Source organism: Aythya ferina (assembly GCF_964211825.1).
Source record: "Aythya ferina genome assembly, chromosome: 1".
Lineage (NCBI taxonomy): Eukaryota > Metazoa > Chordata > Aves > Anseriformes > Anatidae > Aythya > Aythya ferina.
In genome coordinates this window covers 73,975,866-74,047,954 of record NC_140296.1, presented here as the reverse complement: position 1 = coordinate 74,047,954, position 72,089 = coordinate 73,975,866, and the positions used below count along the sequence as shown (strand labels likewise).

General features: G+C 40.8%; 1 long non-coding RNA gene across 1 annotated transcript; it reads right to left on the bottom strand.

Moving 5' to 3' along the window:
- Nucleotides 1-37,640: 37,640 nt before the first annotated feature.
- Nucleotides 37,641-63,406, bottom strand: LOC311429742. The gene is made up of 2 exons (XR_014688374.1): nucleotides 63,288-63,406; nucleotides 37,641-39,987 (listed from the first exon to the last, which is right to left on the bottom strand). It is a non-coding gene; the product is annotated as an uncharacterized lncRNA (long non-coding RNA).
- Nucleotides 63,407-72,089: the final 8,683 nt, after the last annotated feature.

The following is a 72,089-nucleotide window of genomic DNA, read 5'->3' as shown; positions in this document are numbered from 1 at the left end:
TTTCCAGTAGAAATCTAAGCAATGAGCTTTGATGCAGATCTATTCTTTAGATGCTTGAAGCAAAGGGAGAGAAATACACGTTTCTCTGTTCCTTATTTAGAAAGGATGAGTGTCTTTTTTCTTTCTTTCCACCTTTTCACCTATTCAGGAAGACAGGTTGCCTCAGTCCTTTATTCTAAATTAACGTGTGATAGCTGCAAAATGGAAGTTCTTAACATTTCCATAATAAAATTAATCACGGTTTATTAGCACTATTCTTACTTTTTTTTTTTTTTTATTATTTTTAATTCATAGGACTCATGAGTAAGTATACCTTTTGTCAAGATGTTTCATAATGTCATATACTCAGAAAGAACAGATAATTAGTAAAATCTTGGTCCTTCTGAAGTCAAGAAAACTGTCATTTCAACGTAAAGATGTGAGAATGACAGACATATTAGTAGTTCTCTTAAGTATAAGGAAGAGTGTAATGTATAATATGATTAGCCATATTATGTGAATGTGTGAATTTAAAGAAAGAGGCAGAAAGTCTGAAACTAACAGCTCAAAGTCTCAAACTAACAACAAATATGGAAAACAAACAAAACCTTTAAGTTTCACTGAACCACCAGCTGATTTCTAGCACATTAGAAATCTCAGAGATAAAATTATTTTGATGTTATATTACATTATTTTATTTTATTTTATTTTATTTTATTTTATTTTATTTATTTATTTTTTTTATTATTTTATTTTTATAATACATAAAAGCATGCTCAACTTGAAGAGAATGCATCAGAGACTCATCATTCTTTTTACATTTATGGTATGCTTTCTGGAAGCCTTGACTTTGTTTTCACTGTTATTTAAGTATTTCACTGCAGGGAAACTGTTCTTAATAACATCATCAAGAGGCATTGCACAAACAATTTCCCTTTAAATATTTGCAATCCAGAATATGTAATGATAGGATGGTTGTTAAACACATTGCCCAGCACTGTTCAACAAGAGACATAAATGACATTATAAATCTAAATGGCAATTATATCTCAAGAGGCTGACATTTATAGACAGAATAAAAAGATTTGTGTTGACAGAAGTAACCTGAATAAAAATAATTTTGGAGCACATAGATTACCATTCTACTTTGATATCATGCTAGAACATTTTTGATAAAGAAGTCCATTAGATGTTATTGTTACAATAGGCAGAAAAATAGTAGAGATTTAATCTTGTTCTCTATTTCTATTAGTATCTCATACTTTAATTGCTATTGTGACTTAAAAAAAAAAACACCACCATATGGTATGTCTTTATACCATATATCAGGCCCTTCTTCTGAGGCAGAGAATGTACTCACCTTACTGCCTGTGATCTTCAGCAGAGTCAGATTAAGTAATTCAGAGGTATAGAGGTATGTTGCTTCGTTGTTCAGCTCCAGGGGAATATGGGCCTGAGATCTTGTTGCTTTTATTATTTGGTATGTTTTGTTTGTTTGTTTGTTTTTCCCCCATCTCTTTTATTTTATATTTTCCCTTCCCTCCCCATTGAGGGAGGGAAGATTTAGGCACAAAAATGGAAAAAGTCTTGTAAGTGCAAAGTGAACAGGTATGTTAAACAAGAAATGCCTGTCTTCACAGTCAATCTTTAGACTGTAAGTACAAATTAAAGTGCGGTTTAAAGCTATTACATTTTATTTTTATTTTTTTTTATTAAAATTCTCATTCAGGGTAAAAACAAGTGAACTTAATACTTGACTGTGGAGTGTCTTCTTAGCATTTTACTTTTGGTGTTTTGTACTACAGCCCAAGCTATAGTGCATCTTTTCTGTAGCTAAATAGGGTAAGTCTATAAAGATAGAAAGTTTAGTTAGTTTCACCAGTTTTCTGTAGCAGCACTCTCAGCTAACATCACTCTCCATCAAATATGTACATGTATTTGCCCTGAAACATGTATTTGAAAGGTTAGCCTTCCTGCAAACACAACCTTACACTTACAGAGGCACTCCATAGAGAGAGCAAAATGCTTTGGGGATTTACAGAAAAGCTCTAACTCATATGGATCAAGGATGTATGAACTCATGTGTCTTGAGAAAAGCTCAAAGCCTGACTTTGACTAAGTGAATAGAATTTTTTTGTTGTAAAATAATAGTAACTTCTTTAGCTTTCTGATAGCTGGAAACTGATAGCTGAGTAAAAATGGAAGACAAGAAATAACATCACAAAAGAGTTATAAAGCAAGAGTTAAACTCAAATAGAAAAAAAAAAAAAAAAAAAAAAAAAAAAAAGAAGAGATTAGTATAAAGGATGGAGGCAGAGTAAAATGGTAATGGAACAAATTGGTCTAGAAAATTACATTTTATTGGATTATTTATATATTTTTTTTCATTTAATTGAAGAGAGAATGGTGAAGAGAGAATAAAGCAAAACAGAGTTTCTAAATGGTGAAGGAGATAAAAAAATGTTTTATTTTCTGTCACTGTGCCAGAATATACATAACACTAATCCATAATAGGAAGGTAAAAGGGATTTCCACATGGTCTATGGAGTCACAGCCAATGCCTTTTAGACTTTTTCTGGTAATTCAGACAATGCCATGACTAGTGAATGACATACTGATCATACACATTAGTTACTTTTGTAAACTGTCCATAGGATTTATTTATCAAAGAGTAACATACTTTAACAACAATATCATGATGGGCTTGATCCGGAGTCTACCAAAATTAATATGATTCAAACAGGAGTTTGCTCACAACATTTTTTTAAAGTTTTTACTGAAAAAGGCGTGGCTGACAGACTTTGAGCTTGACAAGGTTGTTATCTCTAAAAATAATCTGGATATGACTTTTCCTAAATAACTTCATGAAATACTTTATGCCTTGTTTGCTTTTTGGTTTGGTTTGGTTTGTGTGGTTTTTGTTTGTTTGTTTGTTTAATTTGTTGTTGTTTTCACTTGGAAATGCACACTTCTAAAATATTAAAATAACGTTAAAAGGATAACACTAAAAACATTAAAAGGATGTTAATGTCATCTGAAAAAAAATGTCCTTGAAATGTGTGCTTTTCAGTCATCCTAAGCTTATGTTGCAATTCCTCTCTGTTTTAATTACTTGTACAAATAAAAGTAATCACACCCCTCCAAAAAAAAAACAACTATATTTTAAAATATGCTTTAATGTGCCTTTAATATTACTAATAAACCAGAGGATTAGATTCTTTAGCCTTCACAATAAATAAATAAATAAATAAATAAATAAATAAATAAATAAAATGTATTTATAAAATACACATCATGTACATTCTGTTAGGGTACATGAGAAGTTCACCTCCAGACACAGAAAAAACACAGAGGAACAATAGACAGATGATGCCCACATTGCACCCTGCCCCATCCCAACCCACTGCCCCATGAAGGCAGCCCAAAACGCCCCAGGGTGATAAGGAGACTGGGATCCTGAGGCAGCTATTGGGCATATTGAATATAAGAGCCCAGCTGCTCAAGCATGTATCACACAGAATCACAGAATTTTCTAGGTTGGAAGAGACCTCAAGGTCATCGAGTCCAACCTCCAACCTAACGCTAACAGCCCTCCACTAAACCATATCCCTAAGCTCTACATCTAAACGTCTTTTGAAGACTTCCAGGGATGGTGACTCCACCACTTCCCTGGGCAGCCTGTTCCAATGTCTAACAACCCTTTCAGTGAAGAAGTTCTTCCTAACATCTAACCTAAAACTCCCCTGGCTCAACTTAAGCCCATTCCCCCTCGTCCTGTCACCAGGCACGTGGGAGAACAGGCCAACCCCCACCTCGCTACAGCCTCCCTTGAGGTACCTAAAAAGAGCGATAAGGTCACCCCTGAGCCTCCTCTTCTCCAGGCTGAACAAGCCCAGCTCCCTCAGCCGCTCCTCGTAGGACTTGTTCTCCAGGCCCCTCACCAGCTTCGTTGCCCTTCTCTGCACCTGCTCAAGCACCTCGATGTCCTTCTTGTAGCGAGGGGCCCAAAACTGAACACAGTACTCGAGGTGCGGCCTCACCAGAGCTGAGTACAGGGGGACGATCACCTCCCTAGCCCTGCTGGTCACACTGTTCCTGATACAAGCCAGGATGCCGTTGGCCTTCTTGGCCACCTGAGCACACTGCTGGCTCATATTCAGCCGACTATCCACCATCACTCCCAGGTCCTTCTCTGCCTGGCAGCTTTCCAACCATTCCTCTCCCAGCCTGTAGCTCTGCTTGGGGTTATTGCGCCCCAGGTGCAGGACCCGGCACTTGGCCTTGTTAAACTTCATGCAGTTGACCTCAGCCCATCGGTGCAGCCTATCCAGATCCTCCTGCAGAGCTTTCCTACCCTCAAGCAGATCGACACACGCACCTAACTTGGTGTCATCTGCGAACTTACTGAGGGTGCACTCGATGCCCTCGTCCAGATCATTGATGAAGATATTAAAGAGGACCGGCCCCAGCACCGAGCCCTGGGGGACGCCACTAGTGACTGGCCTCCAACTGGACTTGGCTCCATTCACCACGACTCTTTGGGCCTGGCTATCCAGCCAGTTTCTAACCCAACGAAGCGTGCGCCAGTCCAAGCCAAGAGCAGCCAGTTTCTTCAGGAGAATGCTGTGGGAAACGGTGTCAAAAGCCTTGCTGAAGTCAAGGTAGACCACATCCACAGCCTTTCCCTCATCCACCCAGCGCGTCACTTTGTCATAGAAGGAGATCAGGTTCGTCAGGCATGACCTGCCTTTCATAAAGCCATGCTGACTGGGCCTGATCGCCTGCTTCCCCTGCAAGTGCTGCATGATGACTCTCAGGAGGATCTGCTCCATGAGCTTTCCTGGCACTGAGGTCAAACTAACAGGCCTGTAGTTTCCCGGGTCTGCCCTCCGGCCTTTCTTGTAGATGGGCATCACGTTTGCTAGCCGCCAGTCGATTGGGACCTCCCCCGATAGCCAGGACTGTTGATAAATGATGGACAGTGGCTTGGCCAGCTCCTCTGCCAGTTCCCTCAGTACCCTTGGGTGGATCCCATCCGGCCCCATCGACTTGTGCACATCTAAGTGCCGTAGCAGGTCACCAACCAGTTCTTCGTGGATAATGAGGGCCACATCCTGCTCCCCATCCCCTTCCACCAGCTCAGGGTACTGAGTATCCAGAGAACATCCGGTATTGCCGCTAAAGACTGAGGCAAAGAAGGCATTGAGCACCTCCGCCTTTTTCTCATCTCTTGTAACTAAGTTTCCCCCCGCATCCAGTAAAGGATGGAGATTCTCCTTAGTCCTCCTTTTTGTGTTGATGTATTTATAGAAACGTTTTTTGTTATCTTTAACGGCAGTAGCCAGATTGAGCTCCAGATGAGCTTTGGCCTTCCTAATTTTGTCCCTGCACAGCCTCGCTACTTCTTTAAAGTCCTCCTTAGTGGCCTGCCCACTTTTCCAAAGCTTATAAACCCTCTTTTTCCTCCTAAGATCAAGCCACAATTCTCTGTTGAGCCAGGCCGGTCTTCTTCCCCGCCAGCTCGTCTTTGGGCACGTGGGGACAGAATGTATGTGTGTGTATATATATATATATATATTTATATATATATATATTTATATATTTATAAGTGTATGCACAACCCATGTTGTGTGTATATACATAATATATGTGCACATATATAAATATGCATTTTTATGAATATACTATTTACATATATATATACCTGTACATATACATGTATGTATACACAGATCAGTGTCTGAGCCCAAATGTATATATGTATGTGTATACATACATATATTCCCACTAACAGCTTCATCCTGACAAGCCCAAGAGGGGAATATGATGTAGCCATCAGAGTTTACAGTATTTGAATGTTGAGTGCATCTGCCAGTGTTCTGTATGGCTGGCTGTCTATATATATATATATGTATACGTATATTGAGTATCACATCATTTACAATTCACAGGAACTTTAATGAGATAGCATTACACATTTTGGTAATTTGAAAGCATACATATCAGTAATTAAGTTTGTTTTCTTCTGTAATTAAATCTCATTTCACATACTGTTTTTTCTCTAAATAGACATAATTTCATATTTTTAAATTTTAGGTTTAACATCTTCATATGTGTATTTAATATCTATTTTAAATACTTCTGCATATATTAATTTAAGCACTTTTAATTTAATATCAATATTCTTAGTATCCTTTCCTCTGTGAAAGGAAGTTGTGCATTTTTAGTGAATTTCTGAAGGTCTTTACATGATATGACCTTGAGCTTTATATATACTTTTCAATTTGTTGCAGAAATTTTTATATAATAATAAACATTTTGTTTTTTTCACTAATCGATGATAAGCCTATATGACAACAGAAAATAAAGGAAAGCAATTTTGGGGAGAAAACATATTTGAGACATGATTCATTTGCCAAAATTTTGGTACCTACTGTAATTTGAAATAAAGCATTCACATGGAACTGGAAAATAAGGTAATGTTTGAGCAGCCCTTGACCTCTGGAGAATCAGATGAAACTCCTCAGGTCATCATCATAGGATAGCATACAATCTCCATGACAAACCAAGAAATCTACAAGCTCAGGATGCATATAGTTAGACATTCCCCTCTATTCAGCACTGGTGAGGCCACACCAGGAGTACTGAGTCCAGTTCTGGGCTGCCCAGTAGGGCCACAAAAATGATGGAGAGTGTGGAGCATCTCTTCTGAGAGGAAAAGCTGAGGGATCCAGAACTGTTCAGTCTATAAAAGAGATGTCTCAGGGGGTCTCATCAATGTGTATTAATACCTAAAGGTACAGCGAAAAGAGAATAGAGCCAGGTCCTTTTCAGTGATGCCCAGTAACAGGACAAGAAGCAATGGGCACAAACTGAAACATAAGAGGGTTTTTTACTGTGATGGTAGCTGAGCACTGACACAGGTTGCCCAGAGGGGTGGTGCAGTCTCTCTCCTTTGGGAGAGCCTCCTTTGAGAGGCTGTCAAACATGGTCATGGGTAAATGTTCTAAGTGGCATTGCTTGAGCAGGGTGTGTGGATCAGATAAGCTCCAAAGGTCCCTTCCATCCTCAGCCATTATGTGATTCTGTGATTCCACAAACTATCACCAAACTTCTCAAAGGAAATCCTGTATTTCAGTGTTTCTGACTTTTGGCAAATAATTTTTAAAACAATTTAAAGAATAAATATATGAATAAAAGTATTATTTGATTAGGAAATATGCTATATAGAAATTAATTTTTCCAATTTCATTTGCTGTTCTTAAGGACACTGAAAACAAAATTTCATAGCTCATGTTTAAAAGACATTCTGATGGGTTCTGATGGTAAAAACATTTTCATTTTGCATGTCAGATATTGAGCCTAGAGAATTTCAGTGACTGAAGCAGTCTTTTTTTGATGTAAATTTCTGTGGTATTCCTAGAAGAAAAATAATAAATAAAGTAAAGCAAAATAAAGCAAAATAAAGTAAAGCAAAATAAAGTAAAATAATAATTTTAATCTTGCTCTAATTGATTTACCCTAATGAGATTATTTATAAATATGAATTTTTGTTCTTATTTGAAGGACAAACAAACATATTTTTTTTAAAGCTACAATAACAAAGCAAAACTTCAACATCCAGAGAATGTTCCTGAAAGACTCAGAAGTCCTATGCTTATGTGTATAGCTATAGGATTTCATTCTAATTAATCTTTAGAGCTTTAAGATAAAATAATTTTGAAATAAAAATTACATCTTCTGTATTAAGTAATTACCTGAAAAAAATGTATGTATTCAGCTGAAGTGTTATTTACAATTAAATAAGTTAGATAAATTGCTAACACCAGGCCAATTATTTGTTTGACTACTGAATACAGTATCAGTGAATCAGTTTATTAATGACAAGATTTTCTGCACCAGTAGATGATTCCTTTAGATGACTGAAGGAGAAACAATAAAAAAAAAATAAATAAGAATTTATAATGAACAAGAATCCAGATAGGATTTAGAGGTTGTTTTTTGTTTTGTTTTGTTGTTGTTGTTTTGTTTGGTTTTTAGTTTTATATATATATATTATAATTACATAGACAATTTGTGCAGAATGTAGTCCTATTTTCATCAGATTTTTTTTATTATTATTTCTGAATGCCTTCAGAAATATATATATATATATTTATTTTTTTCTAGCAAAAAGTATGTGAAGTCAATAAATATTTCATATACTTACTAAGGAACAATTGCCACTAAGTAATCACACACTTTTGATATCAAGGATACAAATTACAGCCTGTCATTAATGACAATTGACTGAAAGTTGACAGAACTTTTAAAAATAAATAAATATATAAAGCTTGAACAAAGTGCTTTGACTTAGCAACATTCTTTTAAATTATTTTTTACTGTAAAAGATGCTGGTTTGATATCTTGAAAGAGTATATGACTGGTTTTATTCAGAGAACAAACAGATATTCTAATGCACTAAATTCCCCATGCCACTCTGTATATGGTGCAAAGAGAGACATAATACTTACATGAGCTTTATCTTCTGGGTATCTCAGAAATCGTTGGGGAAAACAAGATGGTTATTCTAGAACAACAAAAACAACAACAAAAAGAGCTTATTGCTAATTTTCACAATACTATCAGTATTCTGGTGGCAGTAATATTAAAACTATCAACACAAATATTATTTAAAACATCTGAAAGACATTATGTATTTATTATTTTTTTAACTGGAGCATCCTGATTCCAGCAAAATTCATAAGCTGACATTACCCACCTTAAAAAAAAAAAAAAAAAAAAAAAAAAAAGCTGTTCTTAAATAAGTACATTAGGATGTGATTCTTTACAATAGAAATGTCAAGGATTTTTTTCCCCAAATTGCAATTAAAATTTAAAATGGCACACTTGGATGTCATTTAAATAATTATACAAATACGTTGAAAAGGCAAGATGCTTGAAAACTCATTTATCTTTTCCAAACATTATGATTTCATGTAATCAGAGATAATAGCACTCCACAGAAACACATTTTTATATCCTTTGACCTGCACAGCCTTGCTGGAAACCAAAGTTTGTGGAAATGTTGTGCAAGCTGAATGGGATAAAAGTTTAAGAGAAGAACTAAGCTGTGATTTATTTTCCAGATTTCTTTATGCTGAGCTACCACCACAGGAAGATCCACACAGATCAGATTCAGACAATACCTTGTTTCAAACTGTAGAATTGTTACTGGAACTAGGCTTTTGGATTTATGTTTTCAGTCTCAATAGTCAGCCTATGCATGTCCATATCCTGTATCAAAACATCATAAAACTGTACATGAGCCCACCTCAGAAGCATTTTTGTTTCAAATGAAGTGGAACTTTATACAGACAAAGTGGAATGAAGCATAATAAGTATGTTCTCTTGCAGCCCAGAAAGCCAATCGTATCCTGGCCTGCGTCACAAGAATCCTGGTTGAGGAAGTTGATTATCTACTCTGCTCTTGTGAAGCCCCACCTGGAGTATTGCATTCAGCTGTGGGGCCCCCAGCACAAGAAAGATGTGGAAATATTAGGATGCATCCAAAGATGATCAAGGGGTTGTAGCACCTCTCCTTTGCCAAGAAGTGTTGTTGATAGGACAAGGAGTAATAGCTTCAGAACTAAGAGAGTATTGATTTAGATTAGAAAAACAAAAAAGGAGGAAATTCTTTACTCTGAGGGTGGTGAGGACAGGTTGCCCAGAGAATTTGTGGATGTCCCATCCCTTGAAGTCTGGAAGTGTTCAGGGCCAGGTTGGATGGGGCTTTGAGCAACCTGATTTAGTGGAAGGTGTCCCTGCCCATGGCATAGGTGTTGGAACTAGATGATCTTTAAGGTCCCTTCCAACTCAGCTGTGATTCTATGATAAGTACCCACAGTTCAAGAGGTACTCAGTGTTTATCATACATTATCCTTGACCCCTTCTCTCAGCCACTCCTTACAGTCTACAGGAGCAAGTTTTGGTGTCCCATACTTTCACTGATGTCTCCTTTGCCAACTTGCCCATGAGAGAGAGAAACTCAGGCTTTTATCTCGTAGCATTGACAATACCACCACAGGTCACCTCCATACATGCCACAACAGCATTTTGACGTGCATTTTGTGCTGATATTTAGTCTAATTCTTGCTTATTCCTAACTTTTTCTGGAGCTTAGCTACTGAACTTCAAACTAATATACAATAACACAATAAATTGTAACTGTGCAAAATAATTCCACTCTCAGTAAACCAAACAAAGACATGTAATACAAAGCTTTCATTTTTAGTTTACAAGACCTGCAGTCAGAGATTTTATTGTAAATATTGTTTTTCCTAATGCTTACAGAAAATGCACTTTTCATACAGTCTCTACTAGAAAGAGAACTTTGGAGGTACAAATTCAAGGTATGGGACTACCATTTAAACACGCAACCTCTATTTTTTAATTTTTATGCAAATTAAACATATTTCTCATCTTGAGAGGGTTTTATCAGAAATAAATATGCTTAAATTCAGAATATGTAACAAACAAAGATGCAAAACAAACAAATAAAAACAAAACAAACACTATCAAACATTAATTTACAAACATGCGCATTGGCTTTCTTCTTCAAAGATGTTGGTGAATTTATCAGTAGTGACCTAAATAGATCTAGAAGTGATTTAGGAGTGGAATGTAGAATATAAACAATAATATGAGTAGGTTGAGACATCAAATGAAGAAAACTTAGGGTACAAGCAAATCTTGCTAATCCATCTTGATAAGACATGGCATGAATGACATTACTGTGAATAGTTTTAATTGAGTTGCACTTTTATAATTTATGCTTTCAACTTTAAAATTAGATAATTCAGACTAGCATTTGTACCTCCATGTGTATATAAAACATGAATATCAAATATAAGAAGTTTGATAACTCAGAACTGATAGAACTATTCAATTTTGCTGAAGAATTTATGATTTGTAGTTGCAATCATCATTTTCATGACTGTGTGCCCACGTCAGTGCTCCATCCAGATTTTGAACTTCTAACTTAATGAATGTGACCTTGTATCACAATGCAATGAATGCCTTCATCAATGTCCACACTACTGCATAAATTAGTTTACAATCAATAATACATTACCTATAACTGATTTTTTTTTTTTTCTGCTACATTGAAGAAAACTATTTTGTTATTGGAAAAGGAGTTGTAACATACTAGTTTCCTTTCATATCTGACTACCTGATAATTGCAAAAGGTGAACTGAGAACTTCCTGGATGGCAGAGCACAGAGGGTTGTGCTCTGCATGCAGCAGCATGGTCTAATTGGAGGCTGGAAGCTAGTGGTGTCCCCAGGGGTCAGTAATGGGTCGAGTCATGTTAAATTTATTCATGAACGACCTGGGTGAAGGGACAGAATGCACCCTCAGCAAGCTTGTTGATGATACAAAACTGGCAGGAGTGGCTGATACAACAGAAGGCTGTGCTGCCATTCAGAGAGACCTTTACAGGTTGGAGAGATGGGTAGAGAGGAACTTCATGAAGTTCAACAAAGACAAGTGCAGGGTCTTTCGCCTAGGGGGGAATAACCTCATGAACCAATATAAGTTGGAGGCTGACCTGCTGGAAATTAGCTCTGAAGAGAAGGATATGGGAGTCCAGGTGGACAAGAAGTTAACCATGAGTACGCAATGTGCCTTTGTGGCCAAAAAGGACAATAGTATCCGCTAAACTTGGAATTGAGCTCATATTATATAACCTGGAAACATATTTGCATTATATTTTTTTCTGCATGTTCCACTTCTAGCTGAAACCTATGGGATAGCCTGAGCAGAGTAGCTGGACTACCTGATCTCTTCTGAACACAACCTTTCTGTGACTCTGTAATATTCTGATAGGCCGATGCAGTAGTGGAGAATTTTGAAGACAGAGAGTTGTGGGAAAACCAAGAATGGGTTGAAACATTAAATTGGTATGTCCCAAATGCAATTCTAGTACTCTAACTCCTGAAAAACCTCTCTGCTTGAAGAAATGATTTATCTGTCAGCGTTCCTTATCTGTACTAATGAAAAGTCAACCCATAATGAAGGATCTTGAAAAAAATATATTTAAATTTTTTTAAACGGGTAGAAAGGAAAACCTGTGGAACTACAGATAGGTGAGCCTCACCTCTGTGTCTGGGAAGATCAAGGAACGAATCTTCCTGAAGGCAAAGTTAGAGCATACGCAGGACAAGAAGGTGATCCGGGACAGCCAGCATGGCTTCACCAAGGGTAAATCTTGCCTAACTAATCTAGTGGCCTTCTATGATAGAGTAATGCATCAGTCAACAGAGGAAGACTGACTGTTGTCTTCTACTTGGACTTCTGTAAGGCATTTGACACAGTCCCACACAATATCCTAATTTCTAAACTGGAAGATATGAATTTGACGGGTAGACCATTCTGTGGATAAGGAATTGGCTCAATGGCCACACCCAGAGAGTGGTGGTCAATGACTCTGTGTCCAAGTGGAGACTGATGATGAGCTGTGCCCCTCAGGGGTCTGTCTTGGAACCGGTGCTTTTCAATATCTTCATCAATGACATAGATGATAGGATTGAGTGCACCCTCAACAAGTTTGCAGATGACACCAAGCTGAGTGGTGCGGTTGATACCAAAGAAGGAAGAGATGCCATTCAAAGTGACAGGCTGGAGAAGTGGGACCCTGTGAACCACATGAGGTTCAACAAGTCCAAATGTAAGGCGCTGCACTTGAGCCGGGGCAATCCCACGCATGAGTAAAGATCAGGAGAAGAACTCATTGAGAGCAGCCCTGCAGAGAAGGGCTTGAGAATTCTGGTGGCCAAAGTCTCGACATGACCCAGCAGTGCATACTTCCAGCCCAGAAGGCCAACTGCATCCTGAGCTGCATCAAAAGAGGTTGTGGTGGTTTTACTCAGGTGGGCAGCCAAGCTCCACCACAACCACTTTCTCACTCCCCCTCTCTTCAAAGAAGAAGGGGGAGAAAATACAACACAGAGAACTCGAGGTTTGAGATGAGAAAGTTTTAATTAAAGAGAAAGGGAATGGGGAGAAAAAGAAACAAAAGAAACAATAAGTCCACATGGAAGCACAGAGAGAAGGAAAAAAAAACATTCTCTACTTCCCATCAATGAGTGATATTCGGCCATGTCCTGGGAAGCAGAGCCTCAAAATGCGTAGAGGTTGTTTGGGAGGAACAGTCCCCCCCCCCCCCCATCGCCCCCACGAGAGGTCCCCCTTTTTATTGCTGAGTGTGACGTCAGGTGTTAAGGAATATCCCTTTGATTGGTTTAGGTCAGCTGCCCTGGTGATGTCCCCTCCTAATCACTTGCCCACCCCCAGCCTGCTGGCTCTTGGGGGCTTGGAAGGAGTCCTGATGCTGTGCCAGCACTATGCAGCAATGGACACAACACTGGAGTGATACCAGTGCTGTTCCAGCTACGAGTGCAGAGCACAGCACTGTGTGGGCTCCTGCAGGGAAAGATGACTCCATCCCAGACAGACCCAACACAGAAGTGTGGCCAGCATGTCAAGAGAGGCAATTGTCCCCCTCTACTCTGCTTTCATGAGGCCCCAGATGGAGTACTGTGTCCAGGTTTGGGCCCCCCAGTACAAGAAAAATGTGGACTTGTTTGAGTGAGTCCAGAGGAGGGCTACAAATATGATCAGAGGGTTGAAGCACCTCTCCCACGAGGTAAGACAGACTGCTGGGGATGTTCAACCTAAAGAAGAGAAGGCTCTGTGGAGACCTCATTGTGACCTTTCAATACTTAAAAGGGGCTTATATAAAAGATGGAGAAGAGCTCTTTGCTCAGGCAGGTCATGACTGGACAAGGGCAAATGGTCTTCTAAAAGAGGATAGTTTTAAACTAGATGTTAAAAGGAAACTTCACTATAAGGGTAGCAAGACACTGAATGGGTTGCCCAGAGAAGCTGTGGATGTCCCATCCCTGGAGGTGTTCAAGGTCAGGCTGGATGGGACCTTGGCCAACCTGATCTAGTGGGTGGCATCCCTGCCTATGTCAGGGGGTTGGAGTGAGATAATCTTTAAGGTCCCTTCCAATCCAAGCTATTCTATGGTTCTGATTGATTCTATGATTCTATGACCTCACAATTTTTGACTCATTCTTGCAAAGAATATGACAGTGAATTAATTTATACTTAGAATACTTAATTTATAATTAAAACAGCACATGTGAAAGTTAACACATTAATATCAATTGTTATTATTGCAATTAAGAAGACCTCAACATAAGCGATACATAATTTTTAATAACTGTTTTTAAAAATAGATTGTCTATATGTTATATTTTCAGTAATTTGGAAAAAAAAGAGATAGCTGCATCTTTAATGATTACTATTTACAACAAATAATTCAGACAGCACTCCTTATCACCATGGCTATTTTAAAATACTTCCTTATATAGAGAGATAACAGAAGGCAAGCTATAGTAGTTAAATGAAAATATACATGATATGATTAGGTCCAAGAATTTTTTAAATGTTCCTATACATGAAAAATCACAAACAAATTGTGATGAATTCTTTTCCTTTTTCATGCATTCTTTTCCATATTTTTTTCTATGATAGTCATATTATATAGTATCTGTTCTTCCTTTGGAGTTTGCATATGGAGTGATCATATAATCATAGAATGGCTTGGGTTGAAAGGAATCTTAAGCATAATCTAGTTCCAACCTCCCTGCCATAGGCAGAGATGCTACCCACTAAATCAGGGTCTCCTGGGCCTCGTCTAAGCTTGTGTTGAATACCTCCAGGGATGGGGTATCCATACTTTCTCTTGACAACCTGTTCCAGTGACTCACCACCCTCAGAGTGAAGAGTTTCCTCCTAACCTTTGATCTAAATCTCCCCTCTTTTTAGTTTAAGGCCATTCCTCCTTGTCCTGTCACCATCTACCCTATCAAAAAGTGGCTCTCCATCTTTTTTATACACCCCCTTTAAGCATTCGAAAGCTGCAATAAGGTCACCCCTGAGCCATCTCTTCTTCAGGCTGAAAAGCCCCAGCTCTTAGCCTTTCTTCATAGGACAAATGCTCCAGCTCTCTGATCAACTTCACAGCCCTCATTTGTAACTGTTCTAACTTAACATCTTTCTTATGCCCAAAACCTGGATGCAGTACTCCAAATAGGACCTCAAAAGGGCATAGTAGAGTGGGGAGGGGGCAATTTCTTCCCTTGACTTTCTGGCCACTCTTCTAAGATGCAGCCCAGGAAGTAGTTGGCTTTCTGGGCTGCAACCACATGCTGCTGGCTCATGTTTAGCTTTTCATCCACCACAACTCCCTAGTCTTTCTCTACCGGGCTGCTCTCAATGAGTTCTCCCAGTCTTTACTCATGTCAGGTCATGATCATGTTGCAGTTCCATTTTCTACATAAGATCACTTTGAACAACAAATAAAAATCCATCAAGTATCATGCATTGTTATGTCAACCTTCACTATATTTTTTTGTCTTTCTCAGTGATAGACTTATCAAAAACAAACAAACAAAAAAACACATGTTCAGTGTGTCTGCTCTCATATAGCTTGTTCCATACAAAGTTCTGTAAGTGAATTTGGTTTACAGATCTGTTACTGCTACATGACAGTCTGAAATCACATTAAATCTGCTTTATATTTTTGGTTATGTATTAACGTGGTAGGACATTCAAGCATTGGAATGGGGTACCAAATTAGGTGGAATAGGTTCCCAAATTAGGTCGTGTTGTCCCTGTCCATGGGGAGATGTGTAGATAAGGCACTAAGGGACATGATTTAGTGACTGAACTTGGTGGTTGGTCTTGATGATTTTGAAGGTGTTTTCCAATTCAGATGATTCTATACACCATTCTATGACACCAAATACAAAAATTCATACTTAAAAAAGTAAGACCTTAAATCAAAATCAATGCAGTAATTGATTTAGATTACTATGGTGTTAAAATATATATTTTTTTAAAGCAGTGTATAAAACTTTCACATTCTAAGATTAAGGCATTTTTGCATGATAAAGGACTTGTGTACATGCACACATGTATGTGTCCATATATATACATATATATATATTTGTACAAACATATGAGCACATCGGCATACAAGTATGTATAACTGGTAGAGAAGCTAATGCTTCTACAAAATTGCTGATAGAATTAAGTTATGCCTATAAATTTTTGAGTTCTGTCACTTCTGTAGAACCCAATCAGTGTTCAGGAAACTATATTTTACACTGCAGGTTATTCCAGTGTGCCACTATACCTGTTTGAGACTTCACATACCACATATTTATTTTATAATTCAGAAGTATACATATTGCAAGCATAGACAGCTTAGCAGAGTACCCATATATCCATCCTCACCAGGATGCAAATATCACCAATCCAGATAATTTGGACGTTACCACAGTATTTCTCAAAAATAAAATTAAATTAAAATTCATCAGATAAAGCCATCTGATATGAATTTTATGTCATTGTTGATATTCATAAGGAAACATTATTTTCTATTGCAAATATGTGAAAAGCATCAAAGTGGTTGTATGCTGTAACTGTAATAAGTAAATTCACAGGTTTATGTCATTTCACCCTCTGTTGCAATTCCACTGACTTTGTGATTTCTGATTTTATATATAATTTCTGGTTGTATAATATGTAATCAATCCTAAGATAATGTTTATAATATAGAGTGAGAAAGTGACTCCAGATAATTCTTATCTTGGTTAAGTGGACAGAGTCCAAAAATATTTGTCTGTCTTAAGTCTGGTGAGGCCACACCTCGAGTACTGTGTTCAGTTTTAGGCCCCTCGCTACAAGAAGGAGATCCAGGTGCTCAGTAAAGTCCAGAGAAGGGCAATGAAGCTGATGAGGGATCTGGAGAACAAGTCTTACGAGGAGTGGCTGAGGGAGCTGGGTTTGTTCAGCCTGGAAAAGAGAAGGAGGGGCCTAAAGGAGTCTGTAGCGAGGTGGGGGTTGGTCTAGTCTCCCACGTGCCTGGTGACAGGACAAGGGGGAACAGGCTAAAGTTGCTCCAGGGGAGTTTTAGGTTAGATGTTAGGAAGAACTTCTTTATGGAAAGGGTTGTTAGGCATTGCAATGGGCTGCCCAGGGAAGTGGTTGAGTCACCATCCCTGGAGGTCTTTAAAAGACATTTAGATGTAGAGCTTAGTGATATGGTTTAGTGGAGGCCTGGTTAGTGTTAGGTCAGAGGTTGGACTAGGTGATCTTGGAGGTCTCTTCCAACCTAGATGATTCTGTGATTCTGTGAAAGTTAGGTTGTACAGCAGCCATATAGCCAAGACTTTTTAACTTTTGGCTTAAGATTCAAAATTTAACGAATAAACAAAAGAAATAAACATAAAAATAACTGCAAAGATGTCAGCTGAATTCTGTGAACTGCAGTCAAGGTATACTTGTTCAAAATAGAGATGATTTGTGAGAATTAATGATAATCAGAATATAAAACATTTTAATTTGAAGGAATAGTAATATTGTTTTCATGTTTACACAATAATAATCTTGTTTGAATGCTGTGTATTAAATTGGAGGCGTGAATTTGAGAAAAACAAGGTTCCTACAGCAGCACATCCCACATTTCCCTTCTTATTTCTATTGAGCTGGCTTTCTGTCACTTCATAAAATTTTCTACATCTTAATCTTGTTTCTCATTAGATTCTTCATTATGTTACATTTGTTTTGAGAGAGTTCACTGTATGGAGGAAAAAAAAATAGGAGGGAAGGGAAGAGAAGAGAAGAGCACATTTAGGAATCAGCTTTGAACTTATGAACAGTATGGTATAAAAAATGGAAGTCTGGCTCAGTGTTTTCACCATCTGGATCTACTATATTCATTCTCACCAGGAATCAGAATGTTTGTACGTTCTTCTCAGTTGGTAAAATGGTATGCCCCGCCTACCTTATCTAAAACTTCTATAATTTGATGTATTCTGGCACCAGAACTAGCAACTATTCTGAGTGTGGGAGATCAGTGAGTTAGGAAATAGAATAAGCAGTGTCCTCCCCACCCTCACACTATAAAATAAAATAAAAATAAAAGCAGTGAGTATAACTGTTACTGTAAGTTTGGACCTGGAGCTTAAGGTCTTTTGCTGCCCCTCTTCATAAGTGGGTCACTGTAAATCTAAGATAAACAATATATGCAATGAGAGTATAGAAGATATTTTAATTTCTTTACAAATCTCTTCCTAAAACTGTAAGGCTTTTTATTGGTTTTACTTCCCTAAAACTACAGTCTATAAGAATTAATTAGCCAAACAAAGTACCACAATTGCATACTTGACAGATAACAAACGTGAACTGGTTCTAGTTATTAAAGATTTAGAGGTGAAAAATGCAATTTGTTTTCCATCTCATGGCACTGACCTCTTGAATAATAAATAGATAAATAAAAATTATAATTGCTTGGTTAAATATGAAAGGGAATTAATAGACTCATGATGAGTAGTCTATTTTTTCTTCTTGTAGTAATTGTCTTGGCTACCAAACTTTTGGTAAAGCAGAATTTTAGAATGTTCTTTGCTTTCTGTGGAGCCTTACTAAACATAATACACAATAGAGGCTGAAACTGTAAAAATAAGATTTATTTTTTTTTTCTGCTTTCTCTCTCTCTCATGATGACTGCAGAAAGATAAAAATTGAGAATTCTACAGAGGCAAGAAAAACCTGCTTTGATGTGGAAAATAACCCAGCGAGAATACAGAATACAGAAATGGGCACTGGGATGGAAAGAGACTGCTATAGAACATCAAAAGAAACAGGTCCCAAAGCGAACTGGCTGAACAGTAATTGGATGTTTCCTTCTGAAGGGCCTGATTAATGTTAGCAGTATAAATTTACCTTGAAGCTTCTCTTTTGTGAGCTTTACATACACACAGATGTATATATGCATAAAGTTATTTCAGAGATTTTTAATATAATTTGTGCCATATTACAGAGCTGTTACACTGTATTTATTTATTTATTTATTTTTGTAACAAAAATTCTGCACTGGATAGATATCATACTTCAAGATCACATACAGTATTGCTTCAGAAACTACTGACTACTATGGTAAAAACACTAGGTTTACCTAGATATTGAATTCATAAGAATTCATAATTCTCCCTTATATATAAGGAGTATTAAAACACAGAGATTAGAGTTGCTACAGCACATTTATCCTAACTCATTTACAAAAATTAAAGAAAGCTAAAATTATGATACATTACACTTCTTTAATAATAAAAATGAGTAGGGCTCTGCTAAGTTCAATGATTTTGCAGAAGTTCAGAATGGAAAAGCTTGGATGTTGAACAGGCTCCTTGTAGGATATAATATCCTACATTGAATCACTGTTCTTAGCAAAGGGAAATTTCCCTATATTTTTCCAATTATATCTGCTCTATGTATTTTGAACACAGTTCAAAATAATTTCCCTGAATAGCAGAACTATTTCCAGGCCATTAAGTGTCTTTAAATAGCTACATGTGCCTTGCACTTTATGTGGAATATAAAGGGATCTATTTTAACAAGTCACAGTATACTACAGTCTTTATTGACATAACTATTCCGTGTCAGGATGTTTTTCATAACTCTTTGAAAGACAATGCCTTGGGTCAGACTTTGTTTTTTCTTATATTCATTACTTTATTTGCATATTAAACATTTTCCAAAACACAATCCAAATTTATCCAAAACACTACTACATGCCATTTCGTGTTGTTTGCATGCAATGTTGCAGTTATGAATGGCAGTTTTTCTCACATCACTCACAAGTAACTGTGTAGTGAGTGTTCTTTTAGACTTTTGAGTTGTCTCTTGTGAGATTTTTATCAGAGGTACATAATGATTATGTTCTCCTTGCTTTAGAAATAATGATCAAGGAGGCAAGTTTTGCCTGTGTAGAATCAGTGGGAGATCTATCCATTCCTTGACTTGACTGAAACAGGATTCTGCAGAGTATCATATTGAATACAAAGTATTCAAATCTGCTGTGGGCTCATCTGAGCAGAACAAAGTCCTGCCTTTGTAGCATGAACAGACATTTTCACACAGCAATCAATCTGAAAATTATTTGGTTTGCCAAATAAATAATGGCTATTTCTATCATTCATTAATCTGTTGGTTTATTTTTTTTTTTTATTTATTTTTTGTTGTTGTTCATGTATTTGTTTGATATTTCAACATCTTTGTCAGAAAAAAGGGGAATCAAGCTTTTTGTATGACTTTGAGCACACAATGTCTGTTCCTTCCTATAATTACAGTTTATTATAAACCATTTTCAATATGTTATATTTTAACATGCTTTTGCACATGATAATTAATTTTATTATTATTATTATTATTTTTTTTCCCTTTTTAACCTTCAAATATCATTGTTAGTCAGGGAAACTACACAGCTAGAGAATAAAAGAATTCTTCTAGTCTCAAGATGGAGCTTGGTTTCATTTCAATGAATTTCAGCATGCATCATCTGGAACAGCATTTCTCTTTTAGCTGAATACAGACAGGGACAAGTCAACTAGTCTTCTAATTTAAGTATATTGGTTATTGCCATACAACATGCCATCCTCAGATAATTTATTCTATAATCTACTTTCTCTACTTTTTAAAAAATATGCTTATGTATAACCTGAACCATGCTTACTGTAGTTTAAACTCATTGCACCTGATACTATTAGATGTTAGCATGTAGAACAGAATTTTTACCTTTATTTTCTAGTAGATATTTATGTTAAATGCTTCCTCATACATACACTTACTCTTCTCTTTTCTAAGCAATGCCAGTTTATAAATTCTTTCATTAAAAAAAAAAAAAAAAAAAAAAAAAAAAGCACACTTTCAAGTTTTGTCTAATCTCTGTTATGTTTATCCACATATTTCTGGTAGCACTCCATATTGAATACAGGAATCTAAATAAAAACTTTACTATTGAAAGGAAAGGAGCTGGTTTAATATTCAAGGTAGAGTGTGGTAGTAAAAAGACTCACTAAAGAATATTTTATATACATTTTCTTCTGTCACAAACCTTTAGGTATTTGAGCAGAACAGATTTCCAATTCAATATTTTTCTAAGTCATTCAATACCAGCATTTTCTTTCATTACCTACTACGTTTCACTCATTACCCAACGCAAGAAATGAGTCTTATTAAAGTATAAGGAGTGTTCTCAAAGGCGGTAATGTTTTGTTTGTTTGTTTGTTGCTGTTGTTTGTTTTTTGCTTGGTTTGGTTTGTAAAAATATAAGCAAAACATGATTAATAATAAACCATGTTAATATATGTTCTCATGGCTTTGAATTTGCTTGAGACAACTTTAACCTTAATAAGTAATCAGTATTTGATTTTCAGCACTTATGCTCTTCTTAAAACAAAAAGTGATTAACTTGGAATTATTTTGTGTGTTGAGGCTGAAATGAATTGACTGCATGAATCAATAATAGTTTTTTTCAACAAATGTAAGTTTAAAAGATCAACGTAAGCCTCATCTGTCTTGCTTAGAGCTGAGCACTGCTTACTGTTATATCTTGAATAAGAGATTCTAAACTCTTCATCCCCACGCAGCATAATTTAGTCTTGGCAAAATTTTCCACAGAAGGAAAGAAGGAAGGGAGGGAAAGAGGAAAAGAAAAAGGTAAGGAAGGAAGGAAAAGCATTCAGTAGAATTTATTCATTATTATTTGTTAAGCTTCACTTCTTTGTTATGTGACTGCCCAAAGGACAACTTGTATAATGTCTTTAGGTGCCTTCTGCTGTGCCAGGTTATTTAAAGGCAAGCAGAATGTTGGTTAATTTGAAAAGGTCTTGAAAAAAATCTGAAAGATGATTGCCTTACCAGGAAGTAAAGATATATCCAAGACATTCAGTTAAGAGGAAATTTATTGACTCAGATTTAATTTTTGTTTTATCTTTTTACTACAGAATCTTAAAGACAGATGAAATGTTTCTCTGGCTTTAATAATTATATAAAATAAGAATAACATTGATCTGCAAACTTGAAACTCTGAACAGGTTCTTAGCTGTCCTCTCACTGATGGGTAAATTCCAGTCTACGGCTGATAAAAAGTGTCATCTGATAGATAATGTTTTGTCGTTGCTCGTTGCTGTTGTTGCTACTGAGTTGTCAAATACATATAGTTACCATTTTACAATTATACTATTTGGCAATGGAATCTAACTGGGCATGGGCATTAAAGGAAAAAGAAAAAGGAGAAAAAGTAATTTATTTTGCTTACGGAACAGTGCAGATGTAATTTTTTTTTTTTTAAGTTGAATAAAGTATTTATTTTTTCTGTCTGCTGATACCAGTTGGCCTGCATCACTTTTTTGAGATTTTTTCTATTAAAAGTTAATTAGGCCACAGAAGGTAGGGCTGGATCTATGAAGATATTTAGGTGCCATTGAAATTTATTAAAGTCATAGGATTAAATGTTTTGTGGGATTTTTGCTCTCTCTCTCTCTCTCTCCTTCTCCCTCTCTCAAAATTTTTCTTTGTTTGTTTCTTCTTCTTTTAAGGTATTCAAATTGGATGGCTTACTGCTAAGACTTTAGAAAGGATAATTCTGAGCAAAGAGTCGTTAGAAGACAATCCATTACTGCAACAATAGTATTTTTTGCACAGTGATGATGCTGCCAATACGTATCTGTTTGAGGCAAGGAAATGTTCCATAGCTTTTGACCTTTCTTGCTTCCTTTTGGAAACTGGTCATTTTCTCTACAGAAGATATTCACAAACTCTCACTCTGTCTTATTTATTTTCTTCTCATTTAAATTGCGTTGCTTTCCTGAGTCTTAGAAGTTTTTTTTCTGTTACCTCACATACGCTGGTATTGTTCCTTCCATTTTTTTCAGAAAGAATATATATCTTGAAGATTGGAAATTCATTGTATGAAAGAGATTTTTGATGAGATGGCTTAATTTTCATATTTTCTATCTTTTCCATTAAACGTCTGAGTGTTATCATTATCTGCAAATCCTCTTGGATATACTATCTGCTATACTGTGTAGCATGACCAAAGTGCCTCAACAGCCACAGCTACACAGTGCTTATGCTTTCATTCCTACCTGTATACATCACAACATGAGTTCAATTACTCAGTAAAGAAATTAATCCAACAAATCTTCTATCTTAATCTTTAATTCCAAATTATTTTATGCATTGCTACGTACCATGAGATGTACTGAAGTCTATGTCAATTATATATGCAGCTATGCTATTGTCAGATCTCATTGTCATTTTCTCTGTGAAAATTATATTATTGATGCATGACTATTAATCATATCTGACAGGCTGGCAATCCTTGCCCATATTACACTTGGAGAGCCTTTGTCTTTGGCCTAGTCAAATATTTTCAAACTAGTATGAACAATAAATTTCAGAACTCTCTTTCTAACCATCACCATATTTTATTAACCAGATAGTAGTGCAGATGTCTAAAGCTACCAAATCTGAGAAGTAATCCTTCAGGCTTCAAAATATGTTTTTCAGTAATGGAGTAGCAAATATCTGTGTCAAGGTATCTGAAGGGTTTGAGTAGAAATTATTTGCAGACTTAGTTTAGTTTAGTTTGTTTGATTTTTAATTTTCTTTCTCCCTTTCTTCCTACCTTTTTTTTCTTTCCTTTCTTTTCTTTTGTTTTATCTGCTTCCCATTTTGGAATAATCAAAAATGGTACTGTGACTCCTAGTGATTTCTAAGTTTTCATCTGTGATGACTGATTTGTTTTATCATTTGTTCCTTCCTCTGGGAGAATTGTAGCTGTTTTCTTCATATTTGCTAGTAAGGATCATGAGAGAGAATTATTTTAAGACACCATAGTTTCTCACAGTGCTAGATTTACCATATATAAGAAATCTTGAACAAGTTAATTATTTCCTATAAAGACTTAAATGAGAATTACGTGATAAGTAGTCCATGCATTGTGTAAGCATGTATCCCTGTAATACAATATCGTTACTGCTAATGATAGGCCATATACTTTGTATGGAATTTGCAAAGCCGGAAGACTGTCTTGTCAGGTTTGCTCTGTATGAGCTTTTCTTGAACTGTCTGTAAATTTGTTTTACTTGGTTTAGTTGTTTAGCTATTTTGTTTTCAAAAACAAAACATGTGATAAAATTATAGTTTTAAATAGGTAAAATTAATGAGCAGGTTTTCTATGTAGAAAGAGGTATTTACACACAATTTTGTAGTATTCAGAAATACTGTCCTGGTGCCATAGCAGAGGCCTCAAGAAGTGCAGACATGGAGTAGAAATGCAGCTGAAGATGAGCAAAACTGGTTTTGGGGGGTAAAAAAGAAAATGAACAAATAGAAACACACACAAAACTTGTGGTGTCGTATGGAGCTGCATACCAACAAATAAAAAGCATATGTGTAAAACTCCATTAGCAAATATGGAAAAGTGACACCAAGTTGATCCTAAAGTGTGGAAGAAATGACAAATATCAAAATTATATTACTTCTGGTAAAGGACTTCAGAGGCAGATTTTTCCTCTCCAGCAGCTGCAGCTAGTGCCTTTAAGACCTGGAAGAGCAATGGAAAGGAAAGTATGACCACAAGTCAAGGTAGTAGTAACTAGAAGTAAGTTACAATGTCGGCTGTATGATTACTGAGATCTTTTCTGCATGGAAATATTATGTGTAAATACCATAATAATATCTAGACTAATAACAATTTTTAATTAGACATTTAACATTTCAATAATAATAATAACCATGAATTCTTGGCTTTATATAAAAGATGTGTTTACTGTTTGCACATAAAGTTTTTGAGCATAATAGGGCAGAGATAAACCTTAAGAATAAACTGGTTTATCTAGTAAAAAACATATTTCACTAAAAACAAATGATATTTGAAGTAGTGAAGGTATATGGAAGTGTATACCTGTATATGCCTGTACACAGGCATATACATATACATATACATATACATATACATATACATATACATATACATATACAGGTATATGCCTGTATCTGTCTTGTGTGGTTACTAGCATCATTACTTTCCAAGCTGCTGTCTCCCACTTATGTTCAAGAGAAATCAATGCTGCTGGCAAAGATCTAATTTAACATATCCCAAGGTGTCAGTGCCTTTGAAACATAGTTTTTCTACATATTTTAAAGATCCCAGTTAACATTGCTATTAATTGATAATGATTGTTAATATTAAAGAAAATGTACTTCCTTTAATGCTTCTTATCTGTCCTAAAAATTATCTTTTTTTGTAAAGGCACTCTGAAACAAGCTAAACAATATATATATATATATATATATATATATATATATATATATATATATATTTTTTTTTTTTTTTTTCTCTATTAAAATTTCCATGTAAATGACACTACCTTTACAGAAGTAGATTCACTGACCTTGGCTGGACTCAAATGTTTTTTTTTTTTTTTCATAAACAAAAGGATCTTACCAGGAGACTTAGGTCCACTCTGCATAGCAGCAATTATATACATGTATAGTAAATGACCTGAAAGATGGACTTATTGTGAGAATCCAGATATCTGTTCAGGCTATGGCTGTAAGCATACAGAAATTTATATTTAGTGTTCATAAGCCATGACTAGAAGCAATTTGAATTACATTTGTTAATAGCAGAAAGCCAGGAGTTTATGTTCTTCTAAAGCCATTAGCCCTAAAAGCCTCTGATAGATCCACTAGCCAGAATAAATCAACCCAGAATCAAGCCAGAATGAATCAACCCAGAATAAAGTATGTAATTTTTCCAGGGAAGACAGCGAGTCTGCAGAAAGCCTCTCCTGAGGTATGTTATCTAAGATAGCTGCCGCATTGGCATAAACAGCAAACAGAGAGGTTTGTGGAGTATTCTTCCTTTTTGGCTATCTGTAAGGATTTCTAAAAAGATAACACTGATCAGACATTGAACATGTGTTTGCATGCCACCATTTAACAGAAAAAGTCAAATAATTACAAACAGACTTAATATTTCAGAAAATACAACACTAAGGGAAATTCTAGTAAAAGTCCCTACACAAGGTCAATAAATATTGACAGGAAATCCTTACATTTTATGGCTTTGTTTTTCATTGAGAAATGGGATTATGTTGTAATGCTATGTAAGGAATTATATTACAGTATCTTAAAAGTCCTTATAATCTCTATTTAGAAAGAAAATATCCTATGAACACAGTGATGGTTTTCCCAGAAGATTTGTATGTGTATTTGTGTTTGGAGGGGTAAAATTCTTTTGCAACATTCTGAGAAGGAAATAGGAATGATTTCTGTCAGACATACCTGCAGAACCAGAATTCAGACCAAGTAGTCCGTATTAAATTGTACCTATAAAACAATGGACGGAAAATTAAAACTGGAATTTCCAATATCCGGGGGGGAGGGAAATCCTTTAACTATGCACGACCTTTAAGTATGTTATGGAGAGCAACTTTTTTTTTTTTTTTTCTCCTACACTATAAATAACTTTTATTGGCCATTTGCCGAGGCGATCGGCTCCGGGGAAGACGCGTTCTGCAGCGGAGCAGGGGATCGGGCCAGGCAGGGCTAATTTTTCTGGCATCAAGCCTACTTGAGGGAGCCGCCAGGACCTGCCAGGACCCGGCAGCCCTCGTGAGGGAGGCTGACGAGGCAAAGGCAGAGCCAGCAGCGCCCCCTCCCCAGCCGTTCAAAAGCTGCCCCTAGGGAGCACGAGCGACCAGGAGTGCAGTGAACAGGACGGGCAAACAGGGCGTGGCACGTCAGAAGGGAGTGGCGCGGCAGTTAGCGCAGCAGTTTGCGCAGGCAGGGCATGCAGGCAGGGCAGAGTGCTCCCCCCGCCCACACGAACACCTCCTGAATGACAGCCGTTAGTTAGGTGATAATGGTCTCCACCAGGCACCGTGCGCTCTCCAGGAAGTCGGTACACACCCAGACCGACTACCCGTTAAAAAATGCAGCAGTTCAGGTCACTGGATGCAAGGAGTGTCTGAGCCTGTTGCTGCCATCGGTGGGAGGCAGAGAAACTGCGTGCATGAGGTGCGAGCAGGTGGATGACCTGGTCCGCATGGTGGCGGAGCTCAAGGAGGAGGTGGAGAGGTTGAGGGATATCAGGGAGTGTGAGCGGGAGATAGACTTGTGGAGTAACTCCCTACAGGGCCTCAAGGAGAGGTACCGGGGTGAGACTCCTCAAATGGGGGTGGACCCCCTGCCCTGTAGCCGTCGGGCAGAGGGAGGGAATCTGGGAGTTGAGGAATGGAAACAGGTCCCTGCTCGACATCGCCGGCGATGCCCTCCCCTTCCGGCCCCACCTTCCCAGGTGCCCTTACCCAACAGGTTTGAGGCCCTGGGGCTCGAGAGACCTGTAGCTGAGGAAGAGGTAGCAAGTGTTCCCAGGAGGATGCCTAGGGCGAGGAGGTCGACTCAAGAAAGACAGAAGGGTTATTGTTGTGGGAGACTCTATTCTTAGGGGAACAGAGGGCCCTATTTGTCGGCCTGACCCTACCTGTAGGGAAGTCTGCTGCCTCCCTGGGGCCAGGGTCAGGGATGTTGCCAGGATGCTTCCTGTCCTGGTTTCAGTTAGAACAGAATTAATTTTCTTCCTAGTAGCTGGTGGAATGCTGTGTTTTGGCTTAGGATGAGAAGAGTGCTGATAACACCCCGATGTTTTAATTGTTGCAGAGCAGTGCTTATACCAAGCCAAGGACATCTCAGCCTTTCGCTCTGTCCTGCCAACAGGCAGGCTGGGGGTGCAGTAAGAGCTGGGAGGGGACAGGCCCAGGACAGGTGACCCAAACTAGCCAACTGGGTATTCCATACCATCTGACGTCATGCTAAACAATATATAGGGGTGGCTAGCCAGGGGGAGGGGGCTGGACTGCTCGGTTAGGCTGGGCATCAGTCAGCGGGTGGTGAGCAATTGCATTGTGCATCACTTGTTTGTACATATTATTATTACTTTCCTATTATCACCATTGTATTATTATTATTATTATTATTGTTATTATTATTTTATTATTATTATTTTCCTGTCTTATTAAACTGTCTTTATCTCAACTCACGGGCTTCACTTTCCATTTCCCTCCCCCGTCCCAGAGAGGGAGGGGGAGGGGGAGTGAACGGCTGCATGGTGTTTAGCTGCCAGCCGGGTTAAACCACGACAGTCTTGTTGGCGCCCAACGTTGGGCTCGAAAGGTTGAGATAACGGCAGATCTGACCAGAGTGTGTTAAACTAAAATTGGTGTAAGTATTAGACCTGCTTAATAGTCACTTGTCATAATGCTGATTGCTTTAATCTCAACTCTGCTGTGCCTGTTTTCCAAATTGAGTATTATAGTACATTATTTTCCGTATTTGCTCTCTGTCATGTTGTTTATCCTCTCCGGGCCCTGGTTTCAGATCATTATGGTACTGAGTGTTGTAGCAATGGCTTATGAGACGATGAGATATCTGGTCATGACTCTAACTTGGTATTTTTACTCAGTAACATCGTCGACTCTGTATTTTGGAAACTGTATCTTGGAAACTATTAGCAATTATACCTATTGTTTTTTTCCATTAGGGAGTCAATCTGTGGAGGGGAAAGGGGAAGATATTTTTTCTTACTTGATTACTCTCCCTTTCTCCTTCACCACCCCTATATCCTCCTGGATCACTCTGCCTTCCTCCTTCACCACCCTCTTATCCTCCGAGTTTGTTACAATAGCTCTCCAAGATATTGAATATTCTTGGGATACTCAGACCAGCATAGTCTTGTTGTTCTGCCTCCTGAATGCACTTCAGATTCTGCTTAAAGTTAAACAACTACTTAGGAAGCTCATCCGGAGATCTGCCCGGAGGCAGTAAAGTTGTGGGTGGCAGGGAGTATGGGAGGATATGGGCAGGCATCTAGAGCAGTTGGCACCCCCAGTGTTTTGGAAATTCACCCCTGAACAACTGCAAAATCCTCAAAAACTGGCAGAATGCTTGAGAAAAAGGTGTCATGATTCTGGCAGTTCCAAAGTAACACAAATCATTGTAACATGCTGGGGCCTGGCTCATGCCTATCGAGCTGCCATTGATACTGCTATCAACTTAGTGACAGACCCTGCGGCCACTCCAAGCCCTGTGACAGATCCAACAGCCACTGTGACCCCTACGGTGGACTCTGCAGCCGCTCCAGTCCCAGCTCCTGCAGCCACTTCAGTCCCAGCTCCTGCAGCTGCTCCAGTCCCAGCTCCTGCAGCTGCTCCAGTCCCAGCTCCTGCAGCCACTTCAGTCCCAGCTCCTGCAGCTGCTCCAGTCCCAGCTCCTGCAGCCACTTCAGTTCCAGCTCCTGCAGCTGCTCCAGTCCCAGCTCCTGCAACTGCTCCAACTCCAGTTCCTGCAGCCGCTCCAGCTCCTGTGGCTGGGTCAGAGAAAAGAGCTGTAGCAGTGCAAGTTGACCCTGCAAAGGGTATTCCAACCTCTGTGGCAGACCCTGTAACAAGGTCAGAGAAACGAGCAGTAGCAGTGCAAGCTGCCCCTGTAGAGAAGGTGAAAAATTGGTATAGAGATTCAGGTCGTTTAGAACGCAGAGAGTCTTCTGCCAAATCTAGGTATAGAGACAACGGAGACAATGACGACGACGCTGGGCCATCAAGGATTCAGGAGGAGGAAGATGAGGATGCCGAAAAATCAACAGTAACTACCCGAAGCCTAAACGAGCGTGAGTTACGAGATGTGTGAAAAGATTTTGGTCGCTGTATAGGTGAGCAGCTTGTCACCTGGCTGCTCCGATGCTGGGACACTGGAGCCAATTGCGTGGAATTAGACGGCAGGGAAGCCAAGCGACTGGGATGCCTTGCTAGAGACGCAGGCATTGACAAAGCAATTGCAGATGGAGCACAATCTCACAGCCTCTGGAGGCGTCTCCTCTCAGCTGTGAGGGAAAGGTATCCCTTCAAGGAAGAACTTTTATGTCTACCAGGCTAGTGGACCACTATGGAGAAGGGAATCCAGTACCTGAGGGAATTAGCCATACGGGAAGTGATTTATGAGGATCCAGACCTCAGAAAAACATCCAAAGATCCAGATGAAGTCAGGTGTACACGACCCATGTGGCGGAAGTTTGTACGGAGTGCACCATCATCATATGCCAGCTCATTGGCAATAATGGCCTGGAAAGAGGATGAGGAACCCACAGTGGATGAAGTGGCTAAACAACTCCGGCAGTACGAAGAAAGTCTCTCCTCTTCCTTACAGGCCTGCGTCTCAGCTGTGGAGAAACTTTCTGAAAAGGTTCACCAACTTGAAGAGAATCTATTGTCCTCCCCACCTGAACCAACCAGTGTCCACCGACCAAAAGAGAACACTGTGGAGAAACTTTCTGAAAAGGTTCACCAACTTGAAGAGAGATTATTCTCCTCCGCACCTGTACAAAGCAGTGTCTCAGCTATCAGGGGTAGGCGTTCACCCGCACAAGGAAGACGATATGGTGGATACTCACCCCGTGACACCCTGTGGTTTTACTTACGAGACCATGGAGAGGACATGAGAAAATGGGATGGAAAATCTACCGCGACCCTAGAGGCACGGGTACGTGAGTTGCAAAAGAAAACAATCAAGAAAAAGGGATTCTCTCAAAAGTTTGCTGCTCCAACTTCCAGCAGACAGTCCTTCAAACACAGAAACGAAGAAGATTCTGACCAGGATTAGGGGGGCCCTGCCTCCAGCCAGGGGGAGGAAAGGGACAATCGAGTTTATTGGACTGTGTGGATTCGATGGCCTGGCACGTCAGACACACAGAAGTATAAGGCTTTAGTAGACACCGGTGCACAATGTACTATAATGCCATTGAGCTATAAAGGACCAGAGCCCATCTGTATTTGTGGAGTGACAGGGGGATCTCAGCAGTTGACTGTATTGGAGGCTGAAGTGAGTCTGACTGGGAATGAGTGGGAAAAGCACCGCATTGCAACTGGCCCAGATGCTACGTGTATCCTTGGCATAGACTATCTTAGAAGAGGATATTGCAAGGACCCAAAAGGGTTCCGGTGGGCTTTTGGTATAGCTGCCTTAGAGACAGAAGGCATTAAACAATTATCTACCTTGCCTGGTCTCTCAGAGGACCCCTCTGTTTTGGGGTTGCTGAGGGTCGAAGAACAGCAAGTGCCAATCGCTACCACAACTGTGCACCGGCGGCAATATCGCACTAACTGAGACTCCCTGATTCCCATCCATAAGCTAATTTGTCAATTGGAGAGCCAAGGAGTGATCAGCAAGACTCATTCACCTTTCAATAGTCCCATATGGCCAGTGCGAAAGTCTAATGGCGAGTGGAGACTAACAGTGGACTATCGTGGCCTGAACGAAGTGACGCCACCACTGAGTGCTGCAGTGCCGGACATGCTGGAACTTCAGTACGAACTTGAATCGAAGGCAGCCAAGTGGTACGCCACAACTGATATCGCTAATGCATTTTTCTCCATCCCTCTAGCAGCAGAGTGCAGGCCACAATTTGCCTTCACTTGGAGGGGAGTCCAATATACTTGGAATCGGCTGCCCCAGGGGTGGAAACACAGCCCTACCATTTGCCATGGGCTGATCCAGTCTGCGCTAGAGCAGGGGGAAGCTCCTGAACACCTGCAGTACGTCGATGACATTATTGTGTGGGGTGACACAGCAGAGGAAGTTTTCGAGAAAGGGAAGAAAATAGTCCAAATCCCTCTGAAAGCCGGTTTTGCCATAAAACAAAATAAAGTCAAAGGACCTGCACGAGAGATCCAGTTTTTAGGAATAAAATGGCAAGATGGACGTCGTCAAATCCCAATGGATGTGATCAACAAAATAACAGCTATGTCTCCACCAACTAACAAAAAAGAAACACAGACTTTCCTAGGTGTTGTGGGGTTTTGGAGAATGCACATCCCAAATTACAGTCTGATTGTAAACCCGCTCTACCAAGTAACCCGTAAGAAGAATGAGTTTGAATGGGGCCCTGAACAACAACAAGCCTTTGAACAAATCAAGCAGGAAATAGTCCATGCAGTAGCCCTTGGGCCAGTTCAAACAGGACCAGATGTAAAGAATGTGCTCTACACTGCAGCCGGGGAGAACGGCCCCACCTGGAGCCTTGGCAGAAAGAACCTGGGGAAACTCAAGGTCGGCCCCTGGGTTTTTGGAGTCGGGGATACAGAGGATCCAAGGCCCGTTATACTCCAACTGAAAAGGAGATATTGGCAGCATATGAAGGAGTTTGATCTGCTTCGGAGGTGGTCGGTACTGAAGCGCAGCTCCTCCTAGCACCCCGATTGCCAGTACTAGGCTGGATGTTCAAGGGAAGGGTCTCTTCTACGCATCATGCAACTGATGCTACATGGAGCAAGTGGGTTGCACTGATTACTCAGCGGGCTCGAATAGGAAACCCCAGTCGCCCAGGAATATTGGAAGTGATTATGGACTGGCCAGAAGGCAAATACTTTGGGATATCATCAGAGGAGGAGGTGGGTCGTGCTGAAGAAGCCCCACTGTACAACCAGTTACCAGAGAATGAAAAGAAATATGCCCTGTTCATTGATGGGTCCTGTCGTATTGTGGGGAAGCATCAGAGATGGAAGGCTGCTGTATGGAGTCCTACACAAAGAGTTGCAGAAGCTGCTGAGGGAGAAGGTGAATCGAGTCAGTTTGCAGAAGTGAAAGCCATTCAGCTGGCTTTAGACATTGCTGAACGAGAAAAATGGCCAGTTCTCTATCTCTACACCGATTCATGGATGGTAGCAAATGCCCTGTGGGGATGGTTACAGCAATGGAAGCAAAACAACTGGCGGCATAGGGGCAAACCCATCTGGGCTGCTGCACTGTGGCAAGATATTGCTGCTCGGGTAGAGAACCTGGCTGTGAAAGTACGCCACGTACTCATGTGCCCAAGAATCGGGCTACTGAAGAACATCAAAACAACCAGGAGGTGGATCAGGCTGCTAAGATTGAAGTAGCTCAGGTGGACCTGGATTGGCAGCATAAAGGTGAATTATTTATAGCCCGATGGGCCCATGACACCTCAGGCCATCAAGGTAGAGATGCAACATACAGATGGGCTCGTGATCGAGGGGTGGACCTGACCATGGACGCTATAGCACAGGTTATTCATGACTGTGAAACATGTGCTGCAATCAAGCAAGCCAAACGGTCAAAGCCTCTTTGGTATGGAGGACGATGGCTGAAATAGAAATATGGAGAGGCCTGGCAGATTGATTACATCACACTCCCTCAAACTCGCAATGGCAAGCGCCACGTACTTACAATGGTGGAAGCAACCACCGGATGGCTGGAAATATATCCTGTGCCTCATGCCACTGCCCGGAACACTATCCTGGGCCTTGAAAAGCAAGTCCTATGGCGACATGGTACCCCAGAAAGAATAGAGTCAGACAATGGAACTCATTTCCGAAACAACCTTATAGACATTTGGGCCAAAGAACATGATATTGAGTGGGTGTATCACATCCCCTATCACACACCAGCCTCCGGGAAAGTTGAACAATACAATGGACTGTTAAAGACTACATTGAAAGCAATGGGTGCTGGGACATTCAAAAATTGGGATACGCATTTGGCAAAGGCCACCTGGTTGGTCAATACTAGGGGATCTGCTAACCGAGCTGGACCTGCCCAATCAAACCTGTTACGTACTGTAGATGTAACCAACCTGGTACGCCCCTCTGATTATTATCCTCTTTTGATAGTCCAGGCGGGCAGTGACAACATTGAAGAGAGAAGCCTGAAGGCTATCAAAAGAGACTTTAGGGGGCTGGGTCGGTTAGTGGATGGAGCGGGAATGCAGGTGGTGTTTTCATCCATCCCTACGGTGGCAGGGAGGGGTACAGAGAGGACACGGAAAGCCCACCTGTTAAACACGTGGCTCCGGGGCTGGTGCCAACGCAGAAATCTTGGGTTTTTCGATCATGGGGCACTTTACTCAGCACCTGGCCTGATGGCCGCAGACAGGTCCCTATCTTTTAAAGGAAAAAGGATCCTGGGCCAGGAGCTGGCAGGGCTCATTGAGAGGGCTTTAAACTAGGTAAGAAGGGGGATGGGGCTGAAGCAAGGATTGTTGGGGCTGTGCCAGGGGGAGCAATGGCAAGGCCGGGGGATCAGGTAATGGCCCAGCTGAAGTGCATCTACACTAATGCACGCAGCATGGGTAACAAACAGGAGGAGCTGGAAGCCATCGTGCAGCAGGCAAGATGCGACTTGGTTGCCATCACGGAGACGTGGTGGGACCACTCTCATGACTGGAGTGCTGCAATGCCTGGCTATAAGCTCTTCAGAAGGGACAGGCAGCACAGAAGGGGTGGTGGTGTGGCTCTCTATATTAGAGAGTCTTTCGATGTTGTAGAACTCGAGGCTGGGAATGACAAGGTCGAGTCCCTTTGGGTTAGGATCGGCAGGGACAACAAGGCTAGTGTCCTGGTCGGGGTCTGCTATAGACCGCCGAACCAGGATGAGGAGACGGATGAGGAATTCTACAGGCAGCTGACAGAAGTTGCGAAATCTTCAGCACTTGTACTCGTGGGGGACTTCAACTTCCCTGACATATCCTGGAAACACAACACAGCCCAGAGAAAGCAGTCTAGGAGGTTTCTGGAGAGCGTGGAAGATAGCTTCACGCAGCTGGTTAGTGAACCTACCAGGGGTGGTGCCCCGCTTGACCTTCTCTTCACAAACAGAGAAGGACTGGTGGAGGATGTGATTGTCGGGAGCTGTCTTGGGCAGAGTGACCACGAAATGGTGGAGTTCTCTATTCTTGGCGAGGCCAAGAAGGTGACCAGTAAAACCGCTGTATTGGACTTCCAGAAGGCTGACTTTGAGCTGCTCAGAACACTAGTTGGTGGAGTCCCTTGGGAGGCGGTTCTGAAGGGCAGAAGGGTCCAGGAAGGCTGGGCGCTCTTCAAGAGGGAAATCTTAATGGCACAGGAACGGTCTGTCCCCACATGCCCAAAGACGAGCTGGCGGGGAAGAAGACCAGCCTGGCTCAACAGAGAATTGTGGCGTGATCTTAGGAGAAAAAAGAGGGTTTATAATTTTTGGAAAAGTGGGCAGGCCACTGAAAAGGACTATAAGGATGTAGCGAGGCTGTGCAGGGACAAAATTAGGAAGGCCAAAGCTCATCTGGAGCTCAATCTGGCTACTGCCGTCAAAGATAACAAAAAATGTTTTTATAAATACATCAACACAAAAAGGAGGACTAAGGAGAATCTCCATCCTTTACTGGATGTGGGGGAAAACTTAGTTACAAGAGATGAGGAAAAGGCAGAGGTGCTCAATGCCTTCTTTGCCTCAGTCTTTAGCGGCAATACCGGTTGTTCTCCAGATACCCAGTACCCTGAGCTGGTGGAAGGGGATGTGGCCCTCACCATCCACGAAGAACTGGTTGGTGACCTGCTACGGCACTTGGATGTGCACAAGTCGATGGGGCCGGATGGGATCCACCCAAGGGTACTGAGAGAACTGGCAGAGGAGCTGGCCAAGCCACTATCAATCATTTATCAACAGTCCTGGCTATCGGGGGAGGTCCCAGTTGACTGGTGGCTAGCAAACGTGACGCACATTTACAAGAAGGGCCGGAGGGCAGACCCGGGAAACTACAGGCCTGTCAGTTTGACCTCAGTGACAGGGAAGCTCATGGAGCAGATTGTCTTGACAGTCATCACGCAGCACTTGCAGGGGAAGCAGGCGATCAGGCCCAGTCAGCATGGCTTTATGAAAGGCAGGTCCTGCTTGACGAACCTGATCTCCTTCTATGACAAAGTGACGCGCTGGGTGGATGAGGGAAAGGCTGTGGATGTGGTCTACCTTGACTTCAGCAAGGCTTTTGACACCGTTTCCCACAGCATTCTCCTGAAGAAACTGGCTGCTCTTGGCTTGGACTGGCGTTCGCTTCGTTGGGTTAGAAACTGGCTGGATAGTGGGGCCCAAAGAGTCATGGTGAATGGAGTCAAGTCCAGCTGGAGGCCAGTCACTAGTGGCGTTCCCCAGGGCTCAGTGCTGGGCCCGGTCCTCTTTAATATCTTCATCAATGATCTGGACGAGGGCATTGAGTGCACCCTCAGTAAGTCCGCAGATGACACCAAGCTAGGTGCGTGTGTTGATCTGCTTGAGGGTAGGAAGGCTCTGCAGGAGGATCTGGATAGGTTGCACCGATGGGCTGAGGTCAACTGCATGAAGTTTAACAAGGCCAAGTGCCGGGTCCTCCACCTGGGGCGCAATAACCCCAAGCAGAGCTACAGGCTGGGAGATGAGTGTTTGGAGAGCTGCCAGGCAGAGAAGGACCTGGGAGTGATGGTGGATAGTCGGCTGAATATGAGCCGGCAGTGTACTCAGGTGGCCAAGAAGGCCAACAGCATCCTGGCTTGTATCAGAAACAGTGTGACCAGCAGGGCTAGGGAGGTGATTGTCCCCCTGTACTCGGCTCTGGTGAGGCTGCACCTCGAGTACTGTGTTCAGTTTTGGGCCCCTCACTACAAGAAGGACATCGAGGTGCTTGAGCGGGTGCAGAGAAGGGCGACGAAGCTGGTGAGGGGCCTGGAGAACAAGTCCTACGAGGAGCGGCTGAGGGAGCTGGGCTTGTTCAGCCTGGAGAAGAGGAGGCTCAGGGATGACCTTATTGCTCTCTACAGGTACCTTAAAGGAGCCTGTAGCAAGGTGGGGGTTGGTCTGTTCTCCCACGTGCCTGGTGACAGGACGAGGGGGAATGGGCTAAAGTTGCGCCAGGGGAGTTTTAGGTTAGATGTTAGGAAGAACTTCTTCACTGAAAGGGTTGTTGGACACTGGAACAGGCTGCCCAGGGAAGTGGTGGAGTCACCATCCCTGGAAGTCTTTAAAAGACGTTTAGATGTAGAGCTTAGGGATATGGTTTAGTGGGGATTGTTAGCGTTAGGCAGAGGTTGGACTTGATGATCTTGAGGTCTCTTCCAATCTAGAAATTCTGTGATTCTGTGATTTATTCCTAAGTATGTATTGGAGAACAACTTTTTTGCTTCTTCAGATAATGATTAGACAATTGTTTATGGCTTTAAACTAAAAGAGGAGAGATTTAGATTGGACATTAGGAGGAAATTCTTCAGGTGGCAAGGTGCTAAAGCAGGTTGCCTGGAAAAATTGTGGATGAGCAATCCTTGGAAGTATTCAAGACCATGTTAGATGAGGCCCTGGGCAACCTGACTGAGTCGGTGGCATCCTTTCCCATGGCTGTGGAGTTGGAACTGGATGCTGTTTCATGTTCCAAGACATTCTATGATTCTATAGTTTATAATCTAGTCTTAATATTACAAGAATACATATTTATTTATTTATTTATTTATTTTTATTTTACTTGTCTTTTCTGTAAGTATAGAATTAATGTTATTACTGATTCATTGATGCAGCTGGCCAAAACTCTGGTTACATGCATCTAAGGAAAAGCACAAAAAAAAACAAAAATGAAGAAAGATAAAATTGACTAAATTAAGAATTTGTGAAATCCTAATTATTAATGGAGAGTATGTAAATTAATTCCTTTAAATGAGTAAGAATCAAGCACCAAAATTTGTGTTTCTTTAATTATTCCAGGTATAAATGTATCCAGCACTTCATCCAGAAATCTCTTCTCACCTTTTTCCTGACAGTTTTCCTGTCAGTTACGTATTCGCTAGCTCTATTTCTTAACCTTTGCTCCTCTGTGTGACCCTTGTATTTCACACAAAAAGAAATACAATCTGTGCCTCATATTCACATAATTCACATTTAATTTCTAGTAATGAAATCTTAGAAAGATTCTACTGTTCCACTATCCCAGCATGTGACCTGTTCTTTCAGCTAATTAGTTGCTCATAGTGTTCAACTGGTTTTATATTAAAACTGAATGAAAGACTGTTATTATCATGATTAGACTCAAATTTACAATGCCTCTTCAATGCTGTACCTTTTCCTAAAAATGTGAATGTTAGTTTTATTTTCCTAGTTACTTCAGGCATTTACACCACATAATCCACCCCGTGACTATAGTCACTCAAGCTTCACGACAGTTGGAATATGTCGGGGATATCACATACATTCTCGGATTGAGGTTTATCGAGTGTATGTATATTGTGTAGAGATGCTAAGCGTTTCATCATAAACCAGAGTTTAACATACAAACTAATTGTCAGTATAAAACATAATACAGTGAGTATTAGCAGAACAATAACAGGGTGAAGCATCTTGTTGAAGATTCCCTCGGCACCTGGCGACCATCCAAACAAAGTGTCCCACCAACGGTGTCTCTCATCTCTCTGCACTCTTTCCATCACTCGATGTATTTCTTGTGCATCATGATGGACAGTAATCAGAGTCTTTTGTCCATTTTCTCGGACCTGTGTCATCAGCTGCTTCAGGTCCTCATGTACCAGCAATTTCTTCACCAAGGTAAGGTTCATTCCAATAGGAGTAGGCAGCAGTTCATGAAGCAGAATATAATTAGATGCAATAAGTTGATAAGAAGTGACAGGTGCTGAGTATTTAAAATCACATCCTAGAATTTTGGTAAAATTGCAAACACAAACATTAGAGTGATTACTGGTATCTACCACTGCATTATCTACGACTATAGAATCACAATGAGTTCTCATGCAAACACAACCTTTCCCAATATATACAAGTACAGTTTCAAGGGTTTCATTAGGATGTATCTCAAAGTGGCAAATATTTTGCTCAGTGTCAAGACAAACGTCTTGGGATTCCAGCGTGTTACTTTCGCAGATGAAACCTTTTTGTTCACGCACAATGCATGCATTTACATCAATTGTTTGCCACTTTCCTCCCTTTTGATGGGCCCATACTTTATGCTCTTTAGGATAAAGTATAGTTCCATTATGATTGAGTCCTAATGCAATGATTGGATATACATTGTATACGGTGGCATTACTTATAGTAAGTATAAAGGCAACAATTTTATCATTTTCTGCATAATGGGTAAAGCTGACTAATTGCCACTATGCTTGAAATTCTTTTTCAAATTCTGAAGCATTATCCCAAATCAATTTTTGAATTTCAGTGGGCAAAGTTCCTCCTTCTCCCTCTCTAATAATAGCTGCTGCTACAGGTTGTATCCATAACTGTGCTTGGATACAGCTCAAGGCAAGGGAGGTATTGCCTTGGCTTTTTCCAAGGGCATGTACAATTAATTGATGATATAGAAGCCATTGATTTGCTCCAAAAGCCAATAAGGATGATTTTATTGGTTGTTCCAGTTTTCTTAGGTCATCTGTAGTAGCAGTTACTCTACTCATTAAAACCTCAGCATCAATGCTATTTAATATACCTAATCCTGTCCCCAATAACCCAGTTGCATCCCGTGGCATGTGCTGAGATTGTTTTAGAGAACGTCCATGTAACCAGCCGGTGTAGGCAGTTCTCAGAAAGGTGGTACATTTTGGGTTAATTTCAGAGATATTAATGTGCAGCGCTAGCTCTACCCTTTTTAGGGACCAACTAGGGTTAAAGAGAATTTGTTGTTGCCCCACAGTTTTAATTATGTAAGGACCTGTATTGAAGATGGAGGGAGTTAGACCAATGGGGGGCTGAGTCGGTTCATTTTCAAGTATCTGTGGAGGCAGAGGCTTCTTATCCTTTGTAGTTGATGATGTTTCTGTATTAACCATGAATTCAAATAATATTTCTGTGCCTCTGTAACCCCAAAGACAGTACACAATTATAACTTCAGTCAGCCGATTATAAGTGGATCCATTAGTTATTCGACAACCAATTTGTCTTAAAGTTCAGCCATTCTTAGAGAATCATTCCAACTCCATTCATCTTTTGAAAATATTTTGTTTCCATGTAGAACTAAAGTAGAGAGATTTAGGTCCTTTTTGTTTTGAGATGTTCCAGTGACTGTGCTATACTGTGACAATACATGGTTAAATGCCATGGTGAAACACCTCAGCTCCATGCACAGCCACAGTAGCTAAGTTTCCTTTAAGGTCTGTAATTGCATCAAGGTCAGGGTAAAGCATAGCATCATTAATCCAAACTGTTGATTCGTCATCTTCCAGCTGTCCCTATACAGTTCGCTCAGGGTTCCTGTGAACACAAAAGAAAATAAAATATGCTCGGTTGTATTCAACCGGCAGGGTTAGAAAGAGGGTGAAATAGCAATCTTTGATTTCCCATGCATAGAAATATTTGGGAGTAGTTAGCACTATTACTACTGTTAGATACACAGAGGGCTTTCACTATCTCTGCCATGTTTGGAACTGCGGCAGTCAAAGGTGTAGTGTTAGCATTCAACTGTCTGTAATCCACTGTAAAATGCCATTGCCTGGTTGGTTCCTTTACTGGCCACACTGGTGAATTATAAGGTGAATGGGTCCTTTTAATAATGTCTCTTTTTACCAATTCTGTTACCACCCCGTCAATCCCCATGAGTGCTGCTGCTGACAACAGATATTGTCGATCATTAATGATTTTAGCAGGGGATAAGGGTATGGATGTTTGTAACAGGCTCAGTCTCACGGTGCCTGAATCCCTTTGATGTGTCGCGAAACTCCACACAGTTCCATCAGGGAGTTTCCACATACGACCACGCAGTGTGTCAAATCCTAAAATATTAGTATATGCAGCACCAACTAATACTTCTATCCTGGTTAATTTTTGTTCCTCTGGCAACCAGACTGAAATTTTTGCAGTGGGGCATTGTTTTTCCACACCATTGATTCCCGTGAATTTAACCCTGTGTTGACCAGGTGTTATGCTCAGGGTTTGTACTGACATTTGGGTCCTGGTATCAATAAGAAAATTTACCAATATTTTTGGGGGGTTCAACAGGAATGGCAATGATAGGATCAGAGTGTTCATTAGAGAGCCATTGAATTGCTCCGACACCACAACTCACTCTGTTCCCTATTAGGTTTGATCCTCTCTTTGAATTTGGGGTATCTGGGATTTTTAGTGTGGATTTGGCAGACTCGCCGAGAGTGGTCTTGGAATTTAATGCTGGCTGAATTTATCCAGCCCATTCGGTGTCCGTACTTATCTATGTCTTGTACGAATTCACTCCAGGTGGGAATAGGGGAGTTAGGATTTCGCCTACAACCACTATCATCATCCCTACAAGCAGCTAGTATGTGATTTTGGGTGTTTTCTACAAACATCTTAAGACAATCAGGGAGTCCACGGATGAGAGGGGTTAATTGAACCAGGTCAATAGGAGCTAACATTGGGGAATTCCTTAATTTTATCTCTTTCATATATCGCCTGAATGCAGGCTGCTTTCTGTACTGCTACAGCCAGGTCAGCTCCTGGTGTGGTGGTTAAAAATACTCCAGGTCTCCAAAAGCCTCCTACTTCTTCCTTACACAACATCATTCGATCTCCTCCTTTAAGAGAAACTCGACACACATACTCAACTTCTGATTCCCCTGACCGCCTTGAGATTTTAACCAACTCTGCTGGTGACAATGGAATTGTTCGCACAGTAGTACAGATTTCATCATTATCATCAACAGTAGTCTCAGTCTTAACCAAAGGTCTCAAGGAAATCGATTGAGGTTCAGAATCAGAAATCTCTTCAACACCACTATCACTGTCAGACCAGAAATCACTGTCCCAGCTTTCAGGTTCTGCACTATGCAGCACTCCACGAATCTGCTTGACCGGAGCGAAAGGCTGTACTTTATTTAACAGATGACTAACCCTCTCCAGCAATTGTTTAAGATGATTATTTTCACTCACAAGTTTATCATTTTCAGTCACAAGTTTGTCATTCTCAATGGAAAGTTTATTATTTTCATCCAAAAGTTTATCCACTCTGATTCCTAATGTTTTTCCCGTCTCCCTTTCAAAGGCCAATGATGACTTCAGCACCTCAATCTCTGATTTCAAAGCTGTATGTTCCGCATCAGAGATCAGTTTGGGAGCAGGAGTTTCCTTAGCTTCTTGCTGAGCACAAGACAAACAGGCTCCTAACACAGCACAAATCGCACGTTTACCCTTTCTTTGACCAATCTTTCGTGAAGCCTGACAATGCTCAATGTGCTCTACCACTTTCTCCTCATCTTTCCAAAACTTTTGGGAAAACTCCTTCCCTGCCTGGGAAGGGGCACATTTGTATTTTTGCAGTAGTTTATCCATAGCAATCCTGCCGACTATGCCAATTTTACTGTCGCGTTAAGGGGTGTAGCTGATTAACCGTTATGGGCCCGGTCAGATTCAGGGGACTGAACCAGTCGGACATTCACCAAAAACACATTAATGGCCTGGGGGTCCGTTCAGACATTCACCATCAATGCATTAACGGCCTGGGGGTCCGTTCAGACATTCACCAAAAACGCATTAACCATCTGGGGGTCCGTTCAGACATTCACCAAAAATGCATTAACCGCCTGGGGGTCTGGTTAGATTCAGAACACTGAACTATCACGGATAACCACCCTCACCCTCGTTGCACTCAATGAGAGTTATCACAATGCAATCAAGTATGGTTTATTACAGCAACAGATAATCAGGTTCTTTTGGATTGCCGGCGATAGTGACTGTCTGCAAAAGCAAGCTAGTATGCATAAAATACACAGGTGTTATAGGTGTTGTAGGTGTTACAGATGTTACAGGTGTTATAGATGTTTATAGATGTTACAGATGTTACAGAGGTTATAGGTGTTGCAGGTGTTACAGATGTTACAGGTGTTTACAGATGTTACAGGTGCGCAGCCTAGAAATAAACGCGTTAAAAGGATCAAAGACTCTATAGAGATTTATAAGCAAGTATTCAGATCTCACCCAAAGGCGTCCCAATGGGGGGGGAAGAGAGGCTCAGCCCGTCGACTGATCCCAGGAGTCAGGAGGTCCTAAGGATGTTGTCCTCGGGATGGTATCTCCCCTGACGGTGGTATCTTCCCTAACATCCCCTTTCTCTTTGGCCAATTTATATTATTTTCTATCTTTTAGGTGGAGCTTGAGTGGCTCTAGTCAAGCATATCTTAGTTATGATTGGTGTAAAGTTTTCCCGTCTCCGTTTAAAGCAATAGGCTCCGAGAAATTCAGAGCGCATGCTCAGTGAGGGGTGGTCGCACGTTGGAGGCGAGTAGCTTTTGGGATGGAGGTGTGTTTTGGTATTATAATGATATTATAATGAGCAAAAAGTACACTAGGGTACAGCATTTGTCAAAACATGACAGGTCTTTGGCTTAGGGCGGCAAAAAGTGCAGCTTTGTGCACAAGAACAATCGAGGCCCCATCTGATTACAGAGCCTAGCTGTGGTGTCTCCACTCCACTCTACGCTCCGTGCTGTTCCTTAGAGCTAGCACACCAAGTTTCCCCAGCGCGATAGCATCTAAGGTTGGGAGCCTAGGGAACGCTCAGATAATGCAGTTATGCCCTACCCTGAAAGCCTCTTCAGTGCTTTACCTTTTCCTAAAAATGTGAATGTTAGTTTTATTTTCCTAGTTACTTCAGGCATTTACACCACAGCTCTAGCTAAAAAGTCCTGCTAAGACCTTAATAGCTTTAGCATATTTTTTAACGCAAAACACCACACTTTGTAGGGTGGAGTTGCCTCATGTCTATCTCAGTGATCTCGATCTGAGGCAGATCATGTGAATAAAACTTTGATAGAGGATTTCAATCATAAATTTGGGCCTAAGTTATGATCTCTGTACCATTTTCCCCACTGATATCTTTAATTACTTGTGAGGCCTAGGTAAGAACTTTAAAAATTAATGCATTTTGACATTATTATGAATGGTTGTAGGAATTACACTGTTGGCATTTTGCCAAATTAATATTACAGGAAGGCTGAAGGCAAAGATGTATACCAGGATTAGGGGAGGAAGGGAATTGTCAACACTGACATAAATGCCTTATGGATTGTTCCTAGATAGATTCTTGATTGCCATGAATATTGAGAAAATGCTATAACTGTCTTTCATGTCAGTAAGCTGAAGGGTTATTATTTTCAGTTTAAAATTATACTTTCATAGCCACAATTTCTCTTACTTTTCTCTCAGGAATTTCTCATCACTAGATATTACTGATACCTTTCCTCTAAACCACAAAGCGATACTGCTGTACCTTCTAGAGAAAGAAAATACCATGTCCATAACAAATGTGCCAAGTATTCCAAATACTTTATACCCCTTCCTTCTCTGGAAGTCTGCTTAAGGGCTAAATATATTATTATTAGTAGTAGTAGTAGTAGTAGTGGTGGTGGTAGTAGTAATAGTAATATAAATTATTGAACTTTTATTATTACATTGGAATGTTTGTCCTATTATGTCATATATATCACATCATATCATGTCATATTTTGTTAGTTGTACTAATGTATGTTATATTATTTATATAACATAATAAAAAAGAGCTAAGAAAATTAGTACATATATTTGTACACATACCCTGATTTATACTACCTCACTATATCAGGCCCTTATGCCTGATCCTCAAAAATTATGCAATTCCAGTGAGATTCTTCTCCTGTCATTATTCATATTGTTTCTGAATAATCTGAGGACTAAGTTATCTCAGAGTTTTTCTAATCTTATTTATCTCTATAGCCTGCAAAGCTTTGCTGATGCTTTCTATAAGATAAATATTTATTTGGGAGCAAAAGAGGGTATAAGATTACGTGAATCAGGGTTTGGTTTTATACCATAAAAGAGCAACTGGTTTGATGAAGAATATTTGACAACCCTTAGAAGACAGGCACCATCTTTTTTCCCTCCCACATACATGAAAAAACCTGAAGGACAGCATCCAGCCCAAAGTTAGAAACTAGAGCATTGCTGTTCTCTGCTCAACAAAAAGCAAAACACAGAAATGGAAACAGTGTTGGGAGGGAAATTAGGCACATTTAAGATTCATGTTGTGTGTACGTTTTTTGTGTTGTATTTTTGTTGTTGTTTTGGGGGCTGTTTGGTTTTGTTTGTTGTTTTCCTTGAATTACATTGTGCTTCAGTATAATAAGACCATTGAAGAAATCGGGGAAATATTAATCTATGTCCCTAAACATGAAATCCAACCTTTCCTTAAACAATCCCAGAGGCAGTGACTCCACCATCTCCCTGGGCAACCTCATCCAATGCCTGATGAGTCTTTCTGAGAAGAAAAATCTCCTTATTTCCAACCTGAGATATCTTTGCATGATATAACTTTATGTTCAGGAATTACGTTGTATTCTGAGATAGTATATGCACAACTAAAACTAAGACAGCTATAGTAAATATTCATTCAAGATGAGATTCAATTTCTCCAGACAGAAAAAGGGATTTTGTATTTTTTTTATCCATTCATTCAAATTCTGCTCATGCAGTGATCAATAATTTGTTGCTTGTTTTGAGATATAAGAATGTAAGTAACCATTATGGTTGAACTTCAATAGTATGTTCGTGTAAGAGATGGACATTCACTTGTCCATTACCATGCTGGTGGGTTCCTACAAAATTTCCTTTGTATGCTGAATAACTATAGATTGTTGGGCTAGGCTTTGAGAAACACACACATAATTTGGCAACTTCGGCTATGAAAAATACTGAAAACAGTAAATCATTACAGCCTTCATGTGGGCAAGATAGTAACTATAATAACATCAAAAATAAGTGGCATAGTATCACATATGGCGTTCCGTCTCTCTTTCTTTTTCTCACTAGATTTTTCTCAAAGCATAGGAGGAAGTTCAATGCAAAGGGACAATTCTGGAAGGTCTAAAGGATCCTTGAAGAAAAATGAAGACACCGACCATAAAGAAGGCCAACGGCATCCTTGCTTCTATCAGGATCAGTGTAACCAGCAGGACCAGGGAGGAGATCATTCCCCTGTACTCTGATCTGGTGAGGCCGCACCTCAAGTACTGTGTTCAGTTTTTGTCCCCTCAGTGCAAGAAAGACATCGAGGCCCTGGAGCATGACCAGAGAAGGACTACAAAGCAGGTGAAGGACACAAGTCCTACAGGAGCAGCTGAGGGAAACAGGGTTGTTTAGTCTGGAGAAGAGGAGGCTCAGGGGAGAACTTATTGCTCTCTACAACTACCTGAAAGGCAGCTGGGAGCTGGGGGTCAGTCTCTTCTAGCAGAAAACTAGTGATAGCACTTGAGGGAATGTCCTCAAATTGCACCAGGGGAGGTTTAGCTTGGAAATTAGGAGACATTTCACATTTCTTCTCAGAAAGAGTAGTCAGGCATTGGAACAGGTTGCCCAGAGAGGTGGTGGAGTCACTGTCCCTGGAGGTGTTTAAAGAGAGTTTGGACTTGGTGCTTAGGGTCTTTAGTGGGTGACATTGGTAGTAGGGTGATGGTTGGACCAGATTATTTTGGAGGTCTTTTCCAACCCTAAAAATTCTATGATTCTATGTCCAAAGAAAGAACACACAGTCTTCCTGGATCATGGCTTATTTATTCTAAACTTCCTGAGGAAGGATTTGTTTCTCTGCAGTAGCTGACATATAAGCTATTGTTGTAAAACAAACTAAGACAATCTTCATTTCCAATTCTTCTATGAATATTCCAAACTTCATGTTTTAAAATCAGAACTACTTAGAACTGGAAAAATGATCAGTGACTAAATGGCTGTATATCTTATTATTAAAAATTACTCATTTTGAGTTTAATGATTGTAAAAATGGTTTTAGAACTCTTAACTATAATTTTGTTTTTACACCTGGATATTTGAAGCTCTTAGGCTCAGACTTATACAGACTACTGCTTTCACAGAATCAAAGAATTTCAAGGTTGGAAGAGACCTCAAGATCATAGAGTCCAACCTCTGACCTAACACTAACAAATCCTCCATTAAACCATATCATTAAGCTCTACATCTAAACGTCTTCTAAAGACCTCCAGGGATGGTGACTAAACCACTTCCCTGGGCAGCCCGTTCCAGTGCCTAACAACCCTTTCAGTAAAGAAGTTCTTCCTAACATCTAACCTAAAACTCCCCTGGTTCAACTTTAGGTTGTTCCCCCTTGTCCTGTCACCAGGCACGTGGGAGAACAGACCAACCCCCACCTCGCTACAGGCTCCTTTAAGGTACCTGTAGAGAGCAATAAGGTCGCCTCTGAGCCTCCTTTTCTTCAGGCTGAACAATCCCAGCTCCTTCAGTCACTCCTCATAAGACTTGTTCTCCAGGCCCCTCACCAGCTTCGTCGCCCTTCTCTGCACCCGCTCAAGCACCTCGATGTCCTTCTTGTAGCAAGGGGCCCAAAACTGAACACAGTACTTGAGGTGCGGCCTCACCAGAGCCGAGTACAGGGGGACAATCACTTCCCTAGCCCTGCTGGCCACATTGCTGCTTATACAAGCCAGGATGCCATTGGCCTTCTTGGCCACCTGAGTACACTGCTGGCTCATATTCAGCCGACTATCAACCATCACTCCCAGGTCCTTCTCTGCCTGGCAGCTATCCAACCACTCATCTCCCGGTCTGTAGCTCTGCTTGGGGTTATTGCGCCCCAGGTGCAGGACCCAGCATTTGCCCTTGTTGATTTCTAACTCCTTCAGCAATATTTTACAACACCTGCAGTATGGCTGGATATCTGAATGGTACGTGCATCAGAAATATGCTTGCAAGCAACAAGAGTGGAAATAACAACAACAACAATAATAATAATAAAGTCTTCAGACCTATAGAGGTCTTACAAAATTCATTACTGTACGAAAAAATCTGCTATATGCCCTCAGTAAAAAACAAACAAACATATTTTGACATCACCTTTGTATAACATTATTAAATCTTCCCAGGGAAATCCAAGCAATTTAATGAATTTACCTGCAAAATGCAATATGGGAAGATGCATTTATTTAAAAAGGAGGATAATTAGCAATTTCAACCATTTAAATAAGGAGACATTACATTGTGTTCTGTGCTTGCCTGTATCCTAGCTCATCCCAATACAACTATGTTCATTGCAAGAAGTGTTTTCTTTTCTTAAGGCCTTTCTTAAAGAAGAAGTCATTACAGAAAATATCAATACTGAGGTCTGACATTAAAAAACTTGTTTCTTGTATATGTTGTTTCTTGTATATGGTTAATAATGATCAGATCATAGTACTTTACAGTTAGTGATAATTATTCATAATGACTTGAAAGAAACAATCAAATGCAGCAAGCTGACATATGGTCTGAGTTTTAGGTAGCCCTGTGTGGAGCTGGGAGTTGGACTCCATGATCTTTTTAGATGTATTGGGCTTATGTGGCAAGGTTTTGGTAGTGGGGAGCTGCAGGTGTGGCCTCTGTGAGAAGTATCCAGGAGCTGCCCCATGTTAGATGAGGGCTAGTTTCTGCTGTCTTCAAAGGGACTTGCCACTAGCCGGAGCTGAGCCCATGAGCGACACTGGTTGGGCATCTGTGAGAGCAGTTTTAAGGAAGGAAAAAAAAACTGCTGTGCAACTGCAACTGGGAGAGTAAGGAGTGATAAACAGCCCTCCAGTCACCAAGGTCAGTGAAGAAGGAAGACAGGAGGTGCTCCAGGCACTGGAGCTATAGTTCCCTTGCAGCCTTTGGAGAGGCTCATGGTGGAGCAGGATGTCCCCCTACAGCCCATGGTGTACCATGGTAGAGCAGATCTTGCTACAGCCCATGGAAGAGCCCATGGCAGAGCAGGTGGATCTGACCTGAAGGAGGATGCAGCCTGTAGAGAGCCCTTGCAGGAGCAGGGGATCTGGCAGGAGCTGCTGCCTGTAGGGGACCTGAATTAGAGCAGTTTTCTCCTGATGGATGGACCCTGTGGTACAGACCCATGATGGAGCAGTTCTTGAAGAGCTGCTGCCTGTCAGAAGCCCATGTAGGACCAGTTCAGGGAGGATTGTATCCCATGGGAGGGACCCCACATTGGAGCAGGGGAAGAGAGTGACTGTAAAGGAGTGGCGAAGATAAAGCACAGACTCTAGTCCCTGTTCCCCTGCACCTTGAGGGGAGGATGTAGAAGAAGGTGGACGGGCAGGGAAGGTACACTTCTCACTGCTCTAGCTTGTAAGTAATAGGTAATAAATTTCATTAGTCTCCTTATGCTGAGTCTGTTTTGCCCATTATGGTAATTGCTGAGTGATCTCCCTGTTCTTATCTCAATCCTTGAGCCCTTTGCATTGTATTTTCTCCCCATTTCCCTTTGAGGAGGGGGAGTGAGAGAGCAGTTGTGGTGGAGCTCAGCTGTCCAACTGAGTAAAACCACCAGAGCAGATCTCTTCCAACTTGGGGTATTATATGACTAGGATTCTTTGAAAATGGAGTTTCTTAGATGTCAAATTGCATGTCAAAGGTTCCCCCTTCCCCACTGATCTTCAGGTTAATTGACTATTTTATTTTCCAGAAATATCACTTTTTTATATGTTGAAGAATCAAAACAAATATATACGAAATCTAAAATTACATTTTTCTGTAACAAGTTTTCTAGCTAATATATGACCTTAATTTGTTTTTAATAATTGTTTTCAGCTCTGATATCCATGATATCACATCCATATATAAAATGGTAATTGAAATAAACTTATGTTGGATTTTGCTAGACAGAACTTTACTAGAGAACAAGAAAAATATGCTTCACTCCTTTCCCTGTGGATTAGAATTACCCAAATGGTACAACTATTTTATTTTATTTTATTTTTTTTATGATGTAATCAAGATAGAATCTGAGCTACATAAACCTAGACAACATTTTTTAAAGAGGAAAAAATGCCTATTCCTAGATATAAATTGAAGAAATCAAGTGTTAAGAAATCTTTAAAGAAAAAGCTATATAGGAAATGAAGTAAGAAAGAATATCAATTGAATATGGTATATAGATACAACTTTATTCACCTATGTTCTGAGTGTCATAGTCCATAAGGGGTACATTCAGAAAATTAAAATACAAAGCGGAGATTTCTTTTGTATCTCAAACAAACCTAACCCTTCATTTTTTCAACCTTCTGTCTCTGGAAATAACATTTTTTTCCTATTTCTTTTCCAACTTGCTTTAGAATTAAGACAAATTTAAGAATGATGAAGATCCTTTAATAGACTTGGTTTAGTGATTGCTTATAGAACATATTTTAAAGTTTTGTGGGGTTCATTGTAATAAATAGATTTATTGCTTCCACTGTTGTTTTTGCCTAGGATCATTTGAAAATGCTTCTGAATGACTAAGAGCAAATATTTGAAGGGCCTCAAACTTAACTGTAATTAAAAATAACCAGATTATTAACACAGATTAATAGCATCTCAATATATATACATCTGTCCTGGTTTTAGCTAGGATAGTTAATTTTCCTCCTAGTAGCTGGTAGGGTGCTATGTTTTGGATTTAGGATGAGAATCACGTTGGTAATACACTGATGTTTTAATTGTTGTAGAGCAGTCCTTACACTAAGCCAGCTTCTCGCTCTGTCCTGCCAGTGGGCAGGCTAGGCGTGCAGCAGGAGCTGGGAGGGGACAGACCCAAGACAGCTGACCCAAACTGGCCAAAGGGGTATTCCATACCATCTGATGTCGTGCTAAACAGTATATAGGGGTGGCTAGCCAGGGTGGGGGGTGGTCTGCTCGGGGTTAGGCTGGGCATCGGTCATTGGGTGGTGAGCGATTGTATTGTGCATCACTTGTTTTGTACATGTTATTATTATTATTTTATTTTCTGTCCTAATAAACCATCTCTATCTCAACCCACAGGCTTCAGTTTTCTTGTTTCTCTCCCCCATCCCAGAGAGGGAGGGGGGAGGGTGAGTGAACAGCTTTGTGGTGTTTAGCTGCTGGCCAGGTTAAACCACAACAACATCCTTATATATGTGTATGAAAACAGTAGGTCCAAACACTCATATCTAGATAGACAAAAACTAAATAAAAATGGAAGATTAGAGAGTCTATTAAAGAGTGAAAAAAGGAAGAATGAGTGTCATGGAATGCTTGATTCTGATGGAAAACTTACTGAATATCAAGCAAAAATTGAACATTTCAGAGTAACCTACATAAATCAACTTATGTTAAATTTATAGAACTGAGATATATGTTGTATGCCTTAAATATGTAATAGAAGATAATAGTTTTAAATTAAAAATATATATATCAGAATAAAATATTTAGAACATCAAATAATTATTTAAACATTGAAGTAACTCAATTCCTATTTCAACTTTTAGGAATATACAGGATGCCAGTAATAACCTTGAAACGAAAATATTTTGAAAGTGTGTGGAATAATTGCTGAAGGTGACTTATTGACACTAAACATATGTCCATATCACAAGAGAAGGATCAGTACTGAGGAAACTTCCAGGGTGAGATTTGGCAGATATGCAAGGAATCTGTCCCATGATAGTCCCCCTGGCAACATAATCTGCACCCTTAGGTAATGGCAACACCAGGGGAGCTTGGTGTGTTGACTCTAAGAGATTCAGCACAGAGGGTGAATTGAGATGAAGACATCATGGCCAGGCTCTGTGTTATTGCTGCAAGGGTGGGGAACCTAATGGTACTGTGAAACTGATAGATTGCATGGCCAGCCCTAAGTCTAACTGATAACCAAATCATGTCCTCTTGGTGAACTTTTCTCATTATACTCTCATTATAGTGCCAAACCACAAATCCCAAAGGCTACCAGCCTCCAAGGGGCAACTACCCCTCACTGAGCATGTGCTCCGAATTCCTCTGAGCACATACCTTCAAAACTAAAGCAAGAAAAACTTATACCAATCACAATGAAGATACATATGACTAGAGTCACTCAAGCTCCACCTAAAAGTAAGAAAATAGTATAAAAATAGCTCAAGAGATTAAAATGTTAGAGAAGACACCACCACCACAGACAAGTCAGGAGGACATCGCTGACTTCTGGGATCAGTCAATATGCTGAACCTCTCTGCCACCCCATAGGGACTCCTATTGGGTGAGATTCAAACTCCAGTTATACCTGGTGCTTCCCTGAGAAACCTAACATTCTCTATAGAGTTGTTTCATAAGCTAGCACATGTAGTTGGTTATGTTTGTCATATTCTTGGTATTTGCATGTGTTTTGCAGACAGTGCATTTATCACCAGCAATAAAAAGAACCTGTGCTCCCATTGCCTCTATAAACAACACCAGTCATTTACTAGACTGAAAGTGGAGCACAGAGGAAGAACTGGAGATCTGCATGCAGTCGCAATGCTATGATCTCATCACAATCAGAGAGACATGATGGGATAGCTCACATGACTGCGATGCTGTCATGGAAAGCATTTTAGAAAAGACCAGCCAGGAAGGCGAGGTGGTGGAGTTGCTCTTTATGTGAGAGAGCAACTGGAATGCATGGAGCTCTGCCTACGGGTGGATGAAGAGCAAGCTGAGAGCTTACGGCTAAGGATTAAAGGGCAGGCTACCGTGGCCATGGGTGTTTGCTAGAGGCCACCTGATCAGGAAGAGGAGGTAGATGAAGCCTTCTTCAGACAGCTCGAAGCAGCCTCTCAGTCACAAGCCCTGGTTCTCACGGGGGACTTCAGCTACCCTGCTGTATGCCGGGAGGACCAAGCAGCTAGGGACAAACAGTCCAGGAGGTTTTTGCAGAGCACCGATGACAACTTTTCAACACAGGTGGTGGAGAAGCCAACAAGGAGAGATGTGATGCTGGACTTTGTATTAACGAATAAGGAAGGACAAGTTGGAGATGTGAGGTTCGGGGCCAACCTTGGCTGCAGTGACCATGATATGGTGGAGTTCAGGATCTTGCGAGGAGGAAGCAGGGCAAAAAGTAGGATTGTGACCCTGGACTTGAGGAGAGCAAACTTTGGCCTCTTCGGGGATCTACTTGGAAGAATTACATAGGTTAGGGCCCTAGAGGGAAGGGGGGTCCAAGACAGCTGGTTAGTATTCAAGTATCAGTTCCTCCAAGCTCAAGCTCAGTGCATCCCTATGAGTAAGAATCACAGCACTGTAGGGGTTGGAAGGGATCTTGAAAGATCATCGGGTCCAACCCCCCTGACAAAGCAGGTTCCTCAGAGCAGGCTGCCCAGGTAGGCGTCCAGACAGGCCTTGAATGTCTCCAGAGAAAGAGACTCCACAACCTCCCTAGGCAGCCTTTTCCAATTCTCCGTCACCCTCACCGTGAAGAAGTTTTTTTGCATGTCAATGTGGAACTTCCTGTGCTCTAACTTGCAGCCATTGCCCCTTGTCCTATCCCCACAAACCACTGAGAAGAGGTTGGCTGTATTCTTCTGTCCCCCACCCCTCAGATATTTATATACACTGAGGAGATCCCCTCTCAGTCTTCTCCACTCTGAACAGACCCAGGTCTCTCAGCCTTCCTTCATAGGGAAGATGCTCCAGGCCCTGTATCATCTTTGTGGCCCTCCACTGGACTCTTTCCAGGAGATCCCTGTCTTGCTTGTAGAGAATGTTAAGTCTATCCCAGCTAGACCAAGTACACTCCCTTCGTTGTTGCTGTTTGTTTCTTTCTTTCTTGTTTTTTATTGGTTTGTTTCCAGAACATAGACCTAAAAGCAGGCTGATACTAGTGGCCATTGACTTTTCTACATGTTTTGTAGCTATTGTCATTTTGGTACAGTGCGTTCTTTTTTTTTTTTTTTTTTCCTGATGCTGAACTGCTATGTCATGTTTCAGTCAGGTTGGAAGTAATCAGGAGTAAGACAAATAAATGTTTTTGTTACAATGATTTGTTTTGGTAAATGACTTTGAGAAACACTATGTGCAATAATAATGCAAGTCAAAAGGAAAAGCAAAGCAAAGCAGTACAGAAGAATATATATTGACTTAGAGAACAGGGAAAACCAAATATCACCACACGGCACATACTATTCTGTGTTGTTGCTTTTTGCTCTTTTGTAGTTTAGAATCTTTCCTGAAGTTTTCACCTCAAAGTATAAATAGTTGAAAATATTGTGTCTAAAGACAAGCATTCAAGCAAATTTTCCAGCAGTATGGAAAGTATCTCCTGATTTCCCACAGGCAACAATAGCTTGCATTTCAATTTGAAATTGAGTATTTGAAAGGAAAAGATGCAGCTATGAAGTTAATAGTTTAAGGAAATCATACATTATTTCTGAAAGTCACTGAAAAAATATAAATATTTCTCAGTTTATAGCACAAAATATTTTCCACAATATAATTAAATTGTAGTCAATTCCCAGATCGTTGAAAATTTCTGAAAATAACAGATATTAAAAAAAAAAAAACAAACACTATGAATCTGAATGTGTACATACACACATGTTATAAGCAACAGAAAGTTTTCAATACTGAGTATAATCACATCCTTTGACTACCCATGTATTGTGTCCTTGTTTTATATTTTCCAAAGCGTAAGCCATTCTTTAGAAGTTCTGCCATGTACTCAGTTTTCCTTGGAGAAGTTCTGCTGCTGAAACTCTTTTATGAATAATGGATCTGATGAAGAGCCTTTAACACTGAAAGTAAAGCTACAGTTGCCTGGCATTCACTTGCTCTGTTCAATTTAATGGCAAGCTGAAATTGCGTGCTATATGAGTAGCAGTAGATGAGCCTGAAAGCTCTGCCAATTAAATTCCTCATATACATGAAATATTTTGGGGTAGGTTTTTTTTTTTTTTTTTTTTTTCTCTCCTTTGGTTTGTTTGTATTTCTTTTTGTTTGGTTTTAGTTTATTATTATTTCCACATCCATAACATATTTTCATGAATATATATGATTTTGGAAATGCAATAAGTAAAGATCACGCTCAACTATATTGAAACTTAGAGCACCACAACAGAGTCTGGAATCTTTAAAGTGACCCTTCTAATCTTGGGTTCACTGTCATGTTCAGTGCAGGGCAGCAAGACTTCACTTTTTTTTCCTTAGCATTTTCTGACTTCAAATCAGATTTTATTCAAACAGTGAAATTATTTCAAGTATAACTTACTTTTATTCCGAGAAAAAAAATAATGTAAATGCTAATTATTATTATTAATAATAAAATTAAACAGAAAAACAAACAAACAAAAAAACATAATTCAGTTTAAGCCCTTCCCAGCTAGGATCATACAATCAGACAACACTTTAGAACTCACTTTAGAAAATAGAACTCTGAAAGCATCTAATCCAACTTCCAGCTGAAACCTCAGAATATTAGAAGAGATTACTCAGGGTCTTGTCTGGTTAAGCACTGAATTTCTCCAAGGACATAGATTCCACACCCTCTTTGAGCAGCAGGTTGCAACACATAATCATTCTCATATAAACCTTTTTCCTCATGGGCAGTCAGGTTTTCACTCCATGTGACCTGTGGCTGTTGCCCATCATCATTTTGCTATGTGCCTCTACCCACCTGAACTTGGCCTCTGAATCTGTCTTGAATTGTGGAAAGCAATCTCTCTTCTTAAAAGAGAGCAAGCACATTTCTCCAACCCTGTCCCTCCTCATATACAGTAAGTGTTAAAAACACATAAATATCTTGGTGTCACTCCACTCTACTTACTCCAATTCATCAACATCTCCCTTTTTACTCGGAGAACAAAGTTGCAGGCAGTATTTGGCCTCATCAGCGCTGAATAATTCCCTCATTATGCTAGCAACTCTCTTGATAATATAGCTCAGTGCGTGGTTTGCCTTCAGCACCACATTGGCACACAGCTGATTCACATTCACCAGGAACCCAGGTCCCTTCATGAAAAGTAGACACATAGAATCATTTAGGTTGGAAAAGACTTCTAAGATCATCTGGTCCAACCTTTAAACCACCCCTACGAAGTTTACCATTAAGCCACGTCAGTATGCTCTACATTTACATATTTTTGAAGACCTCCAGGGATGTTGACTCAACTACTTCCCAGGGCAGCCTGTTTCTGACAACCATTTAAGTGAATACTTTTTTCCTAATATCTAACCTAAATCTCCCCTGGTGCCCTCTTGTCTTAGCACTTGGGAAAAGAGACTGATCCCCACCTCACTATAGCCTCCTTTAAGATTAATCGTAGAGCAAGATAAGTTCTCTCCTGAGCCTCCTTTTCTCCAGACTAAACAATCCCAGCTCCCTCAGCTGCTCCTCGTAAGACTTGTTCTCTAGACCCTTCAAGAGCTTTATTGCCCTTCTTTGGGCATGATCCAGAACCTCAGAGTTCTTATTGTATTGAGGGGCTCAAAATTCTGTGGGCCCAAAACTGAACACACTACTTGAGGGGTGGCCTCACCAGAGCTGAGTATGGAAGGATAATCACTTCCTGGCCATGCTATTTCAGATACAATCCAGACTACAGTTGGCATTATTGGCCACCTGAGCACACTGCCAGCTCATATTCAGACAGATATTTACTGACACTCTGTCCTGGTTTCATTTAGAACAGAGTTAATTTTCTTCCTAATAACTGGTAGAATGCTATGTTTTGGCTTAGGATGAGAAGAGTGCTGATAACACCTCAATGTTTTAATTGCTGCAGAGCAGTGCTTATACTAAGCCAAGGACGCCTCAGCTTCTTGCTCTGTCCTGCCAACGGGCAGGCTGTGGGTGCAGCAAGAGCTGGGAGGGGACAGAATCACACAGAATCACAGAATTTCTAGGTTGGAAGAGACCTCAAGATCATCGAGTCCAACCTCTGACATAACACTAACAGACCCAGGACAGGTGACCCAAACTAGCCAAAGGGGTATTCCATACCATCTGACGTCATGCTAAACAATATATAGGGGTGGCTAGCTGGGGGAGGGCGGCCGGACTGCTTGGGGTTAGGCTGGGCATCAGTCAGTGGGTGGTGAGCAATTGCATTGTGCATCACTTGTTTGTACATATTAGTAGTAGTAGTACTATTATCATCATTGTATTATTATTATTATTGTTATTATTATTTTCCTGTCTTATTAAACTGTCTTTATCTCAACTCATGGGCTTCACTTTCTGTTTCTCTCCCTCATCCCAGAGAGGGAGGGAGGAGGGTGAGCGAACGGCTGTGTGGTGTTTAGCTGCCGGCTGGGTTAAACCATGACACACTCCCAGGTCCCTTTCCACCAGGCAGCTTTCCAGCCACTCTTCCCCCAGCCTCTAGCACTGCCTGGGGTTATTGCACCCCAAGTGCAGGACCCAGCAATTAGCCTTGTTGAACTTCATACTGCTGGCCTCAGCCCATTGGTTCAGCCTATCCAGATCCCTCTGTAGAGACTTCCTACCCTCAAACAGATCAACACTCCCACCTAACTTAGTGTTATCTGCAAATGTACAGAGGGTGCACTCGATTCCCTCATCCAGATCACTGATAAAGATATGGAAGAGAACCGACCCCAGTACTGAGCCCTGGGGAACACCACTTGTGTCCGGCCTCCAACTAGGTTTAACTCCCTTCACCATTACCCTTTGGGCCCAGCCACCCAGCCAGTTTTTAACCCAACAAAATATACACCTTTCCAAGCCATGAGCAGCCAGTTTCTCTAAGGGCATGCTGTAGGGAAACAATGCCAAAAGCCTTACTGAAATCAAGGTAGACAGCATGCACAGCCTTTCCCTCACTCACTGAGCAGGTCACCTTGCTGTAGAAGGAGATCAGGTTCATCAAGCAGGACCTGCCTTTCATAAGCCCATGCTGACTGGGTTCAATCACTTGGTTGCCCTGTAGTTGCCACGTGATGGCACTCAATCTGCTCCATGAGCATTCCTGACACTGAAGTCAGACTGACTGGCCTGTAGTTTCCCAGATCCTCCTTCCATCCCTTTTTGCCATGGGCATCACATTTGCTAGTGCCAGTCAACAGGAACCTTCCTAGATAGGCAGGGCTTCTGATAAATGATGGAAAGTAGCTTGGTGAATGCTTCTGCTTAAGTCCAGCAGTACCCTTGGGTAGATCCCCTCTGGCCCCATAGACTTCCTTATGTCTAAGTTGTTTAGCAAGTTGCTAACCATTTCCTCATAAATTATGAGAGCTTTATTCCACTCCTCATCCCTCCACCTACCAGCTCAGGGGACTAGGTACCGGAAGAACAACTAGACTTGCTGCTACAGACTGAATCCAAGAAGGCATTAAGTACCTCAACCTTTTTCTCATCTCTCATCACTATGCTTTACCCCACATCCAATAAAGGATGGAGATTCTCCTTAGTCCTCCTTCTGTTGTTTATGTATTTATATATATATATATTAAAAAAAAAAAAAAAGTTTTTAACAGTAGTAGCCAGATTGAGCTCCAGTTGGGCTTTGGCCTTTCTTATTTTCTCCCTGCACAGCCTTATGACATCTTCATATTCCTCCTGAGTTACCCACCTCTTCTTCCAAAGGTCCTAAACTCTCTTTTTCTTCCTGAGCTCTAGCCACAGGTCTCTTTTCAGAAAGCTGGTCTTTTTCCATGTTAGCTCATCTTTCAGAACATGGGGAAGGCCTGCTCCTGCAGCTTTAAGATTTCTTTCTTGAAGAGTGACCAGCCTTTCTGGACTCCTTTGCCCTTCAGGACTGCCTCCCAGGGGACTCAGCCAAATAGTTGCCTAAACAGATGCCAAAGTCTGCCCTCCAGAAGTCCAGGGTGGCACTACTGCTAAGTCCCCTCCTGACTTTTCTGAGAATCTAAAACTCTATTAATTCATGATCACTAGTAGTAGTTTCACTGTCTGCCCCCAGTATGTATTGTTGCACTGCACCCCACATGCAGAACATTATCAAGCTTTTTTGAGTTTGTTCTCTTCTACAATATTTAATAGCTATCTCCAGCTTAGAGACTAGTTTCATTTTTTTCATGCCAGTTAACTTTCTTGGCTTTTGAGTGGAGACCCTCTCATATTCTAACTATAACTTGTTTTTCCCAGTGATCCTATTTCAGCAGCATCTTCTACTGGTGGCAGATCTTTGCTCTGCATGTTGTTTTTTTGTCCTGTGACCCATCCTGAATATTTAAATAAAGCTAGAGTAAGGATTGTTTCAATATAGAATCATAGAATGGCCTGGATTGAAAAGGACCTTAAAGATTTAGGTTGGATGTTAGGAAGAACTTCTTTACCAAAAGGGTTGTTAGGCATTGGAACAGGCTGCCCAGGGAAGTGGTGGAGTCACCATCCCTGGAGGTCTTTAAAAGATGTTTAGATGTTGAACTTAGTGATATGGTTTAGTGGAGGACTGTTAGTGTTAGGTCAGAGGTTGGACTCGATGATCTTGAGGTCTCTTACAACCTAGACAATTCTGTGATTCTGTGATCATATAGTTTCAACCCCTCTGCTCTGGGCAGGGTTGTCAGCCACTAGAGCAGGCTGCACAGAGCCACATCCAGCCTGACCTTGAATGTCTCCAGGCATGGGACATCCACAGCCTCTCCGGGCAACCTGTTCCAGTGCCTCACCACCCTCTGAGAGAAAATCCTTTCTCCTAATATCTAACCTAAATCTCCCTACTTACTTAAAACCATTCCCCCTTGTCCTATCGCTATCAACACATGTAAACAGGCATTCCCCCTCCTGTTTATACACTCCCTTCAAGTACTGAAAGGCTGCAATGAGGTCTCCCCAGAGCGTTCTCTTCTCCAAATATACCTTCTCTTCTTCAATATAACTTTGATAGGAAGGAGTTTCTAAGTTTCCTTAATTTAGCAGTTCATTTGTTATTCATGTGATGATGCAGGCCAGCGCTTATTAATAAAAACAGCCATTAGAATGGAAAGATACTTTCAATTCAACTATCCTTCTTTTCCAAACATCAAACTGCCAGAGCAGTTGACAACTGTTCAGACAAAAATGCCCAAATGAAGTTCATACAGGAACTTGTATTCCCTAATTCATCTTGACTCCAATTATGAATTATTCAATTATCTTTTTAATGAGTTTCATGTTTGTTTCCTATTTTGATATCTGAAGGAGGCTTTTCCATCTAAATAAACTGAAAATCTGCATAGTGTCTTTTCATTTTCCAACTATCACCCAGAAATCTGGGGTTCTGGAGTTTTTGCTTATGTTTCATTTCAGATGCTTGGAGTTTGCCTGCTTGTCATTTTTCACTCTTTTTATCTTATTTCACTAATCAGATAGAAAGAAGGGGAAAAAATACCCTAAAACAAAAACCTAAAGCATAGCCCCTGCTGTGAAATATGCTTTTAGAACATAAGAAAGAGTTTGTACCCATATCCTGAGTGGACTACTGCCATGAATGTTCTTGAAAGCAGGGATTTCATGAGGCTTTGAAGCTGGAATGTATTTATAGTCAGACTGAATACAACCACCAAGTTCAACACTTTCTACTTCAGGTTTAGATTTTACATATGCTCTAGGTTAAAATACACTATATTTTAAAAATAAAATAATGTAGTTGGATAATAAAAGTACCAGTTGACAGTGTCCTGTGTATTCTAATTTTTTATTTTATTTTATTTTTTTATCTCCTTCAAAATATCAAGGAGATGTAAAGGACGTGATTCAGTTGCCTGAACATAAATACCATTTGCGATACTTGTGATACCCAAGTGGTATTTGGATATCCAAGGATATTCAAATGAAAAACATGTGATCCTCAAAAGATACAATAGACCTCAGAAGAGGCCTGAATATTGAAGAGCAACAGGTGGGATGCACTAAGCAGTCATAGGTAACACTGAATATATGGGCCACAGACAGACTACAGGGGATTTGGACTCCAGTTTAAGACAATTTAAGGTTAAAGAAGGTTAAATGTCAATGAAATAAGACCAGTTATTATCTAGGAAGTTTGGTCTCTACCTACCTATCATCCAAATACAATTGTAGTCTTGAATACATGACCTACCTGTTGCTAGGCAAGACCAAGAAACACCAAGCCACATGTGGGCTCTTCAGCAGAATAAAGATCCGGACTCAAATTCATCTGTCTCTGAACTTCCTTTGACTCAGACAGTGAGATGTGAATACTGGGAAGAAATTCCATGCTTTCTGCAAGTGTTGAGGGCTCATAACCCTAGGATTAATTACTCATGAGCTACAACCATATAAAATGCATGGCACTGATGGCATTTAGCTCATATAAATAATTGAAAACACTGAGTAAAATAAGAGTTCTACAGCATCTAAAGAAAGCAATTTTTATTAGCTTGTATGTAACATGAAGAAATGCCTACATGAATTCCCAGATCATGAATAATTAGATTTGTTTCAAGGGCTTGTTCATTTGGATTTTAACTACACTCAGATCTCTGAATATCTTTGTAGGCTTCAGCCTTTGGGCTGGAATGAGGGGAAAAAAATGGCAGAAATTATTTCTACAGAACTGTCCTTTCAGAAAGCCATTTATGTATACAAAAGTTCAGGATTTCAGAACCCTAACTTCTCTTTTTGTTGATGTTATTTTAAGTATCCTGCCTATGAATGTCTTCAGTTCATGTACAAATATGGAAAAGTCAAGAAACTTCATAGTTCTCCCAGTCAAACATCTGAAATTCTAGTATCTTTTAAAAAAAAATATATATATATATATAAATATATATATATATATATATATATATAAATTATATATATATAAATATATATATATTATTAAGTTGAGCTGATACTTTACTTCTTTTAATTACAGGAGAGTACAAATCTTATCCATTTCCAAGCAAACAATAAATAGCATGTAATCGTATCTTGCACATGAAGGTTCATGTTCCAAAAATGTCTGTACGGAATCATTTATATTGTAGAAGGCACCCAAAAAGTAACTAATGGTCTTTTAGTTCCCCCATTGCTTTCTCATCAGTATGACTGAATTTAAACTGAAATATCTGAATTAAATAGAAACATTTGTTGCTGGCATAAATATTCAATAGTAACTTCAGAAACTGAAAAAAGGCTCTGCTATTGCTTTATTTATCATATGGGAAAGAACCATTTTAACAGCTTCCTTATTATGAGAATATACACAGATATGGAAACAAATTTTGATACTGAGAAGAAGTGTTACAATCACTAGTTCCCACATATGGGAAACTTCACATTAAACTGGATAGCAAAGTGGAAAATTCATTTATTTTCTGTCAGTAGCAGGGAGACTTTACAAATGTATAGATTATTCTTTTACTCTTTTATACTAAGAAAAGGTCAATTACACTTACTCTCAGTGAGTTAGAAAATATCCTTGAATGGTTATTTTGGCTTTTGGATGGTTATTTTTTGATAATTACAGATTCTTTTCTTCTCCAAAGCTAGAATTTTCTTGTTAAAGATGTGTATTTTTATTATTTCCTTCTACTCCGTTTAGAATTCAAAATTCTATTTGCACGTTAGAAACACTGAAATATGATATTATTACAAAGTCTGTGGTATGTTAAATTAGTTTAACTTTAGGAGGTAAACAGGTGTTTGTAATTAGCCATTTGCTTCACAGTTGCCTCATTATTTGCATTGGTATCAGGAATTTACAAGGTGAAGTCATAGAGAAGTAGCAAATTGAAATTAGGATGTAAATATGGAGTGTCTGAACCCATGCTTCCCTGTAGGTCATATTTAACTGTTGTAGTTCCTCTTAAACAAACTGTTTTACTCATGAAATTGTTTATTTTCCAACACATTATGTTGCACTGTCAATACTAGACTGGAGGCTTACCTACATTACTTTGTACAGTTCGGTTTTAAATCACTCAAACAATTCATTTTCTTTAATTTCCCTTGGGAAGCTATTGCATGGTTTAATACATTCAAGTGTTAGCCAGTGTTTCCTCATTCAGTCCTAATTTTATTTTCACATTTTTTCTGATTACAGTTAATTATACTTCCACATAGCAACTTTAAAAAGTCTTCTAATTTCTTGTTTACAACCTATGAATAAATTGAAATAGCTTTATATACTTTTTTCCCCCTCACTTAGCTAAAGTCAATAATGCATTTTTTTTTCTTACTACCAGAAGAGTTTTTTTTTTTTTTTTCCCCTGAAAGAGAGTGTTTTTAACTCTTAAAGGAGTCAAATGCTCAAAAAGTCAACAATTTAAGGTTAATTTTTTGATTGCAAAGCTTTCTGATAAAAAACTACCACTAATGAAGAAATAGTTTAACATGTCACTTTCTATTTGCCTTCCTGAAAACCCGAGCTTTCTTGATTATCTGTATACAGTCAGTGCCAGAAAATGTATTCATTAAGTGAGATAAAGAGCAAAGTGTGGGGCCACCTCCTCCTGCCGAGGACCAGCCACACATGCCCAGCTAGGTGCATCCAGGGACCTACAATATGCATCTGCTGCTTTCCTCTTTGCAGGTTCATGCAATAGCAAAGCTGAACACGTGTCCCAGAGGTACATAAACACACACAGATACTAAGACCAAACACTGACACACAGGTCACCACTGTTACGGGTCTGCCTTCAACAAGACTCAGACACAGACAATCATCCAAATCCTCTTCACTTGATGGTAGTTAGAAATTCACTGTTGCAAGTATGGGTGCACAGAACTCTCTAGGTGCACAAGCACATTCATAGATCATTTGCATACCTGACAATGTCCCTCTGTCCATTCAGCACCTCCCACACAAATCCTTGAGTACCAGCACAGCCACCCAGCACCCCTGTCTACTCACCATCTAGTTAAGGGCCCCCTTGTTCACAATCTTATCAGCTGTAAAGTTCGTCCTTCCAGGAAGCAGTGCCTGTACCTTGTTAGCCTGCCAATTAGTATGACTCGGAGATTTGTTTCTTGTGACTGTCTCCCGCCTTAGAAATCTTTAAACAAATAATTCTGCTGGAATAAATATCACCAGTCCCACACACCCTAATTGATTAGCATGACTGACGAGACTTAGCTCCCATCACTACCTCCCTTTCTTATTATCCCCTATAGCCTCGGAAAAGGCCCTTGACCAGGTACCATTAAAGGAGCAGGCACTCTTTTTACATACCCTTATGGTATGTTTTTTTACTTGTTAAATTTTGAAATCTGGATGATACTTCTTCAAAACTTCCCTTAAAATTGGTATTATAGCATGTTATTGAATTTTCTGCATATAATCATCTTTAAAAGGTGAAATGTTTATTAATGCTTTGGCTAAGGATAAAAGTGTTTCTGTCTTTCATTATCCTCCTTTTAGTTTTCGAGATTCATGAACGCTAATCTCTTGGTTTTCAACCATTACATACCCTACATTCTCTGAAAATTCTCCCACAGAAACTTTGTTTTTAATGTTAGTTGTTTATTTGTTTTCTAGTTTTGTGGGTAGCAACCCATTTTTACTTAATTTATTTGGTGAGAAGCCCTGAGAATTACCACTTGGAAGCAGCAAGACCCAAGATGGTTTCTTTGTTGGAAGCACACTTCCAGCATAATAGTAATAGCTGTTATGATGGTTACTTTCAAAAAGGAATATAGAGATTTGTTGAGGGATTTTTGAAACAGCAAGGTGGCCATGACTTGCCGCAGCTGAGCAAACCAAGCTACCAGGATGACTGTGAGAAGTTCCCATGACAGTGTCCCCACATTGCCCTACTGAGGAATTTAGAAAAATATTGTTGCCTGCAGCTGCCTTCAAGGATGGGATCTACATGACTGCTAATCACAAGGGGGTTGTTTTCTTGCAGGTGGGGTTGTTTTCTTGCAGTTGTTTGTCTGAGTGCTTTTGACCAATAATCTTGTGTGAGACACTATGCACCCCTGTTAAATTTGCTATAAAAGTCAGGATATTTGGGTAATAAAAGGGGCGTGTGATCTGACCATACTAGTGTCTGTCATGTTTTCGGCCATTCTTCCTGCAACAGAGATTAAATTTAAATTGCAGACTGGGACACCATTCAGATACCTCTGTGTACATGGCTACATATGAGATTTGTTTTTGAACTTCTCAGATTAGTCAGATTACATATTTAGAGTAATTTAGGACAGTGTCCAGCTGTCTGTACTGGGTCTGGCTGGAATGTTAACTTTCCCTGCAGCAGCCCATACAATGCTGTGCCCTGCACTTCTAGCTGGAACAGCAGTGTTATCACACCAGTGTTGTGTCTACTGCTGAGCAGTGCTAGCACAGCATCGGGACTCTCTCTAACCCTCCTAAGGGGTGGGAAAAAAGTGAGAAGAGAAACATCACCAGGGCAGCTGACGTAACCAACCAAAGGGATATTCCATACCATATGATGTCACACTCAGCAATCAAAGGTGGAAACAGGAAGAAGAGCAGAGGGGTGGGCTCTCGTGAAAACGTTGGTCCTCCTCCCGAACACTGGCTATGTGTGTTGAGGCCCTGCTTCAAAGACATGGTCAAGCATTGTTCATTTGTGGGAAGTAGAGTAATTTCTTTCTGCTGCACTTCCACATAGCCTTTATTTGTTTTGTTTGTTTGTTTTCCTTCTTTTTTTTTTTTCCTTTTTCCCTTTCCTTTTTTTTTCCCTTTAGTTAAATTGTTTAGTTCATAATAATCTTTCCTTTATATTATTGTTATTGTTATTATTATTATTATTAATTATTATTATTATTATTTCCTTTTAATTAAATTATCCTTATCTCAACCCATGAGTAGTTCATTGCTTTACTTCTTCCCCTCCTCATCTAAGGAGGGGGAGTGAGAGAGCGGTTGTGGTGTTTAGCTGCCTAGCATGGTAATACCACCACACTGTCACTCCAGAATGGTCAGGCTATCATACAGTATTTCTACCTGTATGTCCTAGTCTCATGCAATATCAGTGTCATGAAACTTTCATAAATAACCTAAGACAGCTCCTTCAGCATTATACATCTAACTTTAAAACTGAATTCTGCTTTTAAGGGCATGGAATAACACTGTAGACTACCCTATGAAAAACTAGTACTCTTGAAATGCTTCATGGTGCCACAGGGTATCATCTATGACATGAGATTTATGGGAAATGCAAGCCACTTCAAAAGGGCATCTGAATATCAGCTTGGATACATATTTCACATGGCAGTAGACATCTAAACTCAGGCAAATAAATAAATTCTTTATTTGACAATGGGAACTTACCTGTGTAGTTTACATGTAGGTATCTGCATTGAAGACATCTGAGCTTACTTGTCTTAATCAGAAGTTGAATGTCACTCAAGGGGAAAAAATTAGTTACCTAAAAGCAAGGATTGCAACTTCATTTACCTTATTACTTCTGATCCAGAGCAATGCAGACATAGGGTCACTCCTGTCAGCACAATACAGGTGTTTGAATAACTTAAGGCTATCTTAAAAGACAGAGATACCTTTGCATAGGTTATCAATAGAACTGTGAGTATCCTCACTAGGCAATGGAGAGTAGTAATATCCTTAGTTAGTCAATGGAAATAAATTAATTTCTTTAGGGCACATATCATATCAGTTTCAGATTATGACATCAGAATGAAATTATGTACTAGAAATAAATATTTCTCTCCTTTTGGGACAGGAAGATTCTCCAACTTGGGCCTTGGCAGGCACACTGAGTTTGAGTGGTCACTGCATGGCTTCTAGTAGCTGCCTCTGTTGCAAACCTCCACAAAACATCTTCCTTAGCTGCCCAGGACCCCAAATACAGTTTGGCTGCAGAGAAACTGTTCAAGAGCAATTTCCACTGCCTGTTGAGCAGTGTTTTCTGTGTGTCCAATGTACTCCGTCCTGAGGCACCAGCACACATGGGATTTCTGGGACAGGCAGATTATCCAGCTTGGTCCGACGCAGGCATACTGAGAACAATCAGCAGGCCTCAATAAACACAATTCTAGGAGTTTCTCAATAACTCCCAGAATAATTTAATCGATAGTGAAACATGACAATGAAGTGAGAATGACTAGAAGGAATAGCATCAAGTTGCACCAGGGGAGGATTAGGATGGAAATCAGGAGACATTTCTTCTAAGAAAGAGTAGTCAGGCATTGGAATGGGTTGCCAGGGAGGTGGTGGAGTCACCGTCCCTGGGGGTGTTCAAGGAAAGGTTGGATGTGGTGCTTGGGAACACAGTTTAGTGAGAGACATTGGTGGCAGTGTAATGGTTCGACCAGATGATCTTGGAGATAGTTTCCAACCTTAATGATTCTAAGATGTGAGCATATTCTATGACGTAATTGGCGCATCTTGGGCACAGTCTTGGACAGCCTGCTCTAGGTAGCCTTACTTTAGCCAGGGGAATGTCCTCATTCCCCCACAAAGTGCTGCACAGACAGTCGCGGACAGAGTGGATGTTAACACTGTTATAATGGCTCAGTCTTCAAAATAGGATTATAATCAAAGTTTACAATTTATTAAAGGAATAGAGGTAAGCAAACAGCGCTGGGTGTGCCGGGAGTCTCCGCTCCACCAGGACACACACCAGTTACATCAAGTAGCTGATTTTTATGCTCCTAGGCTAATACATATTCATTACTACTTCTAAAAAAAAATGGGTTATGATAATTAACTTCCGGGATCCAAACCCTCCTACTGGAGCATGCGCATCAGTCTCCGGTGGTCCCTCCGGGGGTCTCTGGGAGTCTTTCATGCTGAAGGCTCATAGTCTTCCTCTCAGTTTTTTTTTTCTTGTCCTTCCCCTTTGTACTGCTTGGCAGCATGTCAAAAGCTTACACAGCGTCCCCTGCAAGTTTTGCCTCCTAGCAGTCCTGCAGCTTCTTTTTTTCTTCTCCTTAATCTCCTGGCCACCTGGCCAGATATCAGGGGCTTGCATACTGTCCCATTCAGAAGCCATAACAGTCACTAGTTGTTAGCAGTTGTTCTGTAACGGGGCCCTGGGCTACCCCCCTAGTGGCTGGCCAGCAGCCTGATGTAACCCCATTTGCCATAACCCTTTGAGCCTGAGCCTTCAGCCAATTGTTCACCCATCATACTATGTGTTGATGTAGCTGTGGGCGGAGCATTTTGCCCATGAAGGATACTGCGTGAAGCGGTATCCAAAGCTTTGCTGAAATCCAAGAAGATGACATCAGCTGGCTTCCCTAAGTCAACTAGATGGGAAAGCTTGTTGTAAAAGGCAAAGAAGTTCGTTAAGCAGGACTTTCCCCTCAGGAACTTGTGTTGTCTAGGACTGAGGACTACAGTGTCTTTCAGGTGTTTCTCAGTGACTCCTAGAATAACTTTCTCTATAGGTTTAGCTGGCCCTGAGGCGAGACTGACAGGCCTGGAATTAGCACGCCGTGGGCACAGCCTTGGGCAGCCTGCTCTAGGTGGCCTTGCTGGAGCAGGGAAATGTCTGCATTCCTCCCCCCCAAAGTGCTGCACAGACAGTCGCAGACAGAGTGGATACTAACACAAGCAGTTTATTGGCATCTGCATGGGCTGAAGCTCCTGGATGGAATGGAGTCTGCCCAAGGGTCTGGCTGGTCAGTGCCCGGCTGCGCACAGGTGTCTGTGTTGCGCTGCTGGAGAAAGTGGTGTTGTGTGGCTGCGCCGGGCTGCAGCCGAAGCTGTGCGCGGCCTACTCCAGACTCAGGAAGCTGTCCGAGCCATCTATCTGCACCCCAAGCGTGATCTCGATGGAGAGGGTGCTCTTGGAGGCGTTGGCCAGCTTGATCTTGCAGGAGCGGCGGGAGGGCAGCAGCGTCAGGCGGCAGTGGCGCGACCGCGGCAGAAGCTGCCAGGCTGCTTTCACCAAGTCCTGGAACCAGCGCGTGGTTTCCTCCACATTGAGGTAGGAGCCCGTGCAGAGGGTGTGTAGGAGGCTGGGTTCCTGCCTTCTGCTCAGCTCGTCCTCGGAGTGGTGGAGGAAGCACAGCATGTCCCCCAGCAGCCGCTCCCTCACGCAGGTGCACTGCAGGTCCACGCGCAGTCCGGGCTTCCTCGTTGCTCTCTTCCCCACGGCACCGAGTTCCGGGTGGAAGGCGTGTCCAGGAGGAGGCCTCAGGGGCACGAGCAGGCGGTAGAGGACGTCGTCTTCGCGGGCACTGCAGCCTTCGTAGAGGCAGCCCACACCGATGGCTGGCTGCAGCTGTGGCTTGAAGGGACACTTGCTGCAGAGTCCTCGGCAGGCCCCAAGAAGTTCGTCCACCAGCTCCTCCACCACCTTGCACTTGTCAGCCATGGACGGCGCCGGCCGCTGGCTGCAATCAGCCCAAACCCTGCCCAGATGCCAGGTGTCGTGCGAGTCACCGTCTTGGTCCGCATCACCGTTGTCCTTCGTTTTCCTTGTAGGGCTGCCCTGCTTGCTGCGGCTGCCCGGCTCACGGCTCCTTTTCTTGAGCCACCGGCAGAGCCCAAAGAGCAGCACAAGGAGGTCAAGCAAGGCCCAGAGGTGCCACTGCTGCAAGGCAGTGAAGAGCAGAGCTCCCAGGACCCCCCGGCGCTGCTCCAGTCTCTGCTGCTCCATCTCTCGCAGCAGCCGAGCCATGCCCTGACTCAGCTGCTCTGCATGCTCTTGCATTCTCTCTTGCATCTCCGCATCCATGTGATCATCCACCAACCACGGCTTCTGGGCAATGCCCAGCACAGCCAGGGCGAGGAAGATCAGGCAAGCCATAGCCAGCAGGAGGTGCGAGCTGCACTCACGGACGGCCCAGGCCACAGTGGGGTGGCGCTGCCTGCTGCTGGCCCTGATGACAGCTCCCCTGCTGTGACCCGCTCTTTGTGCTGTCACCGGCATCACAGACGCATCACAGCAGTCCCCCTGGCCTCGCATCTCTAAGTTTGTGTGAAGGTCCTTGCAGCTCTTGGACATGAGAAGGCTTAGCATGTCACACAGCAGCTCCCTAAACCAGCGACAAATTGCATCTTCTCTTAATATGTGACGCAAAACATACTTGCTCTTACTCCTTCAGATAGAAATGCTATTTCTTGAATTGCTTTGGGGTAAATTATCAAGGCGAAAAGAACATCTCCTGGTGAACGTTGCAGAACTAAATAGAGACAGAGTGAAAAGCCATCCGCACGTAGAATAATAGGCTACCCTGAGTTGGAAGGGACCCATGAGGATCATTGAGTGCAACTCCTAGGTCCTCCCAGGACCGTCCAACTGTCAAGCCATACGTCTGAGAGCACTGCCCGAATGCCTCTTGAATTCCAGCAGACTTGGTGCTGTGACCAGTTCCCTTGGAAGCCTTTTCCAGTGCCTGACCACCCTCCCAGAGAAGAACTGTTTCCTCACACCCAGCCCAAACCTCCGCTGTCGCAACTCCATGCCGTTCCCTTGGGTCCTGTTGCTGGTCACCAGAGGAGAAGTCAGCACCACCGCCTTCCACTCCCATCTTGAGGAAGCAGTAGACGGCGATGAGGTTGCTCCTCAGCCTTCTCTAAGCTCAACAACCCAAATTACCTCTGCTGATCCTCATAATTTTTCCCTTCTAGACCCTTCACCTTCTTTTTTGGCCTCTTTAGTTGTTTTGTACCCTCTGTCTACTGTGGTGCCCAAAACTTCTGATTCCTGTTCAACTTACCATCAACCTGGCACTTAGGGACATGATTTAGTGAGTGAAATTGGTATCAAGGTGTTGTTTGGACCAGATGATCTTGGAGGTCTTTTCCAACCGTAATGATTCTATAGTATGAGCATACTCTATGTTCTTTTAGCAATAGGGAATATGTGAGTGACCACATTAGCTGTACATGTGTTACAGCTGTATTTTTTACATGAATTCCAAGTGTCTCAACATGATAGATTGCAGAAGTATATAAACTTGGTGTTGAAGCTGTGCCTTAGCTACTTAAAAGTATCTAAAATGAATAGTCAATAAGTACAATTTAATAAAACTCATGGAAGTTAAGAAATATATTTTCAGTGACATACTAGCGTACAACTTGTGCTTCAGACCTGCCAGGTGTGCAGCCAGTTCAGTGACTTAAGCACTCATTAAATAAATCTAATACCAATTTAATGCATACCTTTATCATTAATTCATGTAAATATAAGCTCTAACACTTTTTCTCTTGGGTAAAAACATGCACAAAGTTAAAATCTGGTTGCTGCCCAGATTTATGTGTGAGATTTGATTCCTTAATTAGAAACATCTTCTATCATCTGAGACATTCACCAGTCATGAGACCTGCTGGAATCTTGCCCCGTGCACCAACTACTGGAGGTTAGATGATATGCTCAGAATTTTCTCAGAAAGCCCTAGCTGCTGATGTTCAGGATACCATTTTAAGTGCTCTTAAGAGTTGTCTGCTGTATATGGTAAGCCAACAAGAATAGATGTGCCAAACAAGAATAGATGTGTAGTTCATCTGAGCAACTCATTACTTTTTTTTTTTTTTTATGCATGTACAAAATGAAACTCTCTCAGCTATGTACGCTAAGAAAATATATTTGTTTAGATGATTACATGTACATGGCAGTCTTTTCTTAAATGGCTACTAATTCCACTCTTGTCTATATGTCTATGGCTGAAACAAAGTCAATATGATTAAGTAAAAGAAAATAAATATTAAGGAATAGTGTAATTAAAAAAAAAAAAAAAAAAAAAAAGAAAACAACTAGTCATTCAACAAAATACTCATGTATATTTTGTAAAGGCAAATTGTAAAGGCTGCTGAACAATTAATGCAGTATTAGTTGTAATGTCAAAAAAAAATAGCAGAACAGAAAAAATTTAAAACATGACACTGATATGAAGCACTGTATTATGACTATGAATCTGCCGTGCTTCAAGCTTTCAAGGGAACTCTCAAGTAAAGTTATGATATTATTTCATTACTTATGATATTCTAGACATTTGAACAAATTTAATTTTTCTACATTTCTACATTTTCTACATGTCTGCATTTCTACATTTTTTTTTGGTGGACATCAGAATCATTCTGGAGAAGCAGGTGATGGTTAGAACAACTAGTGTCCAAAATGGCACTAATGGTCCCCTCCTTCCCAAGACCCTGGAGGGAGGAGAGAGAGTCTGGGAAGTGGAGAGCTCCCCCCTTGTTGACAAGGGAGTGGTTCGGGTGCATCTGAGTGGGCTCAGTGCACACAAATCCATGGGTCTCGATGGGATGCATCCACGTGTGCTAAGGGAGCTGGCAGAGCTGACTGCTGAACTGCTCTCTATCATCTTTGAAAGGTCCTGCAGAACAGGAGAGGTGCCTGAAGACTGGAGGATAGCCAATGTCACTCTGGTCTTCAAGAAGGGCAGGAAGGAGTATCTGGAAAACTACAGGCCAGTCAGTCTCACCTCTGTCCCTGGAAAGGTGTTGGAATCTGGATTCTGGATGCCATCTCCAAGCAATTGGAAAAGAAGGTTATGAGGAGTAGTCAGCATGGATTCACCAAGGGGAAGTCGTGCTCAACAAACCTCATTGCCTTCTATGATGGCATCACCAGCTGGGTAGATGAGGGGAGAGCAGTGGATGTCATCTACCTTGATTTCAGAAAGGCTTTTGATACTGTCTCCCATGACATCCTACTAAAAAGCTGAGAAAGTGTGGGATAGAGGAGTGGACGACAAGGTGGGTTGAGAACTGGCTGACTGGCTCAGCTCAGAGGGTGGTGATTGGTGGAGCAGA